Source organism: Aquarana catesbeiana, linkage group LG08 (genome assembly GCF_042186555.1).
Source record: "Aquarana catesbeiana isolate 2022-GZ linkage group LG08, ASM4218655v1, whole genome shotgun sequence".
Lineage (NCBI taxonomy): Eukaryota > Metazoa > Chordata > Amphibia > Anura > Ranidae > Aquarana > Aquarana catesbeiana.
The window spans coordinates 257560695-257632208 of NC_133331.1; the positions used below are offsets into that span (position 1 = coordinate 257560695).

At 44.1% G+C, this 71514-nt stretch overlaps 1 protein-coding gene across 1 annotated transcript; it reads left to right on the forward strand.

Moving 5' to 3' along the window:
- The first annotated feature begins 10817 nt into the window (after positions 1–10817).
- On the forward strand, positions 10818–36008 carry LOC141106730 (uncharacterized). The gene is made up of 6 exons (XM_073597663.1): positions 10818–10830; positions 16209–16306; positions 29595–29718; positions 30701–30891; positions 33186–33308; positions 35811–36008. Exons 1-6 carry the CDS (start codon positions 10818–10820, stop codon positions 35892–35894), a joined length of 633 nt encoding a protein of 210 aa, XP_073453764.1. The 3' UTR covers positions 35895–36008.
- Positions 36009–71514: the final 35506 nt, after the last annotated feature.

Sequence of the window (71514 nt, forward strand, 5' to 3'; positions counted from 1 at the left end):
TTGTATACTACACACACACACTTTATATCGATTGTGTCAGGAGGGCCACCAGGAACCCCAGGGCCACAGCAAGAACGTTGTATTTGGACTTGATACTGGAGGCCCCGCTGACATTGCAGAGATCGGTGGAACAGCAGGAAGTTTTGGCAGAGACAATGAAGCTGAAGCTGACCGCCTGACAAGTGACATTGCAGTTCTTGGAGATTACGTTATAGCCACCAAATCCACTTGACTGTGGTCAAGCAGAAGCTCTGGTTGGCAGAGCAGGTAGCAATGGTCGTGCAGTTTGCATTGCTGGGCTCAGAGTCACAGGTGAAGCATTTTAGTGAAACAGCTCTGGAGGAACCCTAGGGCAGTGGTCATCAACCCTGTCCTCCAGCAATGTGTATATTTAACCTTCCATAATGTTCATGCAATGGACTTTCCACATCCTGTGCTTTGTTAAATCCTACATTATCCTCTTGCCGACCCGCTCACGGGAGCGGATGGCACAGCCAGGCACCGCAATGTACCTGTGTATGTCTGTCAGAAACCATGAAATCAGGCTGAGACAGAAGTACAGTTAAATCACACTTGTTTAATAATAAAAGTAAAAAGAACAAACGTAGTCAAAACATAACCAAAGTTCAGTAACCAGAACGTATAGTAAGACAAGCCAAACGTCAGGGATCAATCTAGTGGAACAGCAAGCAGGATCTGGAAGGCAGCGATCCTCTGGACTGAATGGCTTAAGTAGGCAGGACTGACGTGCAGGATATCATCAACATCAATGTAGTGGAACAGCAAGCAGGATCTGGAAGGCAGCGCTCCTCTGGACTGGATGGCTTAAGTAGGCAGGACTGACGTGCAGGATATCATCAACAGCTGAGTAACTGTGGAGAGATAGGAGTTGGAAATTAGCCGACAGCTGAGCGGCCAGCTCTGAGAAGGAAGGACTGAGCCCAGCCCTGTCATCGTGTATTTCCTAGTTTGTCTGCGCACATGAGCGCACCCCCTGCTGACCTGTGCTGTGATTGAACACAGCACGAGTTTGTTAGCAGATTGCAGCCAATGATTTTGGCTGAAACCTGCTGATCAGCTATGGCCAATTTACAGTGCATAGTTCTGTGTTGACAAACACACAGAACTCTGTGCACAGACAGTGATATGTGTGTTTCTTCTCCCTGAAATCAGATTTCAGGGAGAAAACAGACAGATCTGTTAGCAAAAGCAGCACACATTACACTTTTTAGGGACACAGTTAACCCGCCGATCACTGTATTAGTGTCCCTAGCGACGTCATTGTCAATTAGCATCCCTCCCAACCAGTGTCAGTTAGCGTTAGATTGCCTGTCATACTATCACAGTCACACTAAAAAAAACAGTTGTGATCAAATACCACCAAAAGGAGAAAAGAACAAAGGGAAGGAAGCGCCAACTAAGTGTAGTATCCCGGTTACATTTTTAAAAACCATGGATAAAAAAACACCCACAAGAGGTATCAGATAAAAAAGCTCATCTGGTGCAGAGTATGCATGTGTAGATTCCCCCTTAATCCGACCTTCAGGATCGCTGTGGGGTGTTCCAGCTGCTGGGAGAGGAAGATGGCCCGTTTAGGAGCCTGGAGAAGTCACAGGAAGCCTCGCTAACCAACGTGGAACGCACACCAGAAGTGACGTCACCAGAAGGATGGACGACCAGATGAGAAAGGCTACGTAGCATTTAGCTCCTTCTACAGGCCTGGGGGAGCATTGCTATAGGGAGCTATATATAGCATCTTAGCTAGAGCCGCGGCCAGAGGACTGCAGTGACCATTGTGGAGGGGGAAGCAGTATATCCATTGCTAATCTGCCTACAGTTGTGATGAATACAGGGCACAAACCCTGTAAACCTTCTTCCCAGCGTCCTATGTACTTCAAAGACCACCTTGGGGTAATTTGTAGAAAATCACAGATTGCAAACAGGCACCAACATCATAAATCTCTACTTAAAAAAAGAAACAAGATGGACTTTTGAGGTGCCAACAAACAACTCTTCAGTAAAAACAGTATATTTTATTTTATTCCAAAATTGAATCTAAAAACATAAAAAGACAAAAAAATGTAAAATAGTCCCCCCCTGCGATCCTCCCACAGCAATAATAGACACCTAGGAATTCCCCGCTTCTACAGGTGGTAAGGGAAGCTAAAACGTAGAACATGATATAATAGAAATAAATTCATTAATAAAGCAAAATATTCTCACCAAGCTGTATGGGTCCAAACAACAAGGGGGAGGGTGCAACACGGTCAAAGGAGGTTTACATCTCTCCCTGGGGCCAGATGGGGTCTAAACAAAGCAGCAAAACTCCAAACCCACCATAACATAAATAAAAGCACATACAGTATTCCCATGATGCCATCCCTTCAGATCACTGTGCCGTGGCCGTGGCTCCCTTGCGCATGCGTGGGAGTGACGTCATCACGTCTCGGTCATTTAAATAGCTGGAGCCTGCGAATCTGGAATGAAGACCAATTTAGATGGAAGTCCTGTCAGCAGTGACAGCACACCGCTGGAGAGCTTTGTTTTAAGTAAGTATTTCATAATGTGCTAGTATGCAAATCACATTATGTTCTTAATTTGCAGGGGGAAGATTTTTTTCTAAATGGCCTTTACTGTAAAAATCATCATTTTTGTTTGCTAGAAAATTAAACAGAACCCCCAAACATTATATACGTTTTTTTTTTTAGCAGAGACCATAGAGAATAAAATGGCGGTCATTGCAACTTTTTATCTTGCGCGGTACTTGCGCATATTTTTCAAACACGTTTTTTTTTTTAAAACAATTTCATGCATTAAAAAAAACAGCCCAATTTTTTTGTATAATGTGAAAAATGATGTTACGCCAAGTAAATAGATACCTAACATGTCTTGCTTCAAAATTGTACACGCTCGTGGAATGGCGCCAAACTTCGGTACTTGAAAATCCCCATAGGCGACGCTCTAAAATTCTTTACTGGTTACAGGTTTTGAGTTACAGAGGAGGTCTAGTGCTAGAATTATTGCTCCAACGCTCTAACGTTCACGGTGATACCTCACATGTGTGGTTTTGACGCCGTTTACATATGTGGACGCAACTTACGTATGCGTTTGCTTCTGCGAGCGGTCACGCGGGGACAGGGGCGCTTTAAATTTTTATTTATTTTTTGTTAATTTTACTTTCATTTTTCTAGCTTGATGCTCTCTTTTTAAATTTTTTTTTCTTTGATCACTTTTATTCCTATTACAAGGAAAGTAAATATCCCTTGTAATAGGAATAGTGTGTGACAGGTCCTCTTTACATATAAGCCCCCAGATCTCACCTCTAGGCCTAAAATAAAATAAAATAAAAAAGACAAGATCTCAGCTTCCCAGCGTGGCGTCATAACATCATGCCTGGCCTCCGAACGATCATAAAGACTCCAGGGACCATCTGGCCCGCCGGAGATCTCTATGATTAGCATCCGGCGCCAGCGGTTTCCTTCTCGGGCTCACCGATTGTACGGGTGAGTCGGCAGAAGAACTGGAGGGGAGGGGGAGGAAGTCCTCTCCCACCGCCTGTAAGAATGGTCAAGCTGCTGAACAGCTGCTATGATTGTTCTAATAGTGTAGGAAATTGCTGGCTCTAAAAGAAGATATCTGAATGATGACTGTAGCTGCAGGCATCATTCAGATATCACCACTTAAAGTCCGCAACGTCATATGACGTTGGGCGGGCGGCAATCGGTTAATCACCACTAGGTTTTTTATTGTTTGCTAATCCAAAAAAAAGGCTGACATTTTTGAGGAAAAAAAAAAAAATTCATAGTTTGTTATAAAACTTTGCAAACAGGTAATTTTTCTCCACTGACGTGCGCTGATGAGGTTGCACTGATGGGCACTGATAGGCGGCTCTAATGGGCTCTGATAGGCCGCACTGATGAGGGGGCAATGATTGGCAGCACTGTTGAGACTGCACTGATAATCAGGACACTGATAATCAGTGCCCTACATATCAGTGTCTATGTCCCTTTAACACAAGCCGGATATCAGCTCTCTTTTTCTCTCCTCATGGTGTCTGATGTCGGCGCGAGGAAAGAAAAGCCAATAACCGGCTTGTGTTGACATCTGTGATCAGCTGTCATTGGACACAGCTTTTCACGTGGTAAAGGGCCACTGTGATTGGCTCTTTACCCCCGATCCAAGGGACTCAGCTATCCGACCACTCATCGCGATCCTGGCTTTGTTTGGCTGTCCGGCCAGCCGGCGGATGCACCAGCTGGTCGATCAGGTCTCCCGGTGGGACGGGAGAGGCACGGAAGGGGGATATCCCCTCCCACTGCTTGTAATAGCAATCGAGCGGCTATTACAAGAAGACAAAACGACTTGCAGCTGTAATTGCAGTGAAAGATGGTTCTACAAAGTATTGACTCGGGGGGGGGGGGGGGGCTGAATACAAATACACACCACACTTTTCACATATTTATTTGTAAAAAAGTTTAAAAACCATTTATCATTTTCCTTCCACTTCACAATTATGTGCCACTTTGTGTTGGTCTATCACGTAAAATCCCAATAAAATACCTTTTTGGTTGTAAAATGACAAAATGTGGAAAACTTCAAGGGGTATGAATACTTTTTCAAGGCACTGTATTAAAATTCAATGAAAACCAGTGCAATGCTACTCCAAATAAATCAAAGCATCACTTTTGCAATTTGTGCATCAACAAAGTCTTAAAGGATCGTTTTTTTATTTTTTTTAAATAACAAACATGCCATACTTACCTCCACTGTGCAGCTCGTTTTGCACAGAGTGGCCCCGAACATCCTCTTCTGGGGTCCCTCGGCGGGTTCTCCCCACATTAGATAACCCCCTGGGAGAAGCGCTCTCCCGAGGGGGATACCTTGCAGGCGCGCTTCCAAGTCCAGCATTTGGTGTCCATAGAGGCCGAATGCAGGACTCGGCCCCACCCCCCCAGCGTCCACACCATTGGATTTGATTGACAGCAGCGGGAACCAATGGCTGCGCTGCTATCAATCTATCCAATCAAGAGCTGGGAACCCATGGAGAGAGGGACAGTGGGGACTGGCTGACGGAAATTTGGGGCTCAGTTAAGTAAAACGGGGGGCTAGGGGGCCGGTGACTGCAAGGTGTTTTCCTGACGCCTCCATGGCAGCACACACTGGGTTGTGACTCCGCCCCCACAACCTGACAGGATTGGTTAGCTATAAATTTGAAGGGGAGACACCCCGCTGCATTCTCTTTTTTATCCTCACCTGACAGATTGGGAAGCAAGCTGGCTCCTGTTGTCAAGATTAAGAAAAAGCCTCTTACCGCACTCGCCCCAGCAGGTTCAAGCCTCTCCTGTTTGGAAGTCCCTCCTGTACAGTCTCTAAAGGAGCTTCTATGGAGGGAACCCCCGGTCTGGTGGTCTCAGGGGGCGTCTGGACATCTGGCACAGTAAGCTTTAAAGAAGCTTCATATTTGCAGTGGTCTCCTTTCTTTTCGTTTTGCCTGTACCTTTCTTTCTGTATGTAGATTTGTTTCTCCTGCTCAGGGGGCTTGCTGGCACTTGCTGTCCACCGCTGTGGAACCGTCATGGCCGCCGGCGCTCCTCCTCTGCTCTGCAATTGGCCCCAGTGCTAGGTGCTGCCTTGGGAGGGCTATGCCCTTCTCCAAGATGGCGCCGAGGTGTTCGGGACGCTCTGCGCATGCGCGGGAGCGTCATTTTGCCGCAACGGCGGCGCCAAATTTAAAAACACAGGAAATTCTGTGTTCTTTGCTGAGGATTTTTACAAAACAAGCTGGATTTCGCCGTACGTTCCACTGCTTTGCAGAAAACAACTCAGCAAGCCCAGGTAAGTTGAATCATCTGATTTAGACTGTTTACAGATTCAAAAAAAAAAAAAAAAGGTAATGGAATTTTAAAAAAAAAAATAAAATTTTTTTTTTTTTTCTTATTATCCTTCAGTCTTACTGTCACTTTTACTATGGAGACCACTGCCCGCGCAGACCACCATCAGCAAACGAGGTAAGAGGCCATCCGTCATTGGTAAGTATTGAAGAAGGGGAGAGAAAAAGAGAGCCAACCACTAACGCTGCGTTTTTGGCAGCCCTACCAGGTCAAGAGCCGCAAGTTCCAGGCGTGAAGGGAGATCAAGTCACGCGTCAAGCAAGAAGTCTCGCAGAAGTCTTTTTGAAGGTTCGCCTGCCCACCCAGTACAGGTGGGCGCCAGGCTCAAGGACTTCGTACAGATTTGGTCAAGCCATATAAAGGACCCGTGGACTCTTTCCACAATCAAATTTGGACACAAGTGGAAGTTTATGGGCAAACTTCCGAAAAATCACTTCCAATCAAGAGGAAGTTACTATTAAAATATATAGTGGAATTGAAGGAAAAAGGGGCAATCCTGGAGGTTCCATCAGATCAAAAGGGGAGGGGGTTCTATTCCCCACTATTTTTGGTAAAGAAGAAGACCGGAGACTTACGCCCTGAATTGGATTTAAAAAATCTCAACAAGAACATAAAAATAGAGGCCTTCAAAATGGAGAGTCTACAGTCCATACTTCTGGCTGTGAACCTGGGCGACTGGATGCTCTCTGTAGATTTATCGGACGCTTATCTACATATTCCAATTCATCCCGCCTTTCAAAAATTCCTCCGATTTGCCATCAACAAAAGCCACTTCCAATTCCAGTGCCTTCCTTTCGGCATTTCGTTGGCTCCCAGGACATTCACCAAGGTCCTCCTACCCGTGGTTGCATTCCTCAGGGAGAAGGGTCTGCGAGTCCACCATTATCTGGACGACATCCTGCTCTTGGCAGAAGATCAAAGAACCTTGCTATGTCATCAGAGAATCTTACTCACGACTCTCCAGGACTTCGGTTGGCTAATCAACTGGAAAAAGAGCAGTCTACGACCCACACAAAACATGGTATTTCTGGGAGCGGATCTGAACACCAAATTGAACAGGGTACAACTCCCTCAGGAGAAGATTCAGCCTCTAGTACAGAAGATGCGGAGATTACTATCAGCGAGGCATCTTCCAGCCAGAATCTGCTTGAGTGTGCTAGGGTCCATGGCTGCAACCCTGCCCATGGTGCAGTGGTCACAATGGCACATGAGAGTCCTGCAAAACTCCTTTCTGAGGCAGTGGGATGGAGTATCCATGCGTCAGACCATTACCATCTCCAGACCAATGAAGCAATCAGTGTGGTGGTGGACACACTTGACCAACCTCAAGAAATACAAGCTGATAGTTCCCCTAGATCCGATAATAGTCACTTCGGATGCCTGTCAGAGCGGCTGGGGAGCCCACTGTCAAGATCGAGCAGCACAGGGCCGATGGCAGTTCCGGGCCCAGGGGATGGTATCGAATATACTGGAACTCAGGGCAGCCTTCCAGGCCCTCATGGCATTTGCACCAATCCTCAGAGGGAAGAACGTGCTTATCCGGATGGACAACAAGGTGGCAGTGTCCTACATCCAGAAGCAAGGGGGTACCAAGAGTCTCACACTGTTGGAGGAAGTCCGTCCTATCTTGGAATGGGCACAGGCACACCTAGCACACTTAAAAGCAATATATGTTCCTGCGGCACAGAACATGTTAGCCGATTACTTGAGTCGAGAGACTCTTTCCAACAACGAATGGTCCCTGAGCCTCCAGGCCTTTTCTCTTCTTACGGAGACATGGGGAGTGCCAGAGATCGACCTAGCAGCCACTCCTGCGAATACGAAGTGTCGGAGGTTTCTGTCCAGAGCATCTTTCCCTTCAGCCGAAGGGATAGATTGTCTAATTCACCCATGGAACTTCAAGTTGGGGTACATATTCCCGCCAACTCCGTTAATTGCAAGATTCCTATCCAGGCTTCGGAGATCTTCAGCCACGGTAATCGCGGTAATCCCTCTTTGGCCGAGAAGACCATGGTTCACGACCCTATTGCAGCTCAGCCTTCAACCTCCAATCCTTCTTCCGGTAACTCCGGATTTACTATTTCAAGGCCAATTTCTACATCCAGCTCCAGAGAAGCTGCATCTGATGGCATGGAAGTTGAGAGGGTTAGGTTAAGGGAACAAGGCTGCTCACAGGAAGTAATATCAACCCTGATGCAAGCCAGGAAAAGTACCACCAACACCACCTAGACAAGAATTTGGAACAAATTCTTTACAATGGCGCAGCAGAAGGGATGGGATCCTATTGCTCCAGAACCTTCTCAAATCCTAGAGTTCCTCCAGTCAGGAGTCAACAAAGGTCTAAGTTCAAGTACCCTTAAGGTACAAGTATCCGCCTTGTCGGCCAAAACAGGCACCAGATGGGCATTACATCCGCTGGTTATCCAATTCCTGAGAGCCTGTCTGAAAATCAAACCTCCTAAGAAACCAGTTTTTCCATCATGGGATCTCTCAGTAGTTCTCGATGCCTTCACCAATCCTCCTTTTACTACATCCGAATCAATATCTCTTTGGGATCTGACCCTAAAACTGTCTTTTCTCATTGCAATTACATCAGCAAGGAGGGTATCTGAAATCCAAGCACTGATGGCATCAGAACCTTACTTAGTATTCTTCCCTGATAAGGTAGTACTAAGACCTTCAGACCACTTCATCCCGAAGGTAGCAACTTCCTTCCACTACAACCAAGATATTGTCTTACCATCCTTCACTAATGATCAGGGTGAACCTCATCCTCTGGATGTTAAAACTACCATCATTAGTTACCTGGCGGCTACAAATTCTTTTAGGAAGACGGATACCCTCATGGTCATTCCACATGGAAACAGACGAGGTCAAGCGGCTACTTCACGTACTATCGCCTCCTGGTTAGTCAAGTCCATCAAGAAGGCATACTCCATGCGGCATATGGCAATTCCTGAAGGCATCAGGGCTCACTCGACCAGGGCAGTGGCTACCTCCTGGGCAGCGTATTGCAGGGTTTCACCGGAGACTATTTGCAAAGCAGCAACTTGGTCCTCCAGACATACTTTCATTTCTCACTATAGAGTAGATTCTGCTCACTTGGCTATGGCAGACTTCGGTAGATCCGTTGTTAGAGCCAATTCTTCCGCATTATAAGGAATAAATATTATTTTCTTGCACCCACCCGACTGGCGAGTTATTTCCCAGTGTGTGCTGCCATGGAGGCGTCAGGAAAACGGAAAATTGTATACTCACCTTTCCGTAATTTTCCTTTCCTGACGCCTCTCCATGGCAGCACACAGATTCCCACCCCGTTTTATGGTGATATATTTACAGAGAATGCAGCGGGGTGTCTCCCCTTCAAATTTATAGCTAACCAATCCTGTCAGGTTGTGGGGGCGGAGTCACAACCCAGTGTGTGCTGCCATGGAGAGGCGTCAGGAAAGGAAAATTACGGAAAGGTGAGTATACAATTTTCCGTTTTTTCACCTTAATGCATAGGATGCATTAAGGTAAAAAAACACAAGCCTTTGCAACCCCTTTAAGTCTTCTTTATGATTAAAGCTTCCCACACCAAACAAAATCTCCTTCAACGTTCTCACTTTACACTGTTTTGTGCATCCAGTATCATAGTGCTTAAATCCACCTTGCTTCAACTCAACACCAGCTGTGCTCTCACCTTCTGTCCATGACCATATATTATATTAGGTCATGTATCATATGTTTCCCCTTTTAATGTGGTCCACTGATTTTCCAATCCAGCGTGTACCTTTAATCTCCTTCAGTCCTTAGTGCAATCAGCAAAAAAAAACATCCAAAAAAAGCACCATATAGTTTTTACTTTACAAGTGATTGTAAAGGTTTGTTTTTTCTAAAAAATAACAGAAATGTCATACTTACCTCCTCTGTGTAAGAGTTTTGCACAGAGCGGCCCTGATCCTCCTTTTCTGGGATGCCCCAGCAGCGCTCTTGGCTCTTCTTCATCGAGTGCCCCCACAGAGAGCCACATTCAATGGGGCACTCGTGCAGGTGTGCTCCCCAGTCCTGCTGCTGCGTTCATTGACACACACAGCAGGACTTGGCCCCGCCCACCATTTCACTGGATTTTATTGACAGCAGCGGGAGCCAATGGCTCCTGCTATCAATCTATCCAATGAGGACCCTGGACAGCGGCTGGGGCTGCTGGGCTTGTTCAACAATCGGGTTTCAGGTAGGGAAAAGGGGGGCTCTGGGGGCAGCTGTAGCATAGAAGGTTTTTGACCCTAATGCATAGAATGTATTAAGGTGAAAAACCATGAGACTTTACAACTCCTTTAACAACAAATTTCAGTAAAAGCCACTCGTATTGTATAGTGCACCTAACACCAGTGCGCAGAAGTATTAAAGCTCAATGGTATAGAACACTGCGGATCATCAGCAACTGGTATACATACTGACAATCAAGGTAACTTCCTGGTTCGTAATGTGCGCCATGACTTTACTCATGCTCCACCCTAACGTGTTTCATCACTAACATATGACTTCCTCAGGGGGATCTCTATTAACCTCCTGCTCTCCCACTGTTGTATAAAAACAGCTGGATAGCTTTTGCCTTAAGGTGAAAGACTGTTGTAAAACAGCCCATCCTTTGCGACGCTTGTGCGCGTCCTCTAGCGCGCACAATGGTGTGATCTGTGATTGCTGTGCAGATCTCTGGGTGGGGTACAAAGCCAATAAAATTGGCCTTTTACCATGTGATAGCTTTTACCAATCACACATGTAAACAAAGACTGCATGTTTACGATAGGTCGTTCTTGCCAAACCAACCTGCTAACATTCTAGAAGGAAGGTAGATAAGGGAAGGCCAATGGATGTGGTGTACCTGGATTTTGCAAAACATTTGATACAGTCCCCCATAAATGCTTAATTGAGCATGTTCTCAGAATGGTCTGGAGTGGTAAGAGGGGTGCCCCAAGGCTCTGTCCTAGGACCAATTCTGTTTAATTTATTTATAAATGATACAGAGGATGGGATAAATAGCTCAATCTTATGCTGCGTACACACGATCAGATTTTCCGACAACAAAACCGTGGATTTTTTTCCGAAGGATGTTGGCTCAAACTTGTCTTGCATACACAAATGTCGGAAATTCCGAATGTAAAAATGCGGTGACGTATAAGACCTACGACGAGCCGAGAAAAAGGAAGTTCAATAGCCAGTGCGGCTCCTTCTGCTTGATTCCGAGCATGTGTGGGCTTTCATGCGACGGACTTGTGTACACATGTTTGGACTTTCTGACAACAAGTGAAGTTGGAGGAAAATTTGAGAACCTGTTCTCAAACATTTGTGGCCAGAGACAGTGGCGTAACTAGAACCTTCAGGGCCCCGGTGCAAAAATCCATGATGGGCCCCTCCCCCTTCCATCCGAGCCCTTCCAATTTTGGGAGGGTGTCCATGTACATTGTCCCAAAACTGTGCTTCCCGCATGCCCCCTGGGACGTGCATCCAGCGCAATCACAGTGGCCCTTTACCATGTGATGTCAGCTGATCACATGTAAACGGACTTGCCGGTTATCCGCAGCCCTTTCCTCCCATGATGTGTCTGTGTTAGGAAAGGACTGCCATTAACTGTCAAGAATGTCAGAAAATTGTTTACACTGATACTCAGTGCCCCAATCATCAGTGCCCATCAATGCCGCCTACCAGTGCCCATCAATGCCGCCTGCAAGTGTTACCTATCAGTGCTCATTAATGCTGCCTATCAGCACCACTTATCAGTGCTCATTAATGCTGCCTAACAGCGTCCATCCGTGCCACCTATTAGTACTCTTCAATGCTGCCCATCAATACTGTCTGAGTTCTGCCTATCAGTGTTCTTCAGTGCCCATTAGTGCAACCTATGAGTGCCCATCAATGCCTCCTATCAGTGCCCACCAGTGCCTCCCATCGGTGCCCGTCTCAGTGCCCCCTAGTGCCTTATCAGTGCCCCCTATCAGTGCCCGCTAGTGCCTTCTCAATGCCCCCTATCAGTGCCCCCTAGTGCCTTCTCAATGCCCCCTATCAGTGCCCCCTAGTGCCATCTCGGTGCCCCTTAGTGCCTTCTCAGTGCCCCCTAGTGCCTTCTCATTGCCTCCCTTCAGTGCTCATCAGTAAATCCTATAAGTGCCTCCCATTGGTGCCCCCTATCAGCACCTTCTATCAGTGTCCCCTATCAGCGCCCCCCATCAGTGCCTTCTATCAGCGCCCCCTATAAGTGCCTTCTATCAGTGCCCCCTATCAGTGCTCATCAGTGTCTTCTATCAGTGTCCCCTATAAGTGTCTTCTATCAATGCCCCCTATCAATTTCCCCCATCAGCGTCCCCTATAAGTGCCTATCAGTGCCCCTATCAGTGCCCATTAGTTTCCTCTATCAGTGTCCCTATCAGTGCCCATCAGAGTCCTCTGTCTTCTCAGGACAGCACGGCTCTGAGCGGAAAAAAAATATTAAAAGCCAGCAGCTACAAATACTGCAGCTGCTGACTTTTAATACATGGCCACTTACCTGTCCCAGGGTCCAGCGATGTCGGCAGGCGACGCCGAGAACCCGCTCGGTTCTCGGCAGCTGCTGCCGCCATCCTAGGTGGGGGAATCAGGAAGTGAAGCGTTGCGGCTTCACTTCCCGGTTCCCTACTGCGCATACGCGAGTCGCGCTGCGCATCGTAAGTGGTCCCCGCTCTCTCCTGGGAGCTGTGTGTTTCCCAGGAGACAGCGCGGAGGGACAGGAAGAGGCATAGACTCCCATGGGAGTCTATGCCGGAAGTGGGTGCAAATACCTGTCTTAAACAGGTATCTGCACCCCCCTCCCCCCTGAAAGGTGCCAAATGTGACACCGGAGGGGGGAGGGTTCCGAAAAGCGGAAGTTCCATTTTTGTGTGGAACTCCGCTTTAACACTTATTGTACAACCCTCGGGGGCCACCAAGGACAGTTTTCTATGTTTTCGTGTTTAGTTAAGCCAGTTTAAATTATTCTTTAGAATGGATTTTAGTTAGTACAATATTATAATATGGGCAATGTCCCTATAAGGGCACTGACATCACCAGCTTCTTTGTTTACATGTGTTTTATGTCAGAGAATGACCTGGTTTGCAGCTAATTGGACTAGAATATAGCATGAGCTGTAGTTTGGAAAGAAATTATTTTGGAAGCCCTCCAAGATCTCACATCTCCTGCAACTACAGTGGCATGTCTCCAGTTTCTGAACTTCTCCTATAGCTTATCTGCAATCTCTGGCCATCTTTTGTAGAATGTCCAGTCTTTGACCAGGGATGAGTTCAGTTGTATTCGGACGGGAGTCCCAACCCACCTGAGCTATTTCACCGGGAAGCTATCAAAGCCAACAGTCAATGATGGGTGGTGGAGGCAGCTAAGTGCACGTATGCAGCTATAGGGTGGGGAATGCCACCGCCATCTATGATTGGCTTTTGACTTTGACAACTTCCCAGCAGGATAGCTCAGGCAGGTTCGGACTCGTGTTCAAACACCCCTGAGCTCATCCCTGTCTCTGACCATCTCTTGTAGCATGTCCACAGTAGGGATGAGATCAGGCATGTTTGGACACAAGTTACAATCTGCCTGAGCTATCCAGCCAATATGCTGCGACTGTAGACAGCCAATCATAACCAGCATAACTGGCAGAGACAGTCTGGTTCTGTCCGAAGCAGGGGTCCGGTGCGTCCCTGTTCACCGTTTCAGGTTAGAGCTGCACGATTCTGGCCAAAATGAGAATCGCGATTTTTTTTCTTAGAATAAAAAGATCACGATTCTCTCATGATTCTCACATTATACAAAAAAAAAAGGGATAACTTTACTGGTTAGATTTTTTTTTAATTCATTAAAGTAATTTTTTCCAAAAAATTTGCATTTGAAAGACTGCTGCGCAAATACAGTGTGACATAAAATATTGCAACAACCACCTTTTTATTCTCTAGGGTGTCTACTAAAAAAATATATATGTTTGGGGGTTCTAAGTAATTTTCTAGCAAAAAAAATGATTTTAACTTGAAACCAACAATCTCAGAAAAAGGTTTAGTGTTTAAGTGGTTAAACTTTTTTCACTTACACAGGAAGTCTATTCCATTGACAAACTGTTACAATGTTTATACTTAAGTTCAACTGATAAAGAATGTTTTGTTTCTAGGCAGAAGTTTTTCTATTCCTTTCTTTTGATGGCTGTGGCTTCAGAAGAGCAGAGAGAATTCTTTGCATAGAAAGAATTGTGAAACACTTTAGTCAAGATCACGATAACGATTCTTGACGATTAATTGTGCAGCTCTATTTCAGGTCTGATTTCAGTCAAAATTTTTGCCTGAATTTGAACCTGAAATGGACTAAAAGACGCACAGGACTCATGTGCAATTCGCACCGGAGCCGCTCCGGAGATATGTGACCTGGCTCCATATAGAGCTGGTCATGATCTCCTGATGTGCAAATTGTATGCGGAGAAAACAATTCGCAATAGTGTGAACCCAGCCCTAATGTCTTTCCGAGTTATGATTGACTGTCCACAGTGACAGCTTCCTTCAGAGTGATAGCTCAGGCGGGTTCAGACTCATGCCCAAACATGCTTGAGCTCAACCCTGGTCTGCAGTCTCTGACCATCTCTTGAAGCATGTCTGCAGTCTCTGTCCATCACTTGTTGCATGTTTGCAGCCTCTGATAGCTTTCTGTAGTATTACATTGAGGCTCCATTCACACCCGAACGTATCAATTCACTGGTGTTTTTCGGGCGTTTTTTTAAGCTTTTTTTGCAGCTTTTTACAAGCTTTTTTAAAGCGTTTTAGAAGCATGTTACAAGCATTTTACAGCTTTAGGCGTTTTTGTTTAACCAATAGAAAGCACTAGGGGAAGGAGAAGGAGAGGAAATTAGGGGTAGAGAACTGCTGTTTGAGCAGAAAACTTCACAACGCTCATGAAACGCTCAAGTCAATCGTTTCTATTGAAGTCTATGGGCTCCAAAAACGCTTGTAATCTGAGAAAAAGAAGCTTGTGTACGTTCAGACGTTTTGCTTCAAGCGACAGAACGCTCAGATGTGAACAAGGACCATTGAAATGAATGGGATTTGGCTTATTAAGCGTTTTGGAGCTACAAGCTTCAAGCAGAAAATCGCTCAGGTGTGAACGGGGCCTAACTGAATATTGTGGTGTCCGTTTATGAAGCAGTGAAATCTATTCACTGCTTCGTTCTCCGGCATTCACAGTGAAGATTTTTCTCCTCTGTGTGCCAGTTTATGAAGCTTTGTAGATCGCTTCACCTTTGGAGGAGTGAAGAGATCTACAAATGCTTTCAACAGTGAAGAACGGCTCCTGATACTGGAATCTCGTGAGACTTTACGAGATTACAGCACCAGAAATACAGAGATGTCAGTTTATTAAGCAGTGATAAATTATCACCGCTCAATACACTGACAGACGGCGTGAATTACTGTTAATAAAATAATGAGTCCCCCTACATTATATACATATGTATACACACACACACACATTATATAAACATGTATATACACATACATTATATATATATATACATATACACATTATATGTATATATATATGTATACACATAAATATGACAGGGGGACATGCTTACAGTGTTGGGGGGTCTGAACGAGGCATAAAGAAGTTAAAAATCTTCCTCCTTCCCCCTCAGATCCCCCCAGATTTCCTCTTCACTCCCCGATTCACCACCTCTGAGCTGGTGAACCTGGGAGTGTGAATTCTGACTCAGATCGCCAGTGAAGCAGTGAGATCACCGCTTCATAAACTGGCCGTTACTGTGTCATTCATGAGGATTCTCCGTGTGTAGAGATAATCGGCGGGAGAACAAGTTCAAACATGTTCTCCCCCGATTATCACTGTTTCATAAACTGTTTATGGACTGTGATCAGCGGCGATCCTCGGGATCACCGCTGATCACTGCTTCATAAACGGACACCTATGTGTGGTCCTTTGGTGATGTCCTTTGGTGATGTCCAGGGCTGCACTTGAGGCCCCTTATATTGATTGTTTCATTAGGCCTCCTCTGCTGTAGACAACAGAGGTAAGTTTGTCCATTTGTTCTAGAGTTCTTAAAACAGAGCACAATAAAGTTTTGTGAGATCTTGAGTCCACTGAGTGTCCAGGAAAGGGTTAATCTGCAAGACTCTCCCAGCTGATCCCCAGGTTACAAATAAGTGTCATGGAGCCTTCAATCTGCTGGGCTATTGGGGGCAGGAAGGTTGAATTGTATGTGGAACGTGGCATAGGTTAAAGTTTAGGTGTTGAAGATTGAGTTTAAAAATTTATATTATTGTCTTTCAGTTATTCAGCGATTGCGTCTTTGTAACAAGAATGGAAGAAAAATTACACCAGAAATATTCTTGGATTCCTACCAGAGCCAGAGAGAAGAATGTTCACAGGTAAAGATTGCTGTGCTGTTCTATATTTTTCATTGAGTTTTAAGTGAATGGTATTTGTGTACATTGGTTATCTAGACCTTGGTTATCTTTTAGGCCTCATGCACACCTAGGGGGTCAGATGTTTTTTTTTTTTTCTGCCTCTAAACTCCCCTATGTGTCCATGCACACATAGGCTTTTTTCAGTGTTGAGGCCCGGCTTACACTACTGCGATGCCAGACACTGCATGTGATTCGCACTTCATTGCTGTTCAGATTGCATGTGATTTCAGCCATACAAACTGACTGAAATTGCATCACATTTGCACCAAAATGGTGAAGGACCCCCCCCCCCTTTTTTTTTTTTTTTTTTGGTTCGCACTAGAATCGGATCACATGGGTTTTCACACCTATGCAATCGGATTCCTGCACCATTTCACTGTGATCTGCGAACCGATCTGGGGGTGTAGTTAACTTTACATTGACACCCGCAGCGGTTCGCACATCTCGGTGTAAACCAGTGTGCGATTTAGGTGCGATGTGGGAACCCGCACTGGATTTGCAGGGTTCTCGCATCACGTTAGTGTGAACTGGGCCTTAGTGGCAGGTGAGATATTAGAGGCTGGTGCGTTCAGGTGAGCAGAAGAGTTTGGGCAGAGAAAGTGCTAAATGTGTGTCAACGCTGGGCATGTTTACTGCTTGAGCGTTAATGCATTTCAAAGGGCAGAATAAATTTATTTACTCTTGCTAGTTAAATGAATTAACGCTCAAGCGCTTGATGCCTGTAAATGGGCCTAAATGCTTGTGAAAGCGCTAGACACTTTTACACGCGTTAGATGTTTTTCTGCAAAAATGCTGCTTCCAGGAAAAAGGCTTCTAGGTAAGGTAAAAAAAAAAAATGTCCTGTGTGCATGAGACCTTAACCATATGACCTCTGAAAGATTTACTCTCTTCATGACCAGGCCCATTTTTTGTGAAACGGCACTGCGTTACTTTAACAATTGCGCGGTCATGCAATGCTGTACCCAAAACAAAAAATGTAAGTCCTTATTTTTTTCCCTACAAATAGAGCTTTCTTTTGGTTGCGTTTGATCACCTGTGTTTATTTTTTGCGCTATGAACTAGAAAAGGCTGACTATTTTGGGGGAAAAAAAAAAATGATTTTCTACTATGAAACCTGAAAAATTGAAAAAAATCACTTATTTTTTTTCTTCTGTTTAGACCAATATATATTCTGCACACATTTTTGTTAAAAAAATAAAAATATCTCAATAAGCGTATATTGGTTTGCGCAAAAGTTATAGCATCTACAAACCATGGGATATTTTTATTAACTAGTAATAGCGGTAATCAGACTTATAGCAGGACTGTGATATTGCGGCGGACGTACTGACAATTTTTGGGGCCAGTGATACTAATACAGTGAGCAGTGCTAAATATATGCACTGCCACTAATGACACTGGCTGGGAAGGGTTTAAACATCCAGGGGAGAGCAAAGAGTTCATTGTGACTACCCAGTATTTTACTGTACTGTACATTATAGTGTAGTATCTTTTTAAGTGCATTAGTGGTCATTGAAATGTGCGTCCCTGTCATGTATGGAGGGTCAGTGCAAAGGCCCAAATTATGCTTTCGCAGATAGTGTAATTAGGACCATGTTATACCTTGGTAGGTAGTGTAAATACTCGCATAGCATTCATTGGTGGTCAGTGCATAGGAAGAAACGCCCTGGCTTCAGGGATTAGCAAGTAAAAAATGTCCCAGCATCTATATGCCATGTCATTGGTTGCAAGCAGAAGAAAGAGGTAGAAATACTTTGGCATTGATGGTGCGTGGAAAGAACACTTTAGTGTCTGTGCGCTATTGTGTGAGAATGGACTTGTGTTTGGTGGTCAGTAGGAGATGGAACACTCTGCTAAAAGTGGTCAGTAGGAGGAAAAATGCTCTTGTGGTGTCAGCGGGAAAAAAATATATAGAGCCTTAGAAGTGCATTAGGGGCTCTGAACAGGGCTGAGTAGGGGTTCTGGAGGGGGGTTGGGGTCTCTCCAGGGGTTCAGGGGATGCATTTTGGAGGTCTGGTGTTTTTATAGGAACTGGAGGGTTTCTAGTAGGCTGGGGGATGTTGAAGGGGGACTATAGGAAATAGGGCTTTTGAGGTGGTCTAAGGCACTGTTGGAGAATGGCACTGTGGGCCACTATGTAGGGTTGGGGGGCATTGTTCAGTATGAGGGCAGCATGGTAGCCTAGGGGCACTGTATAAGCTTTGGAGGTATGGGGATACTATAGGATCTGGGGGGCACTGTGGAAGCTTTGGAGGCACTTGAGAGCTGCTGGGCACTGTAAGATTTGGGGGCACTATAGGACGTGGGAGGCACTGGGGAGATTAGATTTCCAGCTGCCTGGAGGCCTTAAGGGGGCTAGGTATTGCTCACTGGGAAGTGAAACTCTTCTTAACCCTCGTCATATGATGGGTCATATCATGATTGGGAAAAAGAAAGTATGGGACTTCACTCTCCAGTGATGCCCATACTGAAGCCAGGACTGCTGCTTTGCATCACAGGAAGCATTGATCCACAAAGCCTCTTTGTGATGGCCAGTGGAGTAATTACCAATGTTCCAGCACAGGGCACCAGCTTCTATGCTGCAGCCCTGGTAGCAGAGAGGCTTAGTTCACTTTTATCACAATGTTTTTCATATTTCAGGTGCAACATGAAACGCGGTCAATGCATATTTGATTTGACAACACTGCTATCTTTACTATATAGTACCTACTCGCCAAAACCACTTTTAATAAAAAAATTGTTGGCATTGCATTTTAATGATTTTTTAATTTTTTTTCTATTTTGCAAATAGGAAATCTGTTTTCGGGTATAGTCTTCTAATTCGTTATAAATGATAGTGAAACATTTCCATATCTCTCCGCAGACACCTCTGCTGCCCCTTACCCAAGATCCGCAGGAAGTCTCCAATCCATGATTGTTCCGTGGACCCAGATGCTTTCCAACAACGGGCAAAAATGCATAATGAGGTTTTAAACTCTGTGTTCAAAGCAAACTTGTCAGCTGTTTAGTAATCATATCTAAACCCTAGTACACAGGGGCCAAAAGTCGGACGGCATTGGCCGGTTCAATGGAAACCGACTGAAATTCGGCCTGTGTCTACGGCAGCCCGTCCGACAGAAGCTGGCCGTTCGGCTGGCTTCTGTCAAAGAGTCGTAACTGAAAAAGGTCTGCCGACCGACTCCCAATCAGCGCTCTCAGCCAATGGCCGGAGTGTTCTCGCCAGGGGGCTGTCCTCCTGTCAGGACACAAAAGCACACCGGGGGGAGATTGCTGTACAAATGTTGGAAGGAATGACCGTTATCACTGAATCAAGGGGCCCAGAGCAAAATGTAAAAATTGCTCTGGTGCCGAAGAGGCTGTAAATTTGTGAGCACTGAATTAGTTTAAAATGTATCTAAAGTCAAACTTTTCAATGTTGGGTTCAGGCTGCTTTTGAGGCCTGTGCCCCTAAGACTGTAACAATGCTTGGCATTTGGTAATGATCACCTCTGGTTTGGCCACATAAGAGCCAGTTTACAGCAGAACCTCATTTGTGCACGTTTCCCACACTGCGTTCAAAATGCACTGCAGTTGCGACCTGCAATGGGTGTCCATGTTAATGACGCCCCAAACCCAGGTTACAAATGCAGTGTGTTTGCCTACACCAGATTGCGTGCTACAGAAGTACCATGCGATCCAGTTGTTGTGCAGCCCTTTAAATGGGTTGTGATCGCCAGAGCTGGTAGGTGCAGGGCTCCCAAACGTTGAGCGCTGTGTTTTGCTGCGCATTGCTAATGTCATCGAGAGCCATGCCAATTGGCTTCCAATTGACAGCAGTTGACCGTGAGCTGTCAGTGACAGCTTGGTTTTGGGAGCACTGATGCCGCACACCCCAGAACAAGAGTTTTAAGACCCTGCCATTAAACAGCCACTTTTCACGTCAGCTTTTAATTGGCTGCAAAATAAAATCATTTAAAATGTATTCTGGCCTGAAATGTTGCTAGATATTACCTAGCTAAGATTATAGAGTAGTTTAACAAGAACTGCTTTTAAAAAAAAAAAAAATCTTTGATACAAAGAGCAATTGATTTATAGTAAAATTCTAATATACCAGTCAGTCCATTTACACTGTTGGTTCTTCCTAGTTTCTTAAGGATTTTGGCTACACACTGGATAATCCAGTGACCTGTAGATGTCAAGAGTCCTCCACCCATGGCTTGGGTCCTGTGACCAGATTTCTGCATCCTATATTCAAGTTTCTTAGTGGACGATATGACAGTGGCTTGAGCAGGCTACACAGGAATCTGGAGTGAGTATTTTGTTACCTCTGTGATGAACAGTACAGGAGATATAAGGCCATAGCCACACCAGTGCATGTTGATGTGTATAAGAAATGGAGGAACAACCTAAAACTTAACTCCGGGCACACAACTTTTATTAATAGATCCATCAAGTCCACAAAAAATATAAATCTGCTTTGTTACCAAACCCAGTTATTGTATTCTACATAAACTGTGCAGAGCTGTGGGAGTGACCCAGCAGGCTTCACCGCTAAAGACTGCCTGCAGGAGGGGGGTGGAGTTGGGACCAGTCTCCCTGCATAAGTTGAAAGAGCAGCAGTGACCGGTCTTTATTATAAGGATCTCCTGCACAGATACAAAGTGTCACCCTGGATTACTGCTCTGATCTGGAAGAAATAGGCAAGGCCCACCAAGATTCAAGTAAAAAATACCCATGGTTGTTGTGTTTAGACAATATTTGCTTATCCTGGATTTCAGCTTTAAAGGATAAGTTCACCTTAGGGAACAGAGTTCTGTGAATGAATGTACCACAAGTCCTGACAACCTTTGCGGCTGTCGGCTTACAGTTCTCAATGAACTACCAGGGCGCTGTTGAGTGCTCTAATACTTCATCGTGATACTGCCTGCCCGTACAATGTATGGGCACAAAGAGTACACTGACGTCTGCAGGAGTCCTGCATGGCACCTGGGATCTGCTGATTGCTGCTGCAATGCTTTCCAGGCTCAAAAAAAAAAAAAAAAAAATTAATGCACTTTTTTTTTTTTTTTACCTGCAAAAAAAGTTAATTCAATTATTAAAGTGAACTTATCCTTTAAAGTTTAAAGCCATATTTTTTGGATAGGGTTGTGCGTTTGTTTTTTGTTTTTACCAAGGACATGTTCACAACATGCCACCAAATGTCTTGTCTACAGTGTACATTTTAGAAGCCTGGAGAACAGTAAGTTGTCATTAATACAAACAAATGGCCACTGCCCTCACCTATAACTGGTCTTTGTAGTAAGGAGCACATGGAAGGGCAATGCATTCAAAACAAATCCAAAGAAATTCCCATCTCAACTTGCCAACCAGCCTGCTAACCAGCAGAATGCGTTAAAAACAGGGGTTTAGTTTGCACACCTTTGCAAATACATGCGTAAGCTACAGAGCCCTGTCAAGGCACCCCAGTATTTGTGCGCAAACTAGACCCCAGTTTTGAACACATACTGTTAGACTGGACAATTTGGTTGGTTAGCAGGCTGATTGGTAAGTTGAGCTGGGAATATTTTTGGTTTTGTTTTGCATGCTTTGCCCTTCCATGTGCTGCTTGTTGCAAAGGCCAGTTAAAGGTGAGGGCAGTGGCCAGGAGCATAACTAGAAATAGCAGGGCCCCATAGCAAAATGTTGTATGGGCCCCCCCCCCCACAGCTGCCCTATTGTCAATGCAGCGTGGCCTGGGCCCCATGCAGCCTCACCTGTGTAGAGGAAGAGGCAAGCCGCCTGAATCAGCAGAGAGCGGGATTGCCCGCTGTAATAGCATTCATTTGAATTTCCAGTCTTCCCGGGGCTCATCGTCACATAGCCCCACCTCTTGGCCCGGCACCTTTGATGACGTTACAGGTCCCGTATTGGATCGGCGTTCTATCAAAGGCGCCGGGCCAAGAGGTGGAGCTAGGTGACGTGAGCCCCGGGAACACTGGAAGTTCTAATGAAAGCTATTGCAGTGGGCAATTCCGCTCTCTGCTGATATGAACAGCTCGCCTCTTCCTCTCCTCTCTCTTCCCCTGGCTGGGAGACTGTGCCGGCGGTGCTCTTATCCTCACTGGGCCCCACTCGGCTGCGGGCCCCATAGCGCCCGCATGGGTCGCTATGGTGGTAGTTCCGCCCCTGGCAGTGGCCATTTGTTTGTACTGTTGAAATATTGGTGAGGGGACATACTGGACAACTTTGCTGTCTATGTGGGTGCCCAGTGCACCCCTGTGCCTTTTTAAGGAGGGGTGGGCTCTCTCCGGGCTCACCTGCCCATTATAATGCATGTGCTTCCACTGTGGAGGCTTTTAAAATTTAGAGTTAGGACTACAGAAAATACTGGGGTGCCTTGACAGGGCACTGTAGCTTGCATGTGTGTTTGCAAATGTGTGCAAACTAAACCCCTGTCTTTAATGCATACTGTTGGTTAGCAGACTTGTTGGTAAGTTGAGCCGGGAATTTCTTTGGCTTTGCAAGTTGTCGTGAGTGCTGTGCTTTTTTTTTTTTTTTTTTTTTTTTTTTTTTTTTTGGGCCTGACGCTAGGTCTGAGATAGAGATCTATTTTTTTTTTTTCAGATGCCCATTTGATCTATTGCACAGTTGGATCTTGAAGCTAGAATCTGTGCATTGGCATCGACTTGCCATGGTGGTGCCATGGCTTCAAGATCTTCTGGAGGTGAGTGACCATGCCTGATCTTCTGTTCTGGTCAGAGTGAATTGTAACAATTTGATCTAATATGTAGTATCAGGAATAAAGTGGGGAAGTGTTAAGACCTCGATCAGGTTTTTACTCCTGTCTGGTGCTCAACTGGAGAAATTTTGCCTTGCTTCCTGTCCTGGTGAGGGGACATTTTAAAAACTGCAGTAAAAACATGTTGGGGTTGAGGAAAGCTAGAACCTCCAGCTTTATTAATATCTGTGTAATCCTAGTGGACTTGCCTTTTGCCTCTCATCTGGTGACAATGTCATCAGAACAAGAAGTGGGTTGGTGGATTTTCCTAATTAGGTCTCACCGCAATAAAAACCTGACATGTTCTAAGTGTTCCTCACTCTATCCAAAAAAAGTTTGTTACTTTAAAGTTGCTGATCGGCTCTGAAATCCGCAGAAACTAGATTGAGCAATGTCTTGGCTACACCACCCTCCTCCACAATCTAATTAGGAACACTTTGACCTAAGCATCTGTTTGTATCCAAAGATAGACCAGAAGACATCTATTGTTGTCAAATTGTATCTCCATGCTAAAATCTCTATAGATGTCTGTGCTCATACTATTGTCAGATGTTAGGAGTCTCACAATCTGAAAATTGGTTAGACATCCCAATCCAATATTTTTATCTAAATGAGCTTTCTGCACAAAACAGGGTGTCAAGAACACAAAATGGTGTTCCCAGGATTAAGGTTCCTAAAGCAGCTCATAGATTGTGCAATTTTCTTTTCTTCCAACACAGGTGGAAGGAAAGAATTGCTCGATTCCCCCATCAACACAGTCAGTATTAATGGGGGAATCCCTCCCACAGCACTATCATGTTTTTCCGGCGGAGAGCCTTCCCGGCCAGCAGAAAACAATGGTCGCTGCTGGCGATCGCATACAAAACATCCAATAAACTGGTTGTGCTGAAGTCGATCTGGAGCCTGCCCATAGATGAATCAAATCTCTGCTGGTCCCTGCTGACCTGGCAGTGGTTTGGTACAACTATGACTGGCTTTAGTGTACTAAAAATGTGTTTATTTTGTCAGGCTCAATTGGATTTATGATTAAGAAAATTAAGTGACCCTTAGTAAAAACTGACGGTCATGGCGATCAGAGACAGGGGCTCATCAGCTTGTGCCCAACCCCTGTTGGTCCTTGTTTTGAGCAACCTCTCTGGTCGTTGGACGCTCAGGTGGAATGGGGTGGCACCAAGCTTAACCTTTAGAGAAAAAGCCAAAATTGGCTTCTGAAATTGGCTGCCAAAATCACTTCATCTCTAGTTTTCTTTCTATGCACATCATTCTTGTCTACATTTACAGGCCAAGAATACTTTCTGGATGCTTGGGCCACAGGGAATGTGTGTACCGTGCAGGAAGTGGCAGGCTGAAGGGTCAGATACAATAGTAAGAGTTGTTTGTCTTTTAAATACCTAAAAGAATCCCTGTGCAAAATGCAAAAAAGCAAAAACAGTAGCATACTAATCATCCAAATACTAGCCCAAAAATACATAAAACACGAGGTCTGGTATCCCATTAAACATTATTATTATTATTATTATGCGAGATTTATATAGCGCCAACAGTTTACTCAGCGCTTTACAATGCATAAGGGGGACAACACAATTACAGTACAGTTCAATACAAAAGGTACAGGAGGGCCCTGCTCGTAGAGCTTACATTCTAAAGGGAGGGGGTGGTGGTACAAAAGGTAATAGCTGCAAAGAATGATTTGATGGGGGTTAATTGGTAATATTAACATTAATTAACATTAGTTAACATTGATTGGTAATACAAATTAAACTTGCAGTGCTGCTCTAAGCTAGGACAGAGCTATATCAAGACAGTTGTAGTGAAGGGAGCTGGTGTTGGTGCACGATTCAAAGGTGTAAGAGCATTATCATAGAGAAGAAAGGGTGCCGCTCACTAACCCAGTGCATTAGTATGTAGATGAATGTGGCCTCACATTCATCTACATACGAATGAACTGGGTTAGTGAGCGGAACCCTTCTCTTAGGCATTGGTAATAACTCAAACAAAACATCAGGCGAGTAAATAGTTTGTGATAAATGCATCAAGTCCATATGCAGATCTAATAAAAACAAATGGTACAAGTACCACTCATAAAGTGCAGTATATCTTGCAAAGTATTCAATCTTGTGAAAAGCCCAAAATGGCCACAATAACACGGAAACTGATGTGCATGTCAATGTTCCCCTATGCTCAAAAGCTCCTGACCATGAGAAATTGGAAATCCCAACTATACCCTAATCCTTCCGAAGTACTCTCCTTGCTCAGAACTAACTTCTCTTATGAAAAAGCCCTTGCCATTAGTAATAATTTCACATGTCCTTCTCAAAGGTTTGGCAGCCTTGGGTCGAGTGGAGTTCTGTTCAAAACACCTGAATGCCGGTCCATTGTGTCTCCTGGTTTCAGTGACACTTTACCACCAATTTTGTCTTTATATCGCAATCCAAATGAGTTGTGTAGTATTTTTAGTTTCTGTTACTATTCGTTTTCGAAACGCTTTTAAAACCTGAGGAGTTCGCTCTTTTGTAATACATTCACTTTCCTGTAATACCTCAGGCTCATTGGCATCTACATATGCTTTTTACCGTGTATATGTTATAAACACTAATAAAAACATTTTAAAATCATTAGAGAAGATTAAAAAAGCTACTGACCAGATAGTAAAGATCTCACACAAAAGCTGTCTTACAACTATGGCATCCTCACACTCCACAATACTCCATTGCTCCACAAAAATCAGAACATTAAAAAAAAAAAAAAAAATACAGGCAAACTTTTTCATAGTTTAGTAGTTTGGAAATAAAATCCTGTTTATTTAGAAAATCATTCACATCCAAGAGATGAAAGACCAACAGTTACAATGGACAGCCTTGCGACTCCACCGGTGGGCGTTGTTTTCACATAGCAAGCCCCATCCAACATGTTTCATCTCTACACAGACTACATCAGGGGAGAGTGTCCCAACTCCTCTAAAATTTACTCTTCAAATGTCAGAGGTGTCTCTAGACTTTGTGTATTCAGCATTCTGTATTGAATGAATAATAACTAAAAGATAAGGGTATTATGCAAGCACAATTAAACACTTGTAAAAAAAAAAAATGCATTCTAGTTCCTAAATTCACCAAAATGACAGGTAATGAGCCTTACCTGTCATCCCAGTGTAAGAATGCTCTACTGCCAGACTACAGTCTATCATGTTCTGTTCCATTAGCCTGTAGCTAAGGACTGCTGCTCTCTGTATGTATATTGCTTATATTTATACTTTATATTTGGGGTATATCCATCCACTCTTCATTTTCAGGGTCAATACTGTTGAAGTGTATATTGGATACTGTTCTGCATAAAATATACAGGAAAATGAGATTTGGCTACATTTTCATAGACTTGTAGAAAAGATTTCCACCATAAGGAAAACATTTCTATTAGTCGCCACATATGACGATAACTAAAGAAAATTGCAGAGGCAAATTACTGGCCTTTGTCCTGTGTTTCTTCCAGTTCAAGCCTTTGTGCCACCAGCCATGTGACCAAAGTTTAGGCATTGGTCACCTGGTCTTTCCAAAAGGTTCCAGAAACATTCATAAGTGGAACATTAGAATTAAGATAAGCAAATTACTTCTCCTATTTAAAGTCCACTTGAAATAGATTTGTATGGGAGTTTGCAAGTAGTGGAGCTGCACCGTTAGTCTCCTCAGCCAACATACACTTCCTTCTACCGGGCTCAACTTCTTTTACACCCACCACCACCCTCCCCTTACTAAAATAAAAAAGCAAATGGGATTGACTGCCTCTAAATATCAGAACTAATGACCTACACCTTGTACATGGTTTTCTAAGATATGATGTCTAGGAATGTACATTTGTAATGCCATTAATGTTCCATTTTTATTGGAACGGTGTAAGAAATGTGTGTTCATTACACATGGACCCCTGTTGAAGAAAATATTTTACCAAAAAAATACTAACCAGCTAGGTAACAAATATAAATCTGAAATATTTGTAGTGCCTAAAACATAAAAAAAATGAATTCCGTTTTAATGTTCACCTATTCTGCCCCCAGTGCTCTCGAAGGATCCCTCCTTGCTGATTTTTTTTTTTTTTTGCGATGCTGGTTCCCCATCCAGGTCCATGACTTCTTTCACTCTCAGGGTGTTCCTAGTCCTCTGGGTTGTAGAATGCTTGGACCTAGGTCTTGTTGCCGTCACGTTGGAGGATTTATTTAACATAGGCTATATCAGATGTTTTTGTTCAATAAATATTTCAAGGGCATTTCCAAACAAGATGACAGTTTTTACTTAAGCGCTCCTAACCACGTATTCAGAACTTCAATAAGGAAGAAAAGGTTAGAACTGAGAACTTTCCTCACATAATGAATTTACACTTTGGTTTCTCAGATGTCACACAGGAAACCAAAAAGTCACAGACCACGTTCATTAAGCAGGAAGTTGCAGAGGTGTCAACCAAGTCTTGAATCCCTATCTGGTGAGATTTGCCCTAATTTCAGACCAGTTTTTGTTTTAATTTTGAAGATAAAATTTGAATGGTTTTTGGTCAAATTTATTTTTACTTTGTGTAAAATTTTTATAAGCAGATTTTATTTTTTGCTATTTTTTTTTTTTTTTTTAGATTTCCATTTATTACAAGATGCTTCATTGTATGCTGTGCATTTTAGTCTGTCTAATAAGACAGTCCAAAACTAGAACTAAAGAACACCATCTTGTCCTAGGGTGACAACATTGCTTCTCCTTATACACAGTACAGTGAGTGAACATAGTCACCCTAGGTAAGGAATTGTGTTATTGGCAGGATCACTAGATGAAAATTAAGATAAGAAAACAAATGCAGTCACCACGTCCAAGGGCAATTAGCTGAAATATTAAATTTTTTTTTCTTGCGTTTAGATGTACTTCATGCATGGTCTGTCCTAAAATTTTAAGGAAGTATAGTATAATTGAACTGTAAAAGTGCTAATGGTGTTTAGTAAAAATGTACATATTTTTTAAGTATTGTGAGGCCTTGACAAATGAGCTTAAAAATCGTATCTTGTCATCTAACCCAGAATTGCAGAGTAACGTTTATCAAACTGCTTACATGGAACTGCCCAAGAAGGTCCCTTATGAGCCGGGGCAAGAAGAGGTGGGTTACTAGTGTATAATGGTCATGGGCTGCTGCTTTATCCAGAACAATGTTAACTCATTCATGAAAATTCTGTTCTTATAAAGCTTGAGACTGATCGGAACTATAGATATTTAAAATATAAAATGGTTCACATTTACTGCATATATTGTATAACTGTGCATTCAACAGTTTGAATGCAAACCTAGACCAAGAGGGCTATGTAGGCTGCCATTGCAACCTCTACTAGTGAAAATGCTTTTTTTTTTCTTGGCTGTGAAACAATACTTTGTCAGGCCTGGAACACATGTGCAGAAAGGAGATATGTACACTATATATTGTACTAAGTATTGGGACGCTTGCCACACACATGAACTTTAATGGCATCCCAGTCTTAGTCTGTAGGGTTCAATATTGAGTTGGCCCACCTTTACAGCTATAACAGCTTCAACTCTTCTGGGAAGGCTGTACTCGAGGTTTAGGAGTCTATAGGAATGTTTGACCATTCTTCCAGAAGCGCATTTGTGAGGTCAGACACTGATGTTGGACAAGGCCTGTCTCGCAGTCTCTGCTCTAATTCTTCCCAAAGGTGTTCTATCAGGTTGAGGTCAGGACTGTGCAGACCAGTCAAGTTCCTCCACCCCTAACATGCTCATCTATGTCTTTATGCTTTTGTGCACTGGTCCAAATCATTTAGTGGAGAGGATTATGGTGTGGGGTTGGGCTTGGCCCCTTAGTTTCAGTGAAGAGAACTCTTAAGGAGTTGGCATACCAAGACATTTAGGACAATTTCATGCTACCAACTTTGTGGGAACATTTTTGGGATGGCCCCCTCCTGTTCCAACATGACTGCCCACCAGTGCACAAAGAAAGGTCAATGGACATGCACATACTCAATGTATCCCTGGTGGCCATCTTGGGTCAAGCATTCTATTTAAGACTCTGACCCCTGGATTTGGTGAGCTTTATTCAAGTGGCTAGAGTAGGGACAGGTTCCCCATCGATCAGGTACAGTGCCAGTGATGGGGAAAGGTTTCAGGGGAGTAGGGAGAGAGCAGAGACTAAGGTTTCCTTCTCAGGAAGCTTCCCTTTTGGGTCAGAACGCATGCAGCTTCTTGTGGCAAATGCTGTCGGCGTGCCTGAGTCTTCAGATAGCTGTGTCTCCACTACACGGTTGTCAGTGGCACTGGTTGGGTGGGCCTGTTTATACTGTTAATCTACTGTTTCAATACATTGTTCTTTGCAAATTGGGACCCTGTGTGCTTAATGCCTACCACACCATGCTGCACATACACAACAAGCATAAATGCTGGTATGTGTCTGTTTTTTAGGTTGATGTTGGGAGAATTCTTTTCATTATGGAGATTAACGTTCATCAGTTTGTAATAAGGATATTTTGCCTTAATTCAGGAGCTAAAGAACTCTCTAAAGGTGGATTTAGAGAAGCACCAGCTTTATCTGACCCACATAGAGTCCCGTTTATCCTGCCTGGAGCGCAGGGCAGAGGATGTTACCAGACATCTGGAGAAAGCAAGTGAGTGTTCCAGGGACTTTGATCAAATATACAGCCATGGAGGTCTCATGTAATAACCCAAGGACAGGATTTTATCAGTTATGAGGTAGCCATAATTTGATTGCATTTTCTATCCAACTAATTAATTGAGGTATACAGAGGTGTCTGAGCCTATTGGGAATATGATATGACATTTTTGAGGAGAGCACTTTTTTTTTTGCTGATTTTTGTAACTTTTCATTAATTTGATTGTTCGGGAGCAATTTCCCTATTACCAATTTGCTTTGTGTTTTGAATGTATGTGGTTTTGGATGTTTGCTCCCAAATGATACTATGGTAGTCACAAAAACTCCAGCATATCTCACAATTTTATTAAGTGTCCATATAGCAAAGTATTTTCTACCTTACACAGTCATGTTGCAGGCTGCTATACAACATTTTAATGAGTGTAATCAAAAAAGTAGAGAAAATCATAGTTTTCTACATTTAAGGATTCTGTTGGAATAGGTAGGAAGGACAGAAGCAAAGAACTTTCTACCTTATTGGAGGGTCATGTTGGAAGGTGTGATATCCCAACAGCAAGTGTAATCAGAAGGGTAAGGCGAAGATCAGGAACATAGTATTCCACCTTATGGAGTGGCATGTTTGAGGGTGAGATATCCGGGTGATGGGGGTTATAGAATATTCAAAGAGCTGAACATTACTTTTAGGAGGGCAATGTTGTCTCTGGTTGGGGGGGGTGGGGGGAATCAAAGAAGTACAACGGGGATCAGAGCGATTTGGCCTTATGGAGGGTTATGTTGGAAGGTATGATATTGTGGTGGAAAATGTATTTAGAAAGGTAGAGGGGGTCAGGAACAGAGTATGTTCTACTTTGTGGTGGGTCACGTTGAAGGTTGTGATTGGTATAATCAGAAAGGTAGAGAAGAAAGATCAGTATATTTTCTACATTGTAGAGGGTTGGCACATTGATGTCAGTAAATGCATTGTTCCTCTGATACAGAACTAGAGCTGCAAGCCATCAAGCGTGGGAGTGCCACTCTGCAGACATTGGTGGACCAGCAGATGTCTCCAGCGACAGATGACTTTGAGGACTTGGACTTGCATATCTTGGACAGTCTCTTTGAAGATATCATTTGGAGTGGGGGTTCTTTACAGACACAGAGAGCATGTTGCAATCAGATTCTGCGGCTGGTATGGAATGTCTTGTCATGAAATCCAATGTAATGACTGTAAATTTGCAGAAGAGAATGGTTTCTGTGAGTGTAGGGAACTCTTAAGCTGTTCCCGTTGCAAGAAAGTTTTATAGCATAAGTAATGAGTTGTTTGTTTTTTGTTTTGTTTTGTTTGTTTTGTTTTGTTTGTTTTGTTTGTTTTGTTTGTTTTGTTTGTTTTGTTTGTTTTGTTTGTTTTGTTTGTTTTGTTTGTTTTGTTTGTTTTGTTTGTTTTGTTTGTTTTGTTTGTTTTGTTTGTTTTGTTTGTTTTGTTTGTTTTGTTTGTTTTTTAGAACAAAATCTTGTAGCAATTGCACATATTCTATATATTTTTATTTTTCTGTTCATTTCTGGCAGGTCTTTACCTCATTTGTAGCTTACTTTGTATACTTCAGATGGGTTGTCAGGGGAAATACCATCATGCTTTTAAGTTTCAAATGAGCTTTTACGCTTTTTAAATTATATGATGTAGTTGATCACATTACATGAGACTGCTATAGGTCTCTTGTTACAGCCTCTTTGCAATTCAATACTTTAACATTTTTGTTCTCAACAGCCTCTGAAAATAAAGCCAGCTGTAGATGGAATGAAATTCCTGCTAAGCCGGTCAAATTTCGTTCTCTCTGTGGGCAGGCTGGTTGTACTGAAGTCAATCCATCAATTAACTTCAGTACATCCAGCCTGTTGGGTTTTTTCTGCCTGATCACTGCCAGCGGCTATAGCTGCCAGCAGTGATCATTGTATTCTGCTGGTCACCCAGGAGCGCAGTCCGGAGCAAAGATGGTCAGTCAATACTGGAGCGAGTGCATGTAACAGGAATTGACTAAGAAGCTGGAGGACAGCAGCACTGTATTCTACACCAAGAAAAAAAAACAGATACACAGAGCCTTAATAAAATAAATGCCATCTATTTATGGTTTAGATAATTTTTAATTTGAAAAGACTTGTCCATTATAAAACCACAAACTGGATGGATAATAATCCTGAAAGTTATTGCTGTACTTCTAATTAAAGAGATCATTATTTTTCTTTTACAATTGCTATGTGCAGTATGGCATGAACAGCTTACAGTCAGACTCCAGGCAGAGATGAATGGTGTTTGCATTGTGTATGCGTGTAGTTGTATGTGTACTATAATCTATAGTAATTCCCTGCACAGCACCACTCAAAGTGGAGTCATCCTTTTTATGACAGGGCTCTATAGTTGTGCACAGTTCTACTACTTCATGCTTTTACAAGTGCGATGAGCAGAAGGATGAACCCCACCAGTTAACTTCTGCTCCTTCATTGAACAATGAAGCAGACTGAGGTGTGGGTCCATGGCGAACCTGTAATGCTTAACTGTGATGGAGAAAAGGTGGGGGCAACAAACTGGATCTGCTGCCCACAAGGACTGCCTGAATTACAAGACTGGCAGACTTAAATTACAAATTGCATGCAGGTAAAAGTTCACAAATACCTTTCTCAGTCATGTGTTCAGCTGTCTGTCTGGAGAACAGAATTCACAATAATAATTTCCCTATATTGATAAATTTAGTTCTGAAAGGTACCTACTGTATATGACCTGACCCTAAAGAAACTTTCAAGTTTTAAAGCGGGGTTCCACCCAAATTTTGAACAATATCTGTATGTATTCTCTTCCTTGCCTAGATGCTGACATGCCATTTAAAAAAATTTAAATCGCCGTAATTACCTTTTATTTTTCTATTCTTCTTTGCACTTCCTGGTTCTCCTCCCGTGGGAGTAGGCGTGTTTCTAGCCTCTCCCAGACTCCTGGGAGCTAGTCTCAGGCTTCCCAGGATGCCACTGAGCATGTGCGGGAACGAGCGGTGAATGCTGGGAGCACAGCATTCACCACATCCAGGAAATAAATGCTTGTGGGCTTCAAATGCCCACAATGAAGATGGAAACCGCCTGCAGTGAATAATATAAGTTATTCTTTCCGACGAAATCTGACACAGGCGGACATATTACACACAATATGTGAGTATGTAATGCTGAGAAGAAAAGTTTGTGAATGAACTCAAAAAAAAAACGATAGGTGGACCCCCGCTTTAAGTCTTCCAGCAAGATGCAAATGGAATATGTTCTGAAGTGCATTGATTGGGTGGTCACCATTGAACTTTGCAGTCAATTAACAGGCTCTGCTGTTCACCTCAGCACTTATGGTTAAGGAACCATTTGTGCTCCATGGACTGAACTGTACATTGGATGCTTGGGGTAGAATTGCCTCATCTGCTTCATGATGTATCTGCTGCTGTTTTCTTCACACAGGTTGGTCCTTGTAGGACAGGAGACTTGAGTCCCAAGCCAGAGCGGAGTCACCCAACAGCTGGCAGCAGAGAGCAGCAAAGTGATGTAGAGGCTGGGATCTACCAGTGCCAGGACCAGATAAACGTGAGCGCCATTGATCTACAGAAGCCCTTAACTATTTATTTCCGGGTTTAAACCCTCTAATTCTGCCACGATACCACATTTTCAGTATAAGCGGAAGGGGAATTATAAATCTGTAAATACCACATACTGTGGGGGGGGGGGGGGGGGGGGGTGTTCAGTTTACTTAAATATTGCTTTAATTTTTGCCTTAAAAACACTCATGCAATATTTATCTCAAAATCAGTCAATTCTATTAAAAAAAAAATTATATTTTTTTCCTAATGAGTTACAATTTTCTATGTCATATTTGGCTTTTTAATAATATAGTGTGTATATATGTATGTATGTGTGTGTGTGTGTGTGTGTGTGTATATATGTATATATATATATATATATATATATATATATATATATATATATATATATATATATATATATATATATATATATATATATATATATATATATATATATATATATATATATTATTTTCTTTTTTTTTAACAGGCTGTAACATTGCTCAGGCAGGGCCAGTGCTAGACTATTCTGTGCCTTAAGCAGGACCAGCTACTTTCACCCGCCAAAAAAAAGAACTTCAAATTTGTTTAAAAAACATAGAAAATTATCTAATATAAGCACACGCCATGCATTCCCCATATACCCCCTATAAACGCAGCACGCTCTATGCATTCCCCATACAGCCCCTATACTCGCAGCACACGCCATGCATTCTCCATACACCCCCTATACTTGCAGCACACGCCATGTGTTTCCCATACACCCCCTATACTCGCAGCACATGCCATGCATTCCCCATACACCCCCTATGCTCGCAGCACACACCATGCATTCTCTATACACCCCTATACTCGCAACACACGCCATATGTTCCCTATACTCGCAGCACATGCCATACGTTCCCCATACACCCCCTATACTTGCAGCACATGCATATACATTCCCCATACACCCCCTGTACTCACAGCACATGCCATGCATTCTCCATACACCCCCTATACTCGCAGCACACGCCATGCATTCTCCATACACCCCCTATACTCGCAGCACACGCCATGCATTTCCCATACACCCCCCCATACTCGCAGCACACGCCATGCATTCTCCATTTCTAGGGTCTCTCGATACCCCGCCCACATATACCATTCTGTACCTTATCCTCTATATCTGGGATGTAGTAGCATGTGACACACCTGCCCTTCTGCTGAGCAACTCATAAAGTTTGGAAAGTTTTCTGATGTTTGAATAAAGTTTTCCCCACACTGCAAAATGTAGTTTAGAGCTGTGTCGGCCGCCCCTACACAGAGGAGGATGCGGGTCATGGAGAACTACATCTCCCAGAGTGCAGTGCGTGGCCCCCCGTGTTCTGCATTAAGCAGGGATTGGCTGGGAGAGAAGTCGGTGTCTGTGCTGGAGCGTGGAGCCGGTGTCTTGCCGAGAATGTTCCCTCGGCAGATAAGTTCCCCCCCCTGTACTGCGCAGACGCAGCGCCTGCGCAGTACATACTACTCTCAGCCGCCGGAGATAGCCAAAGCTCAAATTCTTCAATCAGCTGTACACGGCGCCTGCGCTCTGGGTCCAGGTTCCTTCCCCACCATCCAAGTGGACCTAGAGGGGGAATCTAAAAGTGCCAAGCGCAGCGAGGCCGTGCCCGAAGCGTGGCGAGCGGCCCTCTTACAGGCGCCGTGTACAGCTGATTTTCAGCTGTTCTGCTTCGGCTATTTCCGCCGATACCTACTGCGCAGGCGCAGTAGAGGGGGGAACTTATACGCCGAGCGGAACTTTCTCGGCAGAACACCGGACTCTAGTGCCTCCGAACCACTGAGACCGGACAAGATATACTTCCTCTGGAGGGGGAGCCAGGATAGCAATTGTGAGAAACTGTAATCGGTATACCAGCAGCTGTGGCTGCACCCTAGGTGGCAGTGCACCCTAGGCAGCTGCCTAGTCCGTTCAATGAGGACACACTTTAGAATTGTAAAACAATTCTGTAACCTATATGAAAATATTTTGTGTGCCTCTAGTAACAGAATGATCTCTCTGGTGCAATGTTAGATTATTTACATTCCTGAGCTTAGATTGCATTCTCACGTTGATGTATTGTTTTCTTTTTAACTTGGTAGCCAGTTCATATTTCCACTATTGTTGTTTATCTCATGGTATAGGCATTCAATACTTTATGATTGCAGAAAATGTGTGTGTGTGTGTGTGTGTATATATGTGTGTGTATATATGTGTGTGTATATGTGTGTGTGTGTGTATGTGTGTGTGTATATGTGTATATATATATATATATATATATATATATATATATATATATATATATATATATATATATATATATATATATATATATATATATATATATATATATATATATATATATATATATATATATATATATATATATATATATATATTTATATTTATTCTTGATAGCAACTGGATTCTGCTGGACTATGTCACATCTACGCCTATCTAACTGATCTGTTTTGTGTTTTTCAGGTTCTGCTCCAGCAGATATCCCAGCAGATTGACCAGACTGAGATGGATTTGAATATTGCCATCAATCAAGCATGTAGAGGGTGACAAAAAATGATCTGATATGCATTAAAAGTCCCCCTTATTGCAGGAGTACCCTTGAGCTCCATTCACCTGTGTGATTTCTGTTTATATGTAATCTATTAAACTATTTATTAAATGCACCTCGCAGTTACAGCCTCCTTTGTGATCTGTGCTGTCCCAGAGGATACTGATGTTAGATACGAGAGGACAGTAGAACATTTCTTCCAAAAGGGGGGGGGGAACCTTTCCTGTAACTGCTTATAAAGTGTTAGCTGGAGTTCGGCTTCAATTGGTTAGGGTATCTAAATCTGCTAATACATCGGACAACCCCCCCCCCCCCCCCTCCCCCCATACTGACCATGCTGCTGTCCAAAAGTGCACCCTGTGCTCCTTCATCCAGAGTGGGGTCACTCTTAACATTAAAGGAGGTGTTACTGGCCAGATCTCCAGGTGAAAACGGGGGGGGGGGGGGGGGGTGGGGGGGAGTCTAATGCAGATACCACATCCAATGATTGATAAGCAGCAATATATTTCTGGTTATGTGTTTAATTCCACCTTAACCATTTAGATTAACTGAGTACTGTCTGATACTTTTATTTGCACCAACATTTACAATTTAGCACAAGATTTTGGAGCATCCAAGTTTTAGCAAAATGTTAAGTAGGACATTCTTTGAGGATGGGGAGAACACCATGCATACACAGCAATGCTAAATACCCTGGGATAGTTTCAAGATGAGGAAAGTGGGCTATGGAATGGGGTCTGGTGGGGGTTGTGAGTCAGAGGTGAGAATGGTCAAACTGCTGGACAGTGATTTAGGGTGCATTTAAATCTGCGTATGCACCTGAGACAAATCGCATGCGAGAACCCCAGTGTGGCTCCCAGCGACAAGCTGTGCGAAACGGCTCAATTGAAAGCAATGGGAGGCTGCTGGTGCCCACAGCTAATTGCGGCCACTTCCATGTGATCGCTTATTATATTATACAGGATTTATATAGCGCTAACAGTTTACACAGCGCTTTACAATATAAAAGGAAGACAAGACAAAATACAAGAGGATTAAGAGGGACTTATGCATGTGATTGTACCTAGAAATGAAGGGGCTACCTTGTGTGTAGCATAACGCACAAAAATGCGCGCATATGAGCAGCGCCTAACATGTGTTCATTCTGTGATTGGGACCTTAATGTGGAACTTGGCTTTTCTGACTCTAAAGCTGGTCATGCACTAGTCAAATTTTGTTCTTTTGATTTTTTTTTTGTAGTGCTGTCTGATATTTCTTTTTCAACCACAGTGAGGAGAAAATGAAGGAGTAGGATGGACACGTTTCTCAAACAAATTGATAACCATGCCTGTGGTTTTTCATTTGGGAAAGTCGGTTCATTCCAAAATCAAATATTAAAAGCAAACCAATGTAGCAGAATCTCTTACCTCTTCCAGTCTAATGAGGACCTTCAGGGCCAAAGAATAACGGTCATCCTTCGACGGTCATCCTCGTGGGTTGTGAGGCTCAGTGGGTGCAAAGGTGATAAGTCATTGGGTGCCAGACACTTCTTGGATGTAAAAGAGGTTTTATTTCTTTGACAGTCATTTTTATATTTTGTAGGGGAAAGAGGGTTAGGGCCAGGACAACTTTAAGTATTTGTAATTTCAATTGGCAGACTTATGCCCCGTACACACGGTCGGATTTTCCAATGGAAAATGTCCGATCGGAGCGTGTTGTTGGAAATTCCGACCGTGTGTGGGCTCCATCGGTCATTTTCCATCGGATTTTCCGACACACAAAGTTGGAGAGCAGGAGATAAAATTTTCCGACAACAAAATCCGTTGTCGGAAATTCCGATCGTGTGTACACAAATCCGACGGACAAAGTGCCACGCATGCTCAGAATAAATAAAGAGATGAAAGCTATTGGCCACTGCCCCGTTTATAGTCCCGACGTACGTGTTTTACGTCACCGCGTTTAGAACGATCGGATTTTCTGACAACTTTGTGTGACCGTGTGTATGCAAGACAAGTTTGAGCCAACATCCGTCGGAAAAAATCCTAGGATTTTGTTGTCGGAATGTCCGAACAAAGTCCGACCGTGTGTACGGGGCATTAGACTTCAACAGGAGGACAGCCGTACAGGTAAAGGACCCAGCAAGGTGCCACTTCTGCACATGCAGGTTTTCTGTCTCCTATGGTAACAGTACTTAAACAGTTCCTAACTCAAAGTAGCAGTTCTCTCAGCTGTACTACAACTTCTTCTCCTTGTAGTTCTTCAGCTCCTTGAGCTCCTGGTCTCTCACTGAACCCTCTGATTCACTAACTCTGAATCCTGTGAGCTTCCCAAGGCTTTTGCGGTGGTATCTCCCTCAAGCGTCGCCCACTCTTCCCTGCTGGGTCCCTAGCTTGGCACTTTGGATACCTTCAAGCATGATCAGAATCAGCATCATGCAAGCCAATGCCTAACCAGATGAACAATGCCCACGGCCACTCTGTTCTTATGTTAAAAGGTCCCTCATGGGCACGCCGTGGTGGCCGTCCTCCCACGGGACCTTTTGTGTGGGCTCTTCTGGGCACTGGCGGGGACCATCACCTCTTTGATGGACAGCTGGTAGCGGAGGTTAATTTAAAACCCTCAAGGATAATATTTTCTGCATATATTGATATACACATTTTCTTACATCAATACTGAATATACCCAACTTTCTCTCCTATAAAACCGCCTCTGAAGAAGGGACATCGTCCTAAAACATGTTAGGTTTATGGAGAAATTTGGATTCAGTTTGGAATTCATAGAATACTGATTATATGCAAACTGATATATATACGATTGTTATGTACAGATTGTCATTATGTTTATACTGATCATTCCCCTTTTTTTAAATATTTTTTTTCTAAATAAACAATATGGTTTTATAATCTTTGACTGTTCGCCTTTAAAGTCCCAAGTACCGGGGGGTACAAGTGTTCCCTCTCTTTTGAGGGTTACTTACATAAATATAATTCGGGATGTTGGCAACAACTTTGAGAATTTAACCCCTTCCCGCCGACCGTACGCATATCTGCCTACTCGGCTTTCGGGGGTTATACCGGGATGATGCCCGCAGCTGCAGGCATCATCCCGGTACCGTTGTTTAGAGCCGGCGATCGGCTACCCGTGTATAACAACCGATGCGGCTAAAAGCCGCTCGGCTGTTATACCGGAGGAGCGGGAGAGGACATCCCCCCCCCCCTCCCGCCGCCTCCCGCCGCTCTTACCGGGCCTCCCGTGTGATCGGGAGGCCCGGTGTCCAATCGGGTACCTTCAGCAACTGGGGGTGGGCTGGAACGAAGCTGTGGGCGGCTTCGTTCCAGCCTTCTCAATGTAAACGCGGAAGCGACGTCATGATGTCACTTCCCGTTTACTCGGCTGCCAATGGTGCCGAATTTTAAAAAATACACAGTATTCAGAATCGCTGTTTTCAGCGATCTGAATACTTTTAAGTGTAAAGGAGGGATGGGGGGTCTTTTAGACCCCCCATCCCTCCATAAAGAGTACCTGTCACCACCTATTACTGTCACAAGGGATGTTTACATTCCTTGTGACAGCAATAAAAGTGAAAAAAAAAACATTTTTTTAAAACACCATTTATTAGTATAAAAATAAATAAAATAAATAAAAAAAAAAAATTTCTTTAAAGCGCCCCCGTCCCCGCGAGCTCGCGCAGCGAAGAAAACGCATACGGAAGTCGCGCCCGCATATGTAAACGGTGTTCACATCACACATGTGAGGTATCGCCGCGATCGTCAGAGCGAGAGCAATAATTCTAACCCTAGACCTCCTCTGTAACTCTAACCTGGTATCCGTAAAAAAAATTTAAAGCGTCGCCTATGGAAATTCATAGCTACCATAGTTTGTCGCCATTCCACGAGTGCGTGCAATTATAAAGGGTGACATGTTTGGTATCTATTTACTCGGCGTAACATCATCTTTCACATTATACAAAAAAATTGGGGTAACTTTACTGTTTGGATTTTTTAAAATTCATGGAAGTGTCCCTTTTCCAAAAATTTGCGTTTAAAACACTGCTGCACAAATACCGTGTGATATAAAATATTGCAACAATCTCCATTTTATTCTCTAGATTCTCTGCTAAAAAATATATATATAATGTTTGGGGGTTCTAAGTAATTTTCTAGCAAAAAATACGGATTTTAACTTGTAAACCCCAAATTTCAAAAATAGGCTTAGTCATGAAAGGGTTAATCTTCTCTTTATGTATTTTTATTATGAATAAAATAATGAACCACAGACTGTGGAATCTGATACTTAGTTTGTAATTCATTTATCGTTTGAGAAAATGTGAAGCAGGTGCGCGATTCCAAACTGTTTCCACCTAGCCCCACACTGCAGGGAGTGTAACTCCTTGTAATACCCATTATCCCAAATAGGGCTGTGGCTAGTAAAGCCAGTGACCTCCTGCAATTGCAGAACCTTAATCCACACCTTTTGCATCAAGACATACGTGGGGAAGAGTTTTTTGGATTTAGCATAAGCCAGTGCCTCCAGTCCCATGATCACATCATTTACCCCTGTTGCATAACGCAGAAACGCCGTAACTGAGTGCACATTTCCTCCCTCCTCCCCAGACTCCAGGTGCAAAGCAGTGAATTTAATTTGTTAAATTTCCTTTTAGCTAACCCAGTAACTGTGTTCAGATATCAAATAATGTGCTGAAGATTAAACATAGTAAAAAAAAATATGGTTGGTTAATCATTAATGCTTTTGTGGTGTTGTAATAATGAAACTTCCCGAAACCAAGTATTTGTTCAAAGGTAACAGATTGATGTGGTCCAATTAGGGCCTATCCTAAAATAGGGTCTGTGAATAGCAATTCCAGGCAATAAAGGAAAGGGTATGTAAACGCGATCAACAAACTTCTTATTCTGTCCCTTTCGGTCTGTTCAATACATCAGTGTTTCTCAACCTTTTTCCTGGCGCGGCTCAACCGGTTCAATACCGGGCAATTTCACCCCCTTCCTTCCCAGGCCAATTTTTAGTTTTCAGCGCTGTCGCACTTTAAACGTCAATTGCGCGGTCGTGCGACGTTGTACCCCAAAAAAATTGACGTCCTTTTTTCACCACAAATAGAGCTTTTTTTTTTGGTGGTATTTGATCGCCTCTGCGGTTTTTATTTTTTGCGCTATAAACAAAAGAAGAGTGACAATTTTGAAAAAAACACAATATTTTTTAATTTTTGCTATAATAAATATCCTAATTTTTTTTTTTTTTAAAAAACACATTTTTTCCTCAGTTTTGGCCGATACGTATTCTTCTACATATTTTTGGTAAAAAAAAAATCGCAATAAGCGTATATTGATTGGTTTGCGCAAAAGTTATAACGTCTACAAAATACGGGATAGATTTATGGCATTTTTAAAAAAAATATATTTTTTAATTTTTTTAGCGGCGATTGATTTTTTTTTTTTTTGGTGACTGCGACATTATGGCGGACACATCGGACACTTTTGACACATTTTTGGGACCTATCACATTTATACAGCGATCAATGCTATAAAATTGCGTTGAATGTGACAGGCAGTGAAGGGGTTAACCACTAGGGGGCGGGGAGGGGTTAATATGTTTCCTAGGGAATGATTCTAACTGAAGGGGGAGGGGACGTACAAGGGGAGGAGACCGATCAGTGTTCCTCCGTTCTGGGAACACAGATCGCTCTCCTCAGAGCTGACAGGCTGTGGATCTGTGTGTTTACACACACAGATCCACGGTCCGGCCCGGTTAACGGGCAATCGCGGGTGCCCGGCGGACATCGCAGCCGCCGGGTCCCGAGGAACGCGGCGGGCACACGCGCGCCCCCTAGACGCCCGGGAATCCCAGGACGTCATGACGTCCACCCAGGATGGGAGATCCCATCTATGGACGTCATATGACTATGGGCGGGTAGGGAAGTGGTTAAAATTATGCAAAATCCCAAGGCACCCTAGTCCAAAATTTAAATGTTACTTCTAATGGAAAACCCAAGCCTGGGCTGGTGTACACATCCACCTTGATGAAATTCACTTCACATCAGAAGCACCCATTCACATCAGAGGTCTCCCCAGCCAATCATAGTCCCCCCTTCATGTAAAAGGCCCCATCATACCTGAGGGTTCCTCCTTTACATCGTTCCTCCATCCATTACATCATAGTCTCCCCATACGTCAGAGGCCTCCCGTCACCAAAACATCACCCCCATCTATACCTGAGAGCCCCTCATCACATCAGAACCCCCATAAACACCGATCCTCCACCCCCCATCAGAGTTTTTCTCATCCATCTTTGATCCAGGCAAACTAGGTCTCATGCTTGCTGCACCCTGGGGGGAACCCAAATGCCACCCTGATGGCAAAACACCATTAAACGTGTTTTGTTATATTTGTTCAATCAGTGCACAAAAAAAAAGACTTGTCAATCCTGCCAGAAATCCTTTCAGCTGTGTTGTCCGCCTGTGCTGACTGTTGGGTTAGGTTCGCACTACAGCATTCTCTCAGAAGAGATTGGCGTTTTCCATGTGTTCAGTAGCTGGTGCTGCCACCTCCTGAATGGCTGTTTTATCTAAAAAAAAATAAGGGCACTAACGCGCTGCAACCACAAGCAAAGCACTTGGCTTGCATTTGCGGTGTCATGTCATTGACTTGTGTGGGCTAATTTGACAAGCTGCAATAAATGTCATGGCCACAATGCTTTGCATGTGTACAGCCCTCTCCAGCTGAATGTTAGATTTTAGGTGAGCAGTCAGGTGGGGGAGGTATGTAGGCACGTGCAGTTCGCCACTTTGCCACTAGGTGGCTCTGTGCCAGAATAGGGTCTGGTACAGCAGGTAGTGACACTAGGTGTTAGGCCTCTTTTCGGTGGAGCCCACCCACAAGTGATGTCAAGGTGAGTCAACACCCACATTTAAGCTAGGTGGGGAGGGAACATGGAGAGTCTTGGCGCATGGGAACCCAACACCTCACACCTGTAGGCATGTAATCTACACCCATGGGCCCTGAACAGGGCAGGAGGCTGGGTGAAATGGACCTGTATGCAGGTGGAGCCGGCTGTAGCCATTCTATCCCTGATGGAGGTGGGGGCCAGGGATGATTGCATAAGTTTTCAGGCAAGGCTGGAGATCCCTGTATGAGGCTGCTTCCTTGGAAGCAGATGTACCCAGCTAGGAGGTGTCTACAGAGAACACAGACCTGTGAGAGACTCTAGGGAGATGGCTGTGAGGTGCTGCATGTGCTTTCACCTGAGACTACTGCAGATTGTCCACTTTATATGATTTACTGTGTATGTCAAGTGACTCTGGATTGTATGTCCTTGTAATGTGACTGTCTTGCAAATTCCCTGAACACCTCCAGTAAAGTGCAGTGAAGTTATTTACTGTGTGGACTATCCGTCCTTCGGATATAAAGATCTATGTCCGAGGATGCCCTGAAGAGAGGTCGACCTCAGCAGGTGGGGTTGTAACAGGGCTGGAGCGGGAGTAGAGCCCTGTACTTAAGTACCAAAACTAGCTAACCACAAAGACCCTCTTACATGTAAAACCACAGCTTGACCACTTGTTTTAGCCCCTTGTTTTTACCACCCCTTGGCTGCCCATGTACAAAGAGCCTTACATTGGTCTCGCCTATCTCTAGGGAATGCTGAAATACACCCCTTTATGTTATGGCAAAGACCATACCTCCCAACTTTTTGAGATGGGAATGAGGAACACCTATTAGCAAAAGTATGTAGGCATAGGACACACCCCCTGCCACGCCCCCTTAAAGGAGAATTATTTAAAAAAAAATTATTAGTTAAACCCACAAGTGCTTTTTTTTTATCACTAATATTCCTTTATACTGGTTTTTAAATTTACAAATGCAGCAATTTAGAAATTTGGATGAAAGGTTTAGCACTTTTTGATAGATAAATAGTGCATCTTATATACAACCAGTGGCGGTGCGTCAATAAGGGCGCACGGGCACCGCCCCCTCTCTCCAGCCACTCCCTCTGTGACCAATGGATAGATTCATGCATTGCATGGTGTTTTTGAAGCACCTGATTAGAGCCATAGGTTCTAATAGGCGTCATGCTTGGCACTTGCAGTTCACCCAGGTGTGTTAGAACAGCAAATGAATATTCGCTTTCCTAACACTGAACTGCATCTCCGCCAGTCAGGTGCTCGGGTAGGAGAGGATGGGAGGAGAGGACAGGAGAAGACATATGGAGGACACTACTCGCTGCTGTCACCCGCTGCCCCACCGAGACAGGGTAAGTTCCAGGCGAGCGGGGCGGGGGGGGGGGGTGTCACAGTGGCAGCATTGGATGGACACAGTGGGAGCATTCGCTGGGCACAGTGGCAGCATTTGATGGGCACGGTGGCAGCATTTGATGGGCACGGTGGCAGCATTTGATGGGCACGGTGGCAGCATTTGATGGGCACAGTGGCTGTGTTTAATGGGCACAGTGACGGCATTTGATGGGCACAGTGAGGGCGTTTGATGGGCACAGTGGCTGCGTTTGATGGGCACAGTGAGGCTGCAATTGATGTTTTTTTTTGTTTGTTTGCACCCCCCAAAAATTTTGAGCACCAGCAGCTACTGTATACAACTATACAGATCAGACCAAAATGAGGGACAAATGAGGAGGAAAGAGGGACAGAGGGACTTTGTTTCAAATCAGGGACAGTCCCTCGTAATCAGGGACAGTTGGGAGCTATGCAAAGACCATTCAGTGATGGTGTATTTATTGGAAACAAAGAATCGTTTTAACTTTAGCCTCCCTGGCTGTATTCCTGAGTGTGGCTCCGGGGTTAAATCTCAGCACCATTAGCGGTAACCCCGAGCCACACTCAGGATTACATCTCAGGATCCTGGTGCGGTATACTTACCTTGTCCCCAGGATCCTGCGATGTCCCCCCGCGGTGTCTGAGGGCTCTGCCCGAAGCCTCTCTGTGCCGGGCTCCGTTCCCTGCGAGCGTCGCGACGCATGGGGGCGGAGCCTTGCGACAAATTCAAAGAAGTGAAAATTCATAACACATACAGTACAGTGTAATCTTACAGATCTGTATGAAATCATTTCACATCCCTTTTTTCCCCCAGTGCTTTGTCCAATGCCCTGCATGTAGTTTTATATGATATATACTGTTCTTTCTGCCTGGAAATTGGAGATTGTCCATGGCAACCAAAAAGTGTCCCATCATGTCAAAAGTGGTTTTAGACCAGCTAGAAAACAGCGATAGTAAATTAGAACACTTGCAGAATTGAGCGATAGTGAATCGTGGGGAAATTTATTTTATTACTATTATTGTATTATTTTTTAGAATTATTCATATTTATTAATTATATTAAGTTATGATTTTGTGTTTCAAACTTCATCATACCCGGGATCTCTACTAGACTCTTGGTGGACAAATTTAAGTGTGTTATTGCTAAGAATTACAGGCCTACAATATAAAACGCCAAATTTCTATGCAAAATAATTGTACCGCTTTGAGACGCAAAAATCTGAAATAATCATACCGCCAGGGAGGTCTAAGTGGATCAAAAAAGTATCACCCAGAAGGGTAACCCAAGAACAAGAATGTACAATATTGCATCTTACTATGGCAACTGAATGTTTTCTTTTTTGGGCCTTTTGTCCTTTATGTTTACCTGGTGATTCTGCCTGTAATACACTTCCTATTAATAAATCCTAATCAATAAATGCTATTAATAAATAATAATAAATTATTATTATAGTTATTATTTACAACACTGCTCTAGGTTGACAGCACTCGCTGACAGCAGGCTACCTAAACCCAAAACCAAAATAATACAATTCAGCTAAGCAGTTTTCTTTAGATGTAGTGGCTGCATTCGTTTTCTATTTTTCAGAATAAGTACATTTTCTGCAAAGACAAAAAAAAAAATGATGATATTTCCAGAAATCCTGTTCTCTGAACTTAAGTGACATATAAAACAAGGTTATTAGCCTTTCCAAAACAAAGGGAGGTGTTTGAAGTCCAATTTAGAAAAGCAGCCTCAAGCTGGATACACACTATACAACTTTTGTTGTTCGATTTCCTTTAGATTCGCCTTCAACTATGTAGTGCCAGGGCGTACCTGATTGCATACAAATTGAATGTGTTTAGGTTTGACCTCATTATATATGTTTTTGGTAAATTTAAAGGAAAAAAAAAAAAAAGAAAACTGGATTCCAGTGGGGGGGTTTGAAGCAAGTGATTAGAGCCAGAGGCTCTAATAGGCTTCAAAAAAAAGGGTGGGCTCGGGGCGCAGAGCACTCCGCTCCGAGCCCACCCAGTTGTGTGAAAATAGCGAATGAACATTCGCTATTTTCACGCTGATCCTGTGTTGCAAGGTTAGCAGGTAAAAATAAAGGATAATAAACCTGAAAAAAAAAGAAAACACATTTAGAGATTGGTAAACTGCAATATATTTCATTTTTATTCTTTGGTATTGATAAGCATTCATGCTAATTCAAACTCCATCCAATTGCTAGCTGATGCTAGCAGCCTCCTATTATGGCCCTGAAATGTCTTCATCTAGTATACAGGGAATTTATACTACTAAAGGTACATTCATCAAGAATAGTTTATACTACTGTGAAAGAGAAAATTGTTAATAATAATATGGCAAGCCCTACATTCTCAACCATTGGTTTCTGGTTTCTCGTGTGTGTCCAATTTTTAAATAAGCAGACATGTGACAGTAAAACGAAATTCCTCCTTTGTGCAAATGGCTTGTCCAATTATTACATTATTATGAGCGAGGAGCACAAAACAAGCTAAGTATTGTCCTCAACTTAATGCGAATGATGATAGTCTAGAACAAGTTGCTGACAACTGACTTTAGACAAGTACAGGATCCAGGTTGGGTCCTGCTCCCCAACAAGATTACAAGAAGGCTGTATGTCTGCTTTAAGCAGGTTCATTACTTCAGACTAACACTGTCATGATCAGGTGCGGCCGGTCATTAAGGGTGCCCCCCCCCTCCCTAGTTTGCATGCGGGGCGCCAGACTCTGAGTTTCTGAGTTTTTTTTTTTTTTTTTTTCAAGCCACATGATTAGAGCCTGAGGCTCTAATTGGCTTGAAAAGGGTTGGGCTTGATCCCACTCACATATGACACTACTGAATCAATATTCGCTATTGTTTTCTGGCTTCTCCTCCAGACCAATCAGGATAGGAGGCGGATCAGTTGGCCGGGAGGAGAAGCCGAGGAAGCCGCGGAGGGGCTGAGTGCAGGGGACCGTGGAGGGCTGAGTTCGGACCTGGGTGGGTTTGTTTGCCAACCCCCCAAAAGTTTAGCACCAGCCACCACTGGTCATGATAGAAATACTGGGGCTACCATTATTAACTGCATTTATATGTCAATGGTTTTTTAGCTTCACTGCTTTTTTTTTTTTTTTTTTATTGTGCACAGAAAGATTAATCATGCAGTACATCCGATAAGGGTTACATCAACATTTATATCTCCATAAATACAGCATTAGTATTGCAAATATCTCTGTAACCTCAGTGCACCTTTCGGGTCACCGAGCCTACCCTATGTTTCAGTATATATGTGCTTTTTTCCTTTTTTTTTTTTTCAAAAACCAGTCAAAAAATTACCAACAAGCAAAGAAACACCCCCCCCCGGGATGTCAACATTCATGTTTACTAAGATACAAGAAGGCCTAGCCTGTCTGTAGTGAAAGGAGGAGGCCATCTATACTCCTTTTACCATGAGTTGGTAATAGCAATAGGTCTTACCTATCTAATGGTCTAGGACCCCTCCTCATCCAGTGTACTCTCAGAGTCCACCCACCGGAACCATACCTTACTAAACTTCTTGGGAGCCCCCCTAGCTTCATAGGTCATTTTATACATCATCACATCTGCATTTACTATTCTCATCCACATCCCCAGAGTCAGTTTCTCATCATGTATCCAGCGTCTAGCAATGAGTTTCCTCGCTCCAAAGTATAGGATCCTAAGGAATAGTTTAGTGTATGCATTTATCTCTTCTTGATCAAAAACCCCAAGTAGACAACGTAGGGAGTAGCAAATGTTTGGTAAAGCAAACTTATCTGATATAAATTCAGTCACCTGTGACCATAATGGTCTCACCTTTGTGCACTCCCACACCATATGAAAAAAAGTGCCTTCCTCCTTCCTGCATTTATGGCAGATAGCAGACTCCCTCCTATGCATTCGATAGAGTCTAGCTGGTGTATAATACTGCTGGTGAAGATACCGATACTGGATCATTTTATCTGTAGAGGAGATAACAGACACCAAGTATGTGTCCAATGCCTCCTGCCACAGTTCTTCCAAAAACTCCGGGACAATCAACTCCCACCACGCCCTGGCCTTAGAAGTTAAGGTCATTACTCCCAGGCCCACTACTCCATAATATCTAGAAATCCGCTTGGACATATCTGGGTCAATCAAAACCTTTTCTAGATCTGTATTCTGTGCCCGTATCTCAGGCCCCCCAAACTGGGCAATGGCTGCATGTCGCAGTTGTAGATAGCGGAAGAACCAAGTCTTGGGTACTTTTAGCTTCACTGCTTAGTGAGTCACTGACGTAGACTAAGAAAGTAGGCTAAACAAATTCCCCCATCCACACAATCAAGGTGGATGGAGGAATCCTCGCCGCTGTCAGAATATACTAATCAGCGCTGTGGCTGATTGGCTGCAGGCACAGATCAAATGAAAATATACCAACAGTCCTGTTCGAGGAAAGTCAATCATTAGATCGACTCCTCTTGGATGGGAACAGCCTAGATGGATCAAAATTTGTCTGGTCCCTGCTGAACCAGCCAAATTTTGATCCACTCGTGGCCTGCTTAAAACTAATCATTGGCTCCTGCTACTATCAACCACAGCCAGTGAGGGGGCAGGGCTGCCGCACTTTCTGTGTCTATGGACACAGAGAGCCAACTCAGGACCGAGCACGCTCAGTGCCCCTATAGCAAGGTGCTTGTTATGGGAGCACTTGGCAAGGGTAAGGGGCCCAGAGCACCGGTGGGGTCCCAAGAGGAGGAGGATTGGTGCTGATCTGTGCAAAACCATTCCATAGAGCAGGTTAGTATAACATGTTTGTTATTTTTTTTTCTTTACAAACACTTTAAGATTTGTTTTACCTTCAGACATAGAAGAGTTAATGAACCAAATCACCACATTGTTAAGTGCAAAAGCCCAGCGTCTTCTAATCCCTATTGCCCTAGCTGCTAATAAAGGAAAGCAATTCCCTGAATTCGTTGTGTCTGGGATGCCTGGAGGGCCTAGCAGGGGGCAAGCAGGTTCCTTATCTGCAGGACAAGTCAGTGGTGAGAGGCAGGGAACCTCTACCTTTTCTTTCTGGCAGTAGGCATGCTATACACCTGAAGCAGGAGGAAGTTGTAGAGTGGACAACAAATCCTTCCTTATCTTCCTCCTCCCAGGCACAGGCACATTCCTGTCAACAGCTACAAATACGGCATCCACTGTTGCCCTGCACTCTGGCATGGAAGATTCTGCTAAATTATTTCCACACAGCATCACTAACTTGCTCCTGGAGGATGCACAGGACATGGTTTTATTTGATCAAGGGGTTAATATGGCGCACAATGGAGGTAGCCGAGTACATATAACTAAAAATGGTGGGGGGAAGGGGGTGGGTTGGGGGTTCCTGAGAGGGGGAACTTGGTGGTGGTAGTTAATGTTTCACAACAAGTTCAGGTATTAGTCCATGTGAGGATAAAATGATGCTGAATAAATGGAAGGCAGCCAGTCTATAAAAGCTAGAAGAAGCTCTGGAACAATAAAAAAGAAAGAAGGACGGCGCCCTCTAAGTGCAGCATATATGTTAAAAATATTTATTACAATAGATAAAAACACTTACATTTGAGTTGCTAAAAACCAGCATGTAAAGTAGTTTCATCTGCGCGCTCTCGGGGGATGTGGGTGTCACGGGCCAGTGGGGGGTTCCTGGGATGTGAGTCCTGTGACCTGGGTCCTGGTAGCTGACGAGGGTCCTCAGAGCCTCCGGGCAGCCAGGATATCGGTCATGGATCCTCCGTGGACCGCCGTGCTGAGCTGCGTCTTCACTTACGGGAGCGGGGTGAGGCAGGCGGTGCTTCCTATGGTACCACATGCCTATGGTATAAATTCCCACACTGAATATGGCCACCAGCATAGCCTGATGAAGGAGCACGCATGCTCCGAACGTGAAACACCGCCCGCCTCACCCCGCTCCCGGAAGTGAAGACGCAGGTCAGCACAGCGCTCCACGGAGGATTCATGACCGACATCCTGGCTGCCCGGAGGCTCTGAGGACCCTCGGCACCACTGCAACAGCTACCAGGACCCAGGTCACAGGACTCACATCCCAGGAACCCCCCCACTGGCCCGTGACACCCACATTCCCCGAGAGCACGCGGATGAAACTACTTTACATGCTGGTTTTTAGCAACTCAAATGTGAGTGTTTTTATCTATTGTAATAAATATTTTTAACATACATGCTGCACTTAGAGGGCGCCGTCCTTCTTTCTTTTTCATGGTTTTATTTGATGTTGAGGAATAGAATGTGATGAGCATAGAACACAAAAGGCAGAAAGCAGCTATTGCCGTTGATGTACCTGCAATTTCAGCTTACTGCCAAATGGGCTTGAGTGATGAGGAGGGTGGGGATGATGAGGCAGAAGACCACACATGGGTGCCTGAGATTGTAGAGGTAGAATGTGAAGGAAAGGCACAACAGCAGTGCAGTAGGATTTTGGCCAAGAGCAGAGTTAGCTTTCAGAGGAGTGAAGGGAGAGGCTGTCCTATTTCACAGGATGGCACTGCCCCATGGGTGCAGGTGGGGGCTATCTCCAGGGCCACGCCACAAAGCTCAGTAGTCTTGGCCTGTTTCAAAAATTTGCTGTTGACAGCACCAACAGCACCACGTGTGGCAAATGTATCAGTCATTTGGTACCACAAGCATGATTCTGCCTTACCAAGCTTTGTGGGGACAGTACATTAATGATGAATTGGATTAGGAGTGCCACATGAATTATCAGCAGCAACAGGCTCACACTTATTGCTGCTGTTCCTGTTATCCCAGCACTTCTATGCTTCTAGGGTGCTTCCTGTTCTGTAGCATCCTGTTCAGAAAAGTCTAACAGCAGAAACCACAGAGTGGTCCTGCGGCAAAGTCCATCATCTTTTGCTGGCGGTTTCTTATATTCTGCTCCTCAGTCCTACTTGGGGCTCTCACCTTTACTGAACATGCAGACAGTGTTCTGTTCCTCCTGAGTCCTTGGAGTTTCTGTTTACCCTGTACTTCTATGGGTTTTTTTTTGTTTGCTTGTTTTTTTGCGCTATAAACAAAAAAAACACAATTTTGAAAAAAAAAAAAACTTTTTTACTTTTTGCTATAATATCCAAAAAATAAAATTCTTCATCAGTTTACGCCAATATTTATTCTTCTACACATGTCTCATCAGCCTCTGCTCTGACTCTGTGCTACCATGAATATTACATATCTTTTCTGGTTACCAGATTGTCTTCTGCCATTCCGTGACCCAAGCTTCCTGAGGTCTCTGTGACCCTCAGGGAATAAAAAACCTTCACTGAGGCCTGCACCTCCATGCACCCCCAGTTAAAACCACCTAATTCCTAGTCAGTCTATTTCTAGGGGATATGGACTCCTGTCTCTGACACTTTACTTGAACTACAACCTTCTTTGATGCATCAATCTAGTTACCACATCTACCAGCCCTGCCACGCTGTTGTGCAGGCCCGTCATGATTTTGTTAATCAATGCAACATCTATTTTGAACCACAACCTGCAGAACTTTGCGATGGACCATGCCAAAGTGGTGTATATACTTTCCATGCTTTCTTGGGAAGCCTTGGCTTGGGCCTTTCCACTCTGGGAGAAGATTGATACTGTAACCAGTGATATTGCTGTATTTCTCACTCTTGTTCTGATAATCTTTGATAAACCAGCTCCAGCTTCCTTTTCTGCTGGTGCTCCCCATCGCCTCCACCAAGGTGCTCCCACGGTAGGGCAGTATGCCATCTAGTTCCATACTCTCACAGCAGAACTTACACAACAAGGCTCCTAAAACTACCCTCTGGTAAGGTTTAGCAGTCCGCATCATAGATGAATTGGCTAGTTGAGATTTCCACCACCCTTGATGATTTTATCTCCTTGGTCTTACAGAATGACATCAGCGTGATTTGCAGCATGTCTCAGTAATATTTCTGCAAGTCTGTCTCTGGCATAAACCACTGTAATTGTTATAGTATCTCACAAAAGTGAGTACACCCCTCACATTTTTGTAAATATTTTATTCTATCTTTTCATGTGACAACACTGAAGAAATGACACTTTACTACAATGTAAAGTAGTGAGTGTACAGCTTGTATAACAGTGTAAATTTGCTGTCCCCTCAAAATAACTCAACACACAGCCATTAATGTCTAAACTGCTGGCAACAAAAGTGAGTACACCCCTAAGTGAAAATGCCCAAATTGAGCTCAATTAGCCATTTTCCCACCCAGTGTCATGTGACTTGTTAGTGTTACAAGGTCTCAGGTGTCAATGGGGAGCAGGTGTGTTAAATTTGGTGTTATTGCTCTCACTCTCTCATACTGGTCACTGGAAGTTCAACATGGCACCGCATGGCAAAGAACTCTCTGAGAATCTGAAAAAAAGAATTGTTGCGCTACATAAAGATAGCCTAGACTATAGGAAGATTGCCAAGACCCTGAAACTGAGCTGCAGCACGGTGGCCAAGCCATACAGCGGTTTAACAGGACAGGTTCCACTCAGAAAAGGCCTCGCCTTGGTCGACCAAAGAAGTTGAGTGCACGTGCTCAGTGTCATATCCAGAGGTTATCTTTGGGAAATAGACGTATGAGAGCTGCCAGCATTGCTGCAGAGGTTGAAAGGGTGGGGGTCAGCTTGTCAGTGCTCAGACCATACGCCGCACACTGCATCAAATTGGTCTGCATGGCTGTCGTCCTAGAAGGAAGCCTCTTCTAAAGATGAATCACAAAATCGGATGCTCCTCTATTGAGCCATACGCTCCGTGCCGGAAAATTGCTTCCCTTACATCAGTGGTCATCAGCCCTGTGCTCAGGGCCCACTAACAGGCCAGGTTTTATGTATTACCTTTGGGGAGATGCAGACTAGAATACTGCAATCACTGAGCAGCAAATGATATCACCTGTGATGTATTTCAGTTATCTTGCAAACCTGGCCTGTTAGTGGGCCCTGAGGACAGGGTTGATGACCACTGCCTTACCTAAAATGCTCTCTTCCTGCCATAACCCTCCTGGGGCCTGGCTTGAACATACTCAATTAACACTTTTTAGAATTGAAAAGGCCACATTCAGCCTTTGAATCATTGTTATCCCAGTCGGACAGACCAGAGCACTCGCTATCCCAGGTATATCAGATACTGGCTCAGAATTCTTATCCAAATTCACTGCCATTCCTTTCAAAATGGGAAAAAGAGATGAATGGATATCTCCAGATACTATGGAATGGGGAAAAACACTGGCGCTTTCCTTTAAATTATCTATCTCATGCCCAAGAAAGGAATTATCACATTTTCTCTAGGTGGTATCGCTGCCCTACTATTCTACATAAATTTGATCCTAAAGTATCTGACATATGCTGGAGATACTTGCAGGCCCCGGGCACCATCACACACATTCGGGGTACGTGCCCATGTGTTACCCCCTTTTCAGATAAGATTCTCCATCTCCATGACAAACTTGTAGAGGACAAATATCCCAATGAACCCCGCATAACGATCCTGTCTATGTTGCTGGGATCCTACAAGACATAATCCTCTGTAATTTTCATCTCTGAATAAAAAATGCCACATCTCTCTTTCTTTAAACGTGGCCTACTAAAAAAGGCTTATATAATATGCAAGTGTATCTCTGCAATATTGCTGGTTCTTGACTCTGAAGCTGCCACCCCCTATTCAGGCATCCGACCCCTTTTCGGATGCCGGGCGCCTGAATTACAGCAGCGGGGGGGGGGGGGGGGGGGGGGTTTGAAGCACCTGATTGGAGCCATAGGCTCTAATAGGTGGACTGCGAGCGCAGAGCATTGCGCTCGCAGTTCACCCAGATGTGTTAGAAAAGCAAATTAATATTTGCTTCTCTAACACAGAACCGCCTCTCCGCCAATCAGGGAGCGTGGGTCTAATACCCATCAGCTGATTGGCTGAAGGCACAGGTACCCCTATTGGAAGCCTAGCAGAACGATAAGAGACGCATGGAGGACAGCATGGAGGACACAGGAGCCATTCCACAGCTCGCCGCCTTCACCCGCTGCCTGACCCGTCACCAAGATGGGGTAAGTGCCGGGCAGACAGCGGAGGGGGGGGGGGGCACAGTGGTGGAATTTGTTGGGCACAAGTGGTTGGATGTGATGGGCAAAAGTGGTGGCATTTGATCGGCACAAGTGGCGGCATTTGATGGGCACAAGTGGTGGCATTTGATCGGCACAAGCGGCAGCATTTGATGGGCACAAGTGGCTGCATATGATGGACACAAGTGGCAGCATTTGATAGGCACAAGTGGCTGCATATGATGGGCACAAGTGGCTGTATATGATGGGGCACAGTGGCTGCATTTGATGGCACAGTGGATGCATTTGATGGCACAGTGGATGCATTTGATGGAACAAGTGGCTGCATTTGATGGGCACAGTGGCTTCATTTGATGGACACAGTGGCTGCATTTGATGGGCACAATGGCTGTTATTGATGGCACAGTGGCTGCAATTGATGGCACAGTGGCTGCATTTGATGGGCACAGTGAGGCTGCAATTGATGGTTTTTTTTCAGTATTTTTCAGTTTGTTTGCACCCCCCCCAAAAAAAATTTTGAGCACCAGCCGCCACTGCGGTAAATATTGCTAAAGTTCGGGTTCAGAATTCGAACCCCATTGAAGTCAATGGAAGCTGAATGTTGAAAAAGTATTGGCCAGTTTTTAGGCTAATAGGAAAGGAATTGTACAACAAATTACATGGGGGCATGTGCCAAAGGAGGAAAAAAAGTTTTATTTTTTGGGGGGATGTGTAGTGATTTTAGTAATGCTTAAAGTGAAACAATAAACATGCAGAACTGCTCGAGGAGGCATACCCATGTTGATGAGAATAAAGCTGTTCCCCACAAGCCTGGCCCGATGGTGGTGGAGGCCTATGGGCGGAGGGGGACTTATCAGAATTTGTAAGCCCCCCTAGATAGAGCCTCCCCATATAAATAAGTAAGGGGTACATGTATGTAGCATACAGAATACAGGGATCAGGAGTGTGTTGTACAGAGAGCTGGGATCAGGGATTCATAACATACAGAATGCAGGGGTCAGGAGAGTGTATGATTCACAGATTTATGATTCACATAATAAAGTTCAGGGGTATGTAATGTAGAGTGTAGGGGTCAGAAGAATGTATCATACAGAGTGCAGGGGTAAGGAGTATATAATGTACAGAGTGCAGGGATCAGGAGTGTGTATCATACAGAGTGCAGAGGTCACAAAGGCATAATGTACAGAGTGCAGGGGTCAGAAGAATGTATCATACAGAGTGCAGGGGTAAGGAGTACGTAATGTACAGAGTGCAGGGGTCAGGAGTGTGTATCAGAGTGTAGAGGTCACAAGGGCAAAATGTACAGAGTGCAGGGGTCAAAAGAATGTATCATACAGTGTGCAGGGGTAAGGAGTATGTAAGGTACAGTGTGCAGGGGTCAGGAGTGTGTATCATACAGAGTGCAGCAGTCACAAGGGCATAATGTACAGAGTGCAGGGGTCATAAGAATGTATCATACAGAGTGCAGGGGTAAGGAGTATGTAATGTACAGAGTGCAGGGGTCATAAGAATGTATCATACAGAGTGCAGGGGTAAGGAGTATGTAATGTACAGAGTGCAGGGGTCAGCAGTGTGTAATATACAGACTACAGGTGCCTGGTGTGTTATGTGCTGAGTGCAGGAGTCAGAAGAATGTATCATACAAATGGACAGAATTAATTTTCAAGAGTTATCTCCTGGTGAAGGAGTAAAGCGTATGCAATGTACAGCATACAGGGGCATACACACTCTAGTGCACAACACCCTTATAGTTTATTTCCCCCTCCCTTCCCCCACTTTTTTATAGCACAGCAGTATAACCCCTTTGAGAAATTTCAACAACACACACATATGCTGGCAAGGACCTTAGGTATCCTTTCATGTGCACTCATCTTCAAAAAATATAGCTTGCCTGCATGCATCCTGCTCCGGCTCACCAACGCCCAGCCCGCTGTCTCCCCCTGATCTATGACAGTCTGTGGATTCCCTCTCACCTCCTCCACTGTGGGAATTTTATTTTCCATTTTTAACCACTTCCCACCCAAGGTACGTCCATGGACGTCCTCAGGTGTCAGTGATTATACCGGGATGATGCCCGCACCTACCTATAGGCATCAGCTCGGTAGCATTCTTTTCAGCCCACGATTCTCTTTTATACAGAAGTGATCCAAGTGGCTAATTAGCCACTCAATCACTTCTGCTGGTGGCAGAAGGGGGTCCCACCCTCCCTGTACAGAGAGAGGAACTAATGTTGTTTCCCTCTCTCTAACCCTGGAAACCGGGAGCGACGAGTCGGGAGCGACGAGCCAGGAAAGCAGCTGATCGGACCGGTCTCTGTCTGATCGGCTGCAAGAGTAGAGATTTGGGGTCTAATAGACCCCAAATCTCTCCATAAAGAGGACCTGTCACGGAACATGTTGTCACAAGGGATGTTGTTCATCCCTTGTGATAGCAATGAAGTTAGTATAAAAAAATATATTTATATAGTGTAAAAAAAAAAAAAAAAAATATATAAAAATTGAAAGCGCCCCCGTCCCACCGTGCTTACACGCAAATGCGAATGCATACGTTACTCCCGCACGCATATGTAAACGGTGATCGCACTACACATGTGAGGTATTGTGGCAAACATCAGAGCGAGAGCGATAATTCTAGCACCAGATCCCATGTGCAACCCTAATGCCCGGTACACACGATGAGATTATCAGACGAATGATCGTCTGTTTTTTTTTTTGCATGCTAATCTCAGATCGAATCTGATCAGTTTACTAAAGTCACGAAAATTCCCGTACGACAGAAAAAAAAATTCGGAAGTGATGTCATGTGGTGTAATGCATCAGTATTGCATTTTCGAACGATAGCTGTATTGATTAAACAAAAATCGTACGATCTGGCATTGCACGGAAACATTTTTTGTGCATGTCAAATAGAAGAATATCGGATGAACTGTTATGATTGGCTCTTGAAAGCTCTGTACTAACGATCCGATTATCGTACGATCACTTCGAAAGCGGTATTTTTCCATACGATTTTCTGATCGTGTGTACGGGGGCTTAAACCTGTAACCTGTAAAGGTGTTTAAAGCGTCGCCTATGGAGAATTTTTAAGCACCGTAGTTTGCCGCCATTCCACGGGCAGACTCGATTTTAAAACGTGACGTGTTAGGTATCTATTTACTCAGCGTAACAGCATCTTTTCACATTATACAGAAAATTGGGCTCACTTTAATATTTCGTTTTTTTTTTTAATTCATGAAAGTTTTTTTCCAAAAAAAATGGAAAAACCACTGTGCAAATACTGTGTGACATAAAAAATTGCAACACCCACCATTTTATTCTATAGGGTCTCTGCTAAAAAATATATATATATATATATATATATATATATATATATATATATATATGTTTGGGGGTACCAAGTAATTTTCTAGCAAAAAAAAAAAGTAGATTTTTAATGTAGGAGCGAAGTGTCAGAAATGGCCCGGGTACGAAGTGGTTAAGAAACTCCATGACAGTTGCGAATCCTCTGCAACCTTTTTACTGCTATTTTTAGAGTTACCAGTTGCACATCCCTTGCAGCCTTTTTGCAGCCACTTCATATGCATGAATAATTCCTTCCAGCAGTCCATTGTGAGCGCTTGAATTAGTGTCTAATGGCTGTTTTGTTTTTCATAAAATATAGGATATGGAGTATACAGGAAGGTTAAAGCACCAAATGTTTTATTATAATTCCCAGGGCCTATGTCTACTGCTGTCATTATAGGAGCATGGGACAATCTCTTTTATGGGCTATTTTTATTATGTGGAAAGGAGTGGGAACAGCCAACAATGGGAGCAAAGCCAGGAACGACAGCAGAAATATCTTCTATTGGTCTCGAAGTGAGATAAAAACCCAGCGGGGGTCCTAACTTCTTCCCCTATTGCAACCCAAATGACAAAAACGTACTTTATTTCAGGTGGCGATACTCCAGTTACCGACCGGCCACTGTATATATACGTCATTATTTGAAGGTGGATATCTCGGTAACGGCAGCAGCTGCTGCCACAACCGAGGTATCCATCTTTAGGGCCGGCAGTTCTGTTTACGATAATGGTGGTCTCTGCGGTGGATTCACAGCGAGATCACCGTTATCGGCGGCGTGAGAGGTGCCACCCCCCTCCCGCGCCCTCCGCCGCTTACCGGAGCCGCCGGTAGCGGCGGAGGCGATCGGGACCTGTCCGTGGCTGTGTATGGAGACGAGTGAGGGGAAGATGGCCCCCACCCGTCTCCATACCATAGGAGGGCGGAAGCGACGTCATAACGTCAGCTCCGCCCATACATCTTAAAGGCATATTTTTTTGTTGTCATTTTTTGAAATGACAATTTTTTTTTTTTTTTTTTTTTTTTGCATTCAAGTCCAAATATGAGATCTGAGGACTTTTTGACCCCAGATCTCATATTTAAGAGGACCTGTCATGCTTTTTTCTTGTACAAAGAGTTTTATTGAAAATATATATCAACAGAATAATACAAAAGCTTTTTTCTATTACATGTTTACATTCCTTGTAATAGGAATAAAAGTGATCCAATTTTTTTTTTTTTTAAAAAACAGTGAAAAAATAAAGTAAAATGAATAAGAAAAAAAATATTTTTTTTAAAGCGCCCCGTCCCGATGAGCTCGCGCGCAGAAGCGAGCGCATACGTGAGTAGCGCCCACATATGAAATCGGTGGTCAAACCACACATGTGAGGTATCGCCGCAACCGGTAGAGCGAGAGCAATAATTCTAGCCCTAGACCTTCTCTGTAATTCAAAACATGCAACCTGTAGAATTTTTTAAACGTCGCCTATGGAGATTTTTAAGGGTAAAAGTTTGTCACCATTCCACGAGCGGGCGCAATTTTGAAGCGTGACATGTTGGGTATCAATTTACTTGGCGTAACATTATATTTCACAATATAAAAAAAAAAATTGGGCCAACTTTACTGTTGTCTTATTTTTTTTATTCAAAAAAGTGAATTTTTTCCAAAAAAAAGTGCGCTTATAAGACCGCTGCGCAAATATGGTGCTAAAAAAAGTATTGCATTGACCGCCAGTTTATTCTCTAGGGAGTTCGAAAAAAACAATATATAATGTTTGGGGGTTCTTTTTCTAGCAAAAAAAAACTGTTTTAAACTTGTAAACACCTAAAATCCAAAACGAGGCTGGTCCTTAAGTGGTTAACAGAACAGATTCTACAACATTGTAGATTAGGGACACCCACACTGTTTGAAAACAAGTTTCTAAGTCAAGGCTGGGCTCACACCATTGGGAATTGGATGCGGTGGGATCTTCGCATCCAATTCGCAATACCAGGAGATTTTGAACCGGCTCTGTAGGGATCCGGTCTGGTATACTTTTGATGAAGGCCTAAGGCCGAAACGCGTCAGCATTTTTGGAGGATGTTATTGCTGTAATTCTCAAATAAATATTTTCTATGGAGAAGCTGTCGAGTTGCCGGCCTGTACTTTCTATGGATCTCTATGGATCCGGTTCAAATATTTTTGCAGCGGGTCTGATGCGTTTTGTGCGTCTTTTGGTCCGTTTCTGGTCCCAATTCAGCCCAAAATTCGGGCTGAAATCGGACCTGAAACAGTGAACCAGGATGCACCGGATCTCTGCTGGGAACCCGCATGCGGCTCATATGTGAACCCAGCCTTAAACAAAAGGGAAGTCTTTACATTGCAAAATACCTACAAAAAAAGAAAACCGGTTCAACTGGTTTTGTGATCTGCAATGTTTCTTATATAGCCACTTTACTGCTTTTGCTATCACTGCAACCAAACTCTGCTTTAGCTATGGAGCATAGAGTAATTGGCATATGATGTGCCATTGGTTACAGATAATTGTGCAACTTCCCTATACACTAGCAAAATAACCGTTATAAGACTCAAACTAAATGTTACATTTGCAGCTTATTGATCAATATGAGACAGATCTTAAAATCTCAATAATCATCATCTGCCTGAGAGATACCAGCATGATCCACTCCGCAAGGTAGAAAATCGCATGCTCTCATCTTTTCCCTACCTTTCAAAAAGAAGGGGATTGATCATGATGGAAATATGGGTGCTGCCACTGCATGCAAAACAGATGTCCCTACACTGCACCTGATGCATGCCCGCTCCTAATCCATTGGCTACCGAGCAATAAAGCTACGTTCACATCTATCCGTTTTATTTGGTGCGTTTTGCATTTGGCAGAAACGCACTACAGTCCATTTAACATTATTTAGATGTAGTTTACATCTGTGCGTTTGCGGTGCTGTGTTTTTTGCAAAAGGGCTGGGGATTTTTTTCCCGCAGCAGATTGCGTTTTCGCATGTTCTAAACCTCAATGGAGTCGCACCAAAAACGCAAGTGTTGCTTTTTTTATGTATTTTTTGATACGTTTTTTTTTTTTTTCCTTTAAAAACACTGTATATATCTGGTTACTAAAGAGCAGGCCAGGAAGCCGGCCGCCATGTCCTTAAAGAGGAAGTAAACTCTGGTGGGTTTTACTTCCTCTTTATTTCCCTGCAAAGGTAAATGCTTCGTATAGTAGCCCATTATGTGTCACTTACCTGACACCGAAGCCCGCGATGTCTCTGTTGTCCCCACAAGCAGGGAGCGTCCATCTTCGCCCCTCTTCCTTCCGGGGCCGTGAACTCCAGGTCTGTCACTGGCCAGTCACGGCATGACCCCTATTAGAAACGTCTCAATGTGCCCTTTCTAAAGGGCGCATGCGCTGATAAAATCGGCGCATGCGCCATAGTCATCGGCGCTTGTCTTTTTAGTAAATATCTCCTAAACCGTGGAGGTTTAGGAGATATTTCAAGCACCTACAGGTAAGTCTTAATATAGGCTTACCTGTAGGCAGGGCTTTTTTTCAGCTGCAACACGGGGAACACAGTTCCGGCACTTCCAGCACTAAATGTATGTAATAGCAATGGGTGCTGAGGTGTGCTGGAGGGTCTATTAATGCTGGGGAATGTATTGTTGTTGGAGGGGATCTATTTTTGGGGAGGTCTTCTGTTGCTTATGGGGGATCTATTGTGGCTGGGGGTGGGTCTTATGTTGCTGGGGGGGGTCAATCGTTGCGGGGGGGGGGTCTACTGTTGAGGGAGGGGTCTTTGTTGCTGACTGCTTGATGGTCTATTGATGCTGGCTGCTGGGGAATCTATTGTTGCTGGAGGGGAGCTATTTTTGCAGTGGGGTCTATTGTTGCTGGTGGAGGATCTATTGTTGCTGGGTTGGGTCTTATGTTGCAGGGGTCAGTCAGTGCTGGGAGGGATCTACTGTTAAAGTTAGGGTCTAATGTTCCTGGCTGTTGGAGGGTCTATTGATGCTGGCTTTTGGGAGCCAATTGTTGCTAAGGTGGATCTATTGTCGCTGGGGTGTTCATTGTTGCTAGATTTATTTTACTGCCTTTCTTGTTATCATTAACAAATTCCATACAAAATACTTAGCACCACAAAATGATACTTGGTTCTGTATTCTTTAAAGGAGTAAGGAGTGGACAAAGGAATGGTTGCTTGAAGGTGGGTAGGGGGCGGAGTCAAGGGGTGACTCGGAAGGGAGGAGTTCCTGCACCTATTCTCTGAGAAAAAAAGCCCTGCCTGTAGGTAAAAGTGGTTGTACAGGGTGTACAACCACTTTAAGAACCAATGAGTTATCAGGTGTCGGGGGGGTTCTCCATTGACAGCTGAATGTAAAAAAAAAAAAGAATTGCCGGCAGAAAAAAAAAAATGCAGCGTGGCCATGAATTTGGAGGGGAACCCCTCTCCAAAAAAAAAAAAAAAAACGGCACGTGTCCCCCCCAGATCCATACCAGACCATTATTCGAGCATGGTCAGGAAAGGGAATGGACGAGCAAGCACTCCTCCCCTTCTGAACCATACCAGGCCGCATGCCCTCAACATGGGGGGGGGGGTGCTTTGGGGCAGGGGGATCTGATCCCCGCTGAGCGGGCGAATGACGGGTCTGTGTCCGCTCTGCTCTACAGAGCGGACACAGACACAACCCGCTGTTCTCTATGGGGCTGTCAGATGGAAATGGACTGCCTGTCCGTTTCCATCCGACTGTCATCCAATCAGATCCACCAGACGGTTGGGGAATGGATCCTCATCTATCCGTTTTTAGCAGACTGGATTGGATCAGATGCCAGTGGGTGTCAGCAGACACATCTCTGCTGACATCCACCACTCCATAGAGAACAATGGGTGAAAAAAAAGGAAGGCGGACCTATTCGGGCCTTAAGTTGCAAAATATTTGGGTTAAAATTACTTTGACCCCTTCCGGCCTTCACCTCCTGGCCCTTTATCGGAATCGAAATGCCCGGGAGGCAGAGGCGGGCATCTGATCATGTGACCGCAGTAATTGGCAGTCACATGATCTGAAGTCTCCTGATCGCTAGTATGCATTGTGAGCTTTTCGGTACCCGTTTGTTACTGTGCTGGGAGTGTGCTCTCAGCACAGGAAAGTGTTTACCTAGGGACCCATATATGGGGCCACTCTACGTTAAAGCCCATCCACATATATGTTGGTGTTCAGTGAGAAAATAGACGTGCAAAATAATGGCCATTTGTTATATAGCAGCCAAAGAAAATCCAGCTCCACATCCAGGTGGTTCTGGTGACACTGGTCTTCTGTGTCACAGTATTAGTTGACCCTCCGCTTCCCCAGAAAAATATACAGTAGGCTCTAAAGAGGCCCGAGGTACAGACTCTTGAGAACGGGTGATGGACTTTGCCATGGGACGGCTCTCAGATTGTGGCTCTTGGATGCACTTGAACTGCCAACAACTGCCAGAAACAAGATGAGGTACAGAATCATGACACCAGATCATGGTCTATACTTAGGGTTGCCACCTGTCTGGGATTCACCCGGACAGTTTGGGTGTGGAATCATGCGTCCGGGTTTCAGACTGTTTGAAACCCGGACACATTATTCACACTGGACTATGACTTCCACACTGCCCAGCACTAACCACCCCCCCCCCCCCACATACAGATGGGAGAGGAGAGAGGGATCGATCTGCACCTCTTCCTCCTGCCCCTACCCCTCTGTAGCAGCCACAGATACATCTAGATGAGAGGTACTGACTGCCAAGGGGTGAGTGAGCTCACCATCCATCCCTGTCTGTAACTGAAGTCTCCCCTCTCCCCCCCGTTCTCTCCCCTGCATCAGAGTGAGTACACTAAGGTAAATCGGGGTTCTCAGAGCACCCCTTACATCAGTGTTCCTCTTTACACCAGAGGCAGCAATGTTCCTCCTTACATCCCCCTTACATCAGAGTCCTCTCCATACATTGGAGTTCTTAGTGTTCCCCCTTAAATCAGGGTTTCCAGAGCATCCCTTATGTCAGAGTCCCCAGAGTTCTCCCTTACATCAGAATCTACAGTTTAAGGGAAATCTGCAAGTTCAGATGTAGAGGAGGACTTAGTGGATTCAGATGTAAAAGGGGGACTCCGTGGACTCTGATGTAACGGGAGATCTCTGTGGACTCTGATGTAAAGGGAGATCTCTGTGGACTCTGATGTAAAGGGGAAACTCTGTGGACTCTGATGTAAAGGGAGATCTCTGTGGACTCTGATGTAAAGGGAGATCTCTGTGGACTCTGATGTAAAGGGAGATCTCTGTGGACTCTGAGGTAAAGGGAGATCTCTGTGGACTCTGATGTAAAGGGGGAACTCTGTGGACTCTGATGTAAAGGGAGGTCTCTGTGGACTCTGATGTAAAGGGAGGTCTCTGTGGACTCTGATGTAAAGGGGGAACTATGTGGCTTCCGATGTAAACGGGGACTCCGTGGACTCTGATGTAAAGGGGGAACTCTGTGGACTCTGATGTAAAGGGGGAACTCTGTGGACTCTGATGTAAAGGGGGACTCTTGTCATTAACTTCCTATGATTAGAAATGTTATTTAATCGCAACGTATATCTATAATTTATACTATAAAAAAAAATTGCTGCGCGCCGCTAAAGTGTTCGGGTTTGACTTGAAGAAAAGGTGGCAACTCTATCTATACTGGAAAAGCAAGAGGTCAGGGATGGCAGCAAACATGAAGAAATCAGTGCAGGCAGCACACAAGAATGGTGATCAGAGGCCAGCCAGAAGTCGCTAAAGCAGTGGTCACCAACCTTTCTGACCATGCTCCGTGCTCCCTCCCACAGTCTCTGATTAGTGCTGCCTTTGGATGTCCCCTCCTTCATCTCAGGCTCTCTGCACTACTCCCAGAGCCTCCCTCTGAGTTCACAGGAGCCAAAACTACAGAGGAGACATCGAGTATCAATGCCAATAGTCAATACTGTCAGCGCGCATTGAGAACAACACTAGAAACAACATTGGGCGATATACATCCACCACAATGATGATGTTGATTTACGACAGATCCCCTGGGGACCACCAACATTTTCTCGTGGACAATCAGTGGTCTATGGACCACTGGTTGGTGACCACTGCGCTAAAGGAAACCAAAATTAGTATCAGAATATCAGAAATGAGGTTACAGGAAGCATAGGACCAGAGATTGAGTCTAGCCCTCCTGTCCCTTCTGTATTGTACTGTAATTGTGTTGTCCCCCCTCTACATTGTAAAGCGTTGCGTAAACTGTTGGCGTTATATAAACCGTTAATAATAATAATAATAATAGATCTCTCTCTCTCTCTTTTTAAATTGGAAATGACTTGCACTGCACATATGTGAATGCCATCCACTGAAAGTCGTGTCGTTTCACTTGTTTCATGCGATTCCATGCGTTCTGGAACGCATCAGAAATAGCATCAGTCTTAACCAAAGCTTAACTGCAATGTTTTAAGTTGGCGACAGGATCTCTATTTTGAGTAAACGTCTAATGGAATCTGGTTTTTAGGTAAGCTGTAATTAACTCAAACCCTGCTCTGATTACTGCATACTCTTAAGTTGCTTTGTACAAAAGAACGTTGAGCCCAAGGAAAAAAAAAAACAAAACTTTAAAACTGAACTCCAGATATGATCTTTATTGCAATAATCGCAGTAGTCAGTAATACAGTGATACCCGCCATCACTGATATGACGTCAGCGGCCCAGCATGCACCGGTTGATGACATCACAGGTGGGGGCGGTGCCACAAGGTGATGTTGTTGGGTGGTCCCTGCAGTCTGCGGTTAGCCTTCGTTGTGACCAGAGGTTTTTTTTTTTTCTTTTTCGGGTCCGGCGGGTGGTGTGATTGATGATGGATATACACCGGGGGACATTGTTTTTTTATTTTTAATAAAAGAATTCTCAAAAACTGTTTGTGTGTTTTTATTTATTTTTAACACTTTTTTTTGGTGAACGAGTAGGGGTACGATATACCCCATATTCATTCATATTCATATTTATATTCATTCACATAGGGGAGGGGTCTGGGGGCCTCCTTGTTTAAGGGGGCTCCAGAGTCCGATAAGCCCCCTGCCCACAGACCCCCACAACCACCAGCCAGGGTTGTGCGGAAGAGGCCCTTGTCCCTATAACATGTGGACAAGGTGCTTTGGGGTGCCTCAAAACACCCACCCCCTCATGTTGATGCAGAGTGCCTGGTATGGCCTGCATGTTCGGATAAGGGCCTGGTATGGATTTGGGAGGGGTAGTATTTCAGAATCCTGAGAAGTGATATCAGAATGAAGATTTTATTACAGACTCCTGAGATCAGAATCCTGAGATAATATGTTACAATTCTGAAATGATAACTTTTGTGAATTGAGCCCCAAATTCTGAGATAATAGCCTAGAGGGCCTGGTTACACCAGAACGAGGTGTGGGAAAAGTGCGTTTCTTGTACCACATGGGAACGTGCTGGTAATGGCACCCCGAAGGCATCTAGCAAACAAGGCCCGTTGGCGGACGCAGTACGATGAGCACAATTTTTAAAAGTCGCACCTGCCCTACTTGTTGTGCGTTTCGTTGAAATGAATAAGCTCCCTTTCACATTGAATGCGGCTTTGAAATCGTGCAACTTCACCTTAAATCGCGCAATTTCAAAGCAACATGTCCATACAACTTTGAAGACATCTGCGTGGCTTCATGCACAGATGTCTTTTCAAGTCGCATCTGAAATCGCCAAAAGTAGTGCATGTACTACTTTTTCAAAATGATGCAGCACCGGTCGCACAGATTTGAACAGTGCGATTGCTGGCAATAGGATGCGACTTGTCATGCAATTTGACCTGTCAAACTGTACGGTAGCAGTAAAGTCTACCATTTTTTTTTTTTTTAATGCCCCCCCCTGCAGTGTTATGCCATAATGTGTAAGTATGCACTGCATTTTAGCACAATATGGCAGATTTACTTATAGGGCCAGTTCACACCAGAACGCAGTGTGGGAAACCTTTGTTTTAGCCCTTGTTCACACTGACAGCGGGAATGAAATCATGCAAGTTCAACTGAACTCGCACAATTTCATTCCCGCATGTTAGTGCGACTTTGGGGGCAATTTCAGAGACATTTGTGCCGGTTCCTGCACAGATGACTATACAAATCGCACCCCAATGTGGCCAAAAGAAGTACAGAAACTCCTTTTGGGAATCGGTGCGGCACCGCAAATGCAGCATTGCACCGATTCGGACTGTGCTATTGCCGGCAATAGCCACCGAATTGGCATGCGATTTGACATGTCAAATCGCATGCCAAATCACATCAATATAAACATATTGCGTGTTTCCTGCACCGCATTCAAAACACACTGCACTCACGATCTGCAGCTGGTGTCAGTGTTAACTTGACAACACCCCAAAGCAGTATGTAAATGCATTGCGTTTGCCTGCACCAGATCGCATGGTACAGTGGTACTACATAATCTGGTTGCTGCGCATTTCTTAACCCCTTGGCACCGGCCGTACACAAATATGTGGCCTCTCGGTGCCTGGTCCTTAGTGCTGAGGGGCGACATATTTGCGTAAATTGTTGCCAATACACCTGTGCCGAGAGTGCGTGCATTCTGTGCTCCTGGCACATTTTTCGGATCACGTGACCACAGTGACAGCCAATCACGGTGGTCACGTGATCTTAAGTCCCGCCCCCGGCGTGATCAACCTCTTAAATGGCCGGGAGGTGTGGGCAATAAGGCCTGGTTCACACCTATGCATTTTTTAGTACGTTTTCAGTTTTGCAGAAACACACTACAGTCCATTTAACGTGGTTTCCTATGGATGTAGTTCACATCTGTGCATTTTAAGGAAAGGGCCAGGGACTTTTTTCTGGTTTTTCGTTCCAAAGACTTCAATGAATGAAAAAGTGTATTGAAAACCGCAAAATGCACCTGCAATATGCAAACTGCAACCTGCATGAGTGCGAATCAGGCCTAAGAGGTTTTGGTGCAGCATGATTTCAGCCAATTCAAATGAATGGGTTGAGATTGCAATGCACCTGGATCGCATGTGCGTTCCTGTGCGATTCAAGGTGTGACCTGGCCTTTAAGCCCCGGTTCACACTAGAACGAGGTGCAAGAAACCCACAATTTGTGCGTGTTTCCCGCACTGCGTTCAAAACCCTTGGGATCTGCAGCAGGTGTCAGTGCTAATGACACCTCAAACTCAGGTCGCAAATGCAGCGAGTTTGCCTGCACTGGATAGCATGGTACAAAACTGCCTAACTGCAAAACTACTTTTTCTGCAATACAGTGCGATTTGAGCCTATTCAAAATGAATGAGCTCAAATTGCACTGCGCTGAATCGCACAGTAATGTTCTGAGCATCACTATGTGATTCATAGTGTGAACCTAGGCTAAAGCGGAGCCCTTCAGCGCCTCACTGTCACTGCTCCCTTCTACGCCTGGTCTTCCTTCCCAATTCGCCCTCTCCGGACGTTTGAATGGCTGGCTTGCGATGACATCACACCTGCATATGCGCACAGGAGTCATCATTGTGGCAAGATGCTTCGCATTCAGGGCACACTTAGCATATTCTGAATGCAGAGCGTCATCAGCTATTGATGCAAGTTTAGCAGATACTTACCGTACCTACAGATAAGACTTACTATAAGTGTACCTGAAGGCAGGGGCGTATTTAACATGAGGCAAACAAGGCGTTTGCCTGGGGCGGCATTTTTTATTGGGGCGGCATCTGTACCAGGATGATGCCTGCAGCTACAGGCATCACCCCCCGGTATCGTTTTTTAGAGCTGAGTGGTCAGCTCTTTTGTAATAGCAATTGGAGCAGCTTACTAGCCGCTTGATTGCTAATACAAGCTGCTGGAGGGGATGTCCCCTCCTCCCGCCACCTTCCGCGACTCTCTCTGGCTTTCCCATCCCACCGGGAGACCCGAGCGACCAGGGATCGTCATTGACTCGGCTGTTCGTAACAGTAAACCGAAAGCAGTCACTTCCGATTTACTCTGGAAAGTTTTGAAAAATCGAAAGCCTTCAAAAACGCATTCAAAAACGCCGATCTTGGTGTTTTGAATGCTTTTAAGAACAGAGGAGGGATTTGGGGTCTTATAGACCCCAGATCTCAACATAAAGAGTACCTGTCACTGCCTATTGCTGTCACAAGGATGTTTACATTTCTTGTGACAGCAATAAAAGTGATAACAAATAAAAAATAAAAGCAACAATGTAAAAAAAAAAAAGTAATTGGAGAAAAAAAATTAAAGTACCCCTAGGTGAACATGTGTACCAGTCCCGCACGCACGCAAGCAGCGATTGTTCCACACATGTGAGCTATCACCACGAATGTCAGACGATGAACAGTAATTCTAGCACCAGACCTCTAAACCTAAATTGGTAACCTGTAAAGGCCTTTAAAAGTGTCGCCTATGGATAGTAACTATGAGTAGTAAAATGTACGTTGTTTGTCGCCATTGCGCGGCCGTGCGCAATTTTAAAACGGCTGGGGTGGAACACATTTAGATGGAGGAGGGTGTCCATTTTTAGTCTTGCTTAGGGCAGCACAAAACCAAAATACACCACTGCCTGTAGGTACAATTTTAACCACTTCCGGCCTGCCTACCGTCAGTGGCGGTGCGTCCATGAGGGCGCAGGGCGCCGCCCCCTCTCTCCAGCCACCCCCTCTATGACCAATGGATAGATTCATGCATTGCATTCATTGCATTGACCCTATTCAGGCACCGGGTGGAGTGTTTTTGAGGCACCTGATTAGAGACATAGGCTCTAATAGGCATCAAAAAAGGTAAACAGCGAGCGCTATGCTTGGCACTCGCAGTTCACCCAGGTGTGTTAGAACAGCGAATGAAGACTGAACTGCCACTCCGCCAATCAGGTGCTCAGGTCTGTTACCCGTCACCTGATTGGCTGAAACGACAGGCGCTGTGATTGGATGCCCAATGGGAGGAGAGGACAGGAAGAGGCACATGAAGACACCGCTCAGGGGACACCGCTCACCGCCGTCACCCGCTGCCCCACCAAGACAGGGTAAGTGCCGGGCAGCCGGCGAGCGGGCGGAGGGGATCACAGTGGCAGCATTTCAGTTTGTTTGTTTGGTAGCCTTTAACCACTTCATCCCCGGACCATTTGGTTGGCCAAAGACCAGAGCACTTTTTGTGATTCGGCACTGCGTCGCTTTAACTGACAATTGCGCGGCCGTGCGACGTGGCTCCCAAACAAAATTGACGTCCTTTTTTTCCCCACAAATAGAGCTTTCTTTTTGTGGTATTTGATCACCTTTGCGTTTTTTATTTTTTGCGTTATAAACAAAAAAAAAGCTTCAATATTGAAAAAAAAGCATTATTTTTTACTTTTTGCTGTAATAAATATCCCCGAAAATGTATAAAAAAACATTTTTTTTCCTCAATTTAGACCGATACGTATTCTTCTACATATTTTTGGCAAAATATGTTGGTTTGCGCAAAAGTTATAGCGTCTACAAAATAGGGATAGTTTTATGGAATTTTATTAATAATTTTTTTTTTTTTAATTGTAATGGTGGTGATCAGCGATTTTTATCGTGACTGCGACATTATGGCGGACACGTCGGACAATTTTGACACATTTTTGGGACCATTGTCATTTATGCAGCGATTAAAAATGCATTGATTACTGTAAAAATGTCACTGGCTGTGAAGGGGATAACACTAGGGGGCAGGGAAGGGGTTAATGTGTGTCCTAGTTTGTGTTCTAACTGAAGGGGGATGTGGACAGTGCAGGGAAAATAACAGATCGCTGTTCACACTCTGTATGAACAGACGATCTGTCAGTTCTCCCCTCAGAGAACCGGAAATCGTGTGTTTACACACACAGTTCCGGGTTCTCCGTGTGCCCAGAGCGATCGCGGGAGCCCGGCAGTGATCGAGACCACAGGGCACTCGCATCGGCTTGGGAAGCGAGCGGGCGACACGCGCCCCCTAGTGGCCACAGGGCGACTCCCCACTTCCCGGCTGTCTCCGCTTACCGGAGAGATCAGCAGTGGCGGAAACGATCTGATCCCGTGGAGTGATGGGCAGGAAGTCGAGTGAGGGCAAGATGGAATAAAAGTGATCAAAAACTTTTTTTTTTTAAATGGACAGTGTAAAAATAAAAAGTAAAATAAATAAAAAAAATTCTGAATGCATACGCAAATCGCGCCCACATATGTAAATGGTATTCAAACCACACATGTGAGGTATCACCGCAATCGTTAGAGTGAGAGCAATAATTCTAGCACTAGATCTCCTGTAACTCTAAAAAGGTAACCTGTAAAAATTATTAAATCGTCGCCTGTGGAGATTATTTTTTTTTTCCTCAAAAGAAGTTTATTAAAGAAGAATAAAACATACAGAAAACATCAACATCTGTTATAAATTCCGATTACAGAGAATACAGTGTCATATCCATTATAAGCAGCAATCACTTTGCAACATCATATGGCAAGAATTAAGTAGAACCTATATACTGCCAGTACATATACTATCAGGCATTGCGCCTGTGGAGATGTTTAAGTATCGTGGTTTGTCACCATTCCACGAGTGTGCGCAATTTTAAAGCATATGTTGGGTATCAATTTACTTTTTTACAAAAAAATTGGGCTAACTACTGTTTTCTTATTTTTTTTATTCAAAAAAGCGTATTTTTTCCCTTAAAATCTCTGCGCAAATACAGTTTGACATAAAGTATTGCAACGATCTCCATTTTTTTCCCTAGGGTCTCTGATAAATATATATATATATATAATGTTTGGGGGTTCTTAGTAATTTTCTAGCAAAAAATACTGATTTTAACTTGTAAACAACAAATGTCAGAAATAGTCTTGGTCCTTAACCCCTTCAGATTCGCGCTATAGCCGAATGACGGCTACAGCGCGGATCTGCTTTGCCGGGAGGGGGTCAATAGACGTCCTCCCTTTTGAACGCTCGCCACGCCCCCCTGAAGAGCGTGCGCTGTGAT

Coding starts and splice junctions, on each gene's coding strand:
- LOC141106730 (XM_073597663.1), top strand. Junction 30,892..33,185: donor GCAATCAGATTCTGCGGCTG/GTATGGAATGTC, acceptor TTCTTCACACAG/GTTGGTCCTTGTAGGACAGG. Junction 33,309..35,810: donor AGTGCCAGGACCAGATAAAC/GTGAGCGCCATT, acceptor TGTGTTTTTCAG/GTTCTGCTCCAGCAGATATC.